We start from the raw sequence: 72,089 nt of genomic DNA on the forward strand, positions 1-72,089 counted from the left end.
TGGATGGAGTTTGGTGCAGTAATAATGTAATGCTTGATGTGGGCAGAATGAACGTCAGTCATAAGATCTTTGTGTGTGTGTGTGTGTGTGTGTGTGTTCAAAATTAAATTCCCTCCTTCAGATGAAAGAAATGGCTCATTGGAAATTCAGATGGCTTGTGTAGGCTGTGTAATTACCATTGAAGCACAACTGTACTCATTACACCAAACCTTCAGTCACAGGAAAAGCCCAACGCTTCAGGACTTTTTTTCAGTTTTCCTTTTTGATATTATAGTCACAAATAGTGTCATATTTGTAAACCTGCCATACAATCGTTTTTTGTCATCTGATTCACATGACTGGTGTCTTTTTTTGAACACAAGAGATGATATCGATTTAAAGGCAGACGTGGCTTTTGTGGATAACTCATCATTTTAAGAAAGACTGAAACTATAGCTCGGTTAAACATTTGAGAAAGCAGCTAAATGCTTTCGGTTCTCCGTTTTCTGTTCGGTGGAAGACAAACAGTTTTCATTTAGTCCTTATAGATCTCAATTCCTTAAGGATTCGTGTTTATGGCTTTTTAATCAATGCAACAATAGCTTGAATGAATCATTGTGGCATGAAGTCATCATCATTAAGATCAATGTTGTGAAAATTAAAGTCAATGCACATTTGTGTAGCTTATTGTTTTGGGATGAAAAGCCTTTGATGTAAACATTCACATTTAGTCTTGTTGCTCATCTTAATATGCATTAATTGTTTTATAAGGCATTTATTCTGGAAAATTAAGTCAATTTGTATTTTGTTGCTCTTTGTGGCATGAAATCCATCTTTATACATTTTTTTATAGGTTTAATTAATTCACATTAGCTGCTGCTCATTGGCTTACATCTTTTCAGGTGTGTGTGTGTGTAACTTTGTTTTTAAATGTGCTATAAACTAAACTCCAATCTCAAACTCTGACAAGCTCCATTAATGCTCTCAAGAAAAGTGGGAAATGTGCATTAGCAAATTGACTGTGGATGACACTCGAGGGACTTTGGCTCACAACAGTGCAATGAAACAGCCGATGCAACGCGTCCGGTAGACGTTGTAGAAAGTCTGCTTTATTGAGTCATTGTAACAGTCGTCATTCTCTAAGGAATACAATCACATTTAGATTCAGCGTATACAACAAGTTTAAATGATCAACGAGCCCCATTTTTAATGGATGATGCTTCATTTTTTCCAAAAAATGGATTTTGTACATGCACATCTGTTTATTGTTGAGGGTGCATCAAACACTACAGCTGGTGCCTCGGTTGGTCTGGAGTTGGTTTGCAGTCCCTTAAAAAATGGTTTTCACTCTTTCACAGACCAAACGTTTCGAACACATCAGAGAACAACCTAAATTTCAAATGCATAGTCATGTGAACGTCATGCAGAAATCATGCACAGACATAACATAGATATTACAAACTCCCACTCGAGGTCACTCGGTCATAAAACCTCCGACCTCTCCCTGACCCCTCATCCTAAAACCTAAGTACTCTGCTACTCACTGAAAATGGAAATAATAGGAATGATTCATTAAGAGACTGAATACAACTGATACGATAAAAACACTGCAGTTATAAGCTAGTTAATAAATGGCAGTGCTGGTAAGTGTTAAGATTGAACGAATCCTAAAAAAAATCTAATCTGAATGGTTCTTATAATGCTCTTGGTCTTAGTGATGAAATGACTTGGGAATGTATTTGTAAGATTCACACATTTGGTGATTTTGGCAACTATGATTTAACAGCGAGCACATGGCAGATTACTGGCTTTAAAACTGCACTTGTGAATCGACTCTTTTGCACTTTATATGCAATTAATCAAAAGTGAGCAAACACAACCTGAGCTCAGCAGGTTAAATCGCTGATAATGAAAATAAATTGAGTTTAATGGCGCATCTTGCGCAAGTTCATGAGAGTGCAAGTTAATGAATTGTAGGTAATGTATTAAACAAGCAAATAAAACGCATTTCAACAGCCTCATCTGAAATTAGCCATTACTACGCATGATAATTCGACTCTCATCCAGGTTTTAGGAACACAATCTCGAATCCCAACCTACCGCAACCGGATCCATCATCCATCAGGTTAGATGCATACATGACAAATTATTCAAGCCACACAACCACCTGCTATGCAAGAGAACCAAAAATATTTAATAATAAGGGTATTTGGTTATTACTTTAATGATTACATAAGAGTGGCTTTACATCAACAGGTATTTGATTGAATGCAGTGTCCACTTGGAATGAAATTCAATGCCAGAAATGCATTTATGAGAGGTATCGGTATTAAACTACTCAATGCTTGGTTTTACGATCTTCATCTCAGTTGTCAGACAGTTAAAGTATCCTGTATTAGTAAAATATGATTGATCTTATAAACTGTTGGCTCTTTAACGTCTAAAACTGTGATGGATGAGTTTTCCGCTTTGATTTCGGCAGGATGGGTGGAGGAAAGTGAAACTTTGCAGATATGAGACCTGGATGGGATCTTGCAACCAAACAGATCATATACTTTTTAGTAACCGAGGCTGTTGAAATGGGAAGAAAATTAAGTCCATGCTAGTACCTTTCATCCACTTTTTAATATATCATGTCTGTCATTCCCCTTACAAAACATTAACAGTGAAATTGAAGTTATTGTCATTATTGGTTTTTTTAAATGACAAAAGCTTCTTGCAGTATTTTAGGTAGAGTTCATTATTAGATTTTACAGTAACGGTATTGTAGTTGAAATACGGTACATTTTGTACCAAAGGGTTACCAAAAAGGTAAAGTAATGGGAAATCCAGACAAACAGCATTCCTGTCATGCACTCGAGCTTCAAGCACTTGCCAAATTAAAAAAATATAGATAAACAACAGACAAAACGTAAAAATAAATCAAATGAAATGAAAGACACAAAGGGTGGGACCTGACTGCAAGTTTATTTTATATTACACTTTTAAAAACACGTATAAAATTGGTCCGGCTTCAGAAACAAGGCACGCAATGTCTTGGTTCACGATCTCAGTGTTTGTATCAAGCATTCCCTATATAAAAACACATCCAGATTACTGAGGTTAAAATTCCGAGCAGCAAGTCAACCATGCAAATAAACTTGTGTGATGCAGACTGAACACTTTAATAGTAGGTCTCCCTCTCCACCCAACCTAAAACAAAAGATAAAAATCACATTAGCTCTGTATGGTCTTGTTTTTAAAATTCATTAAATGTAATTCCAAGTCAGCTAAAGTGAACACACACATGGACTCTGTTCCATACCTTAGTGAGCTACCTATCTAGATAATATTTAAGGGACCATAAGAATATAACATTAAGGCATCTTATGATTTAAACAGTTTATACGAAAATTAAAAAAACACTTCATGGAAAAGGAAATGCCAAAATGCAATGTAACTTGTGAAAAACTGCAGGGTGACAAATCGCTACATCTATGTCGGCAGTACAGATAGCTATGTAGGTTTTGGAACAGAGTCATGTTACATAACTACTAAGGATGCACCGATGTATCAGCCTATAATCAGTATTGGCAAATAAAAGCATTTTTTCCCACTATCAGACATCGATAGTTGTCTGGGCAGATTAGATCCTGACAATCAAAAGGGGCAAAAGAACTCAGACCGTGAGATTATTTCAAATTGGGTCACAATGACAACAGGAATGCTCTGCACTTCAAGGATTTTTCAACCTGATAATTTGAACTGTAAGTAGCAAAACCCAAAATATCGGTATGTATCGGTATCATTCACGACATGATGATTTAAAACGCAAGTAGCAAAACCCAAGACATCGGTATGTATCGGTATCATTCACGACATGATGATTTAAAACGCAAGTAGCAAAACCCAAGACATCGGTATGTATCGGTATCATTCACGACATGAAGATTTAAAACGCAAGTAGCAAAACCCAAAATATCGGTATCATTCACGACATGAAGATTTAAAACGCAAGTAGCAAAACCCAAAATATCGGTATGTATCGGTATCATTCACGACATGAAGATTTAAAACGCAAGTAGCAAAACCCAAAATATCGGTATGTATCGGTATCATTCACGACAAGATAATTTGAAACGCAAGTAACAAAACCCAAAACATCGGTATGTATCGGTATCATTCACGACATGCTGATTTGAAACGCAAGTAGCAAAACCCAAAATATCGGTATGTATTGGTATCATTCACGACATGATGATTTGAAACGCAAGTAGCAAAACCCAAAATATCGGTATGTATTGGTATCATTCACGACAAGATAATTTGAAACGCAAGTAGCAAAACCCAAAACATCGGTATGTATCGGTATCATTCACGACATGATGATTTGAAACGCAAGTAGCAAAACCCAAAATATCGGTCTGTATCTGTATCATTCACGACAAGATAATTTGAAACGCAAGTAACAAAACCCAAAACATCGGTATGTATCGGTATCATTCACGACATGATGATTTGAAACGCAAGTAGCAAAACCCAAAATATCGGTATGTATCGCTATCATTCACGACCTGATGATTTAAAACGCAAGTAGCAAAACCCAAAATATCGGTATGTATCGGTATCATTCACGACATGAAGATTTAAACCGCAAGTAGCAAAACCCAAAATATCGGTATGTATCGGTATCATTCACGACAAGATGATTTGAAACGCAAGTAACAAAACCCAAAATATCGGTATCATTCACGACATGATGATTTGAAACGCAAGTAGCAAAACCCAAAATATCGGTATGTATCAGTATCATTCACGACAAGATGATTTGAAACGCAAGTAACAAAACCCAAAATATCGGTATCATTCACGACATGATGATTTGAAACGCAAGTAGCAAAACCCAAAACATCGGTATGTATCGGTATCATTCACGACATGATGATTTAAAACGCAAGTAACAAAACCCAAAATATCGGTAAGTATTGGTATAAAAAAAACCCAACCCCTTATTCGAAGTAATTGAATAGCCGTATCAGTACAGAAATTTAAATCGGTGCATCCCAAATTATTACACGTATAAAATCATTCTCTTACCTCCTGGGCTGCGTCGGATGATGAGTTTACGGATTTCATCATAAATAAAGATGAGGAGTGAGTAGGGGAAAGCACAGAACCACCAGTTTGGTCTAGAAGATGACAAAACAATCATTATGACAACAGAAAAGGGCTATTTCATACTGCACCAACACAAACGTTCTTGAGAAGACTTTCCCAAAACCAATTCAACACACTGGACCTTTATGAAATAAGACACTCACTTAAGTGGGTACATTCTAAGAGCGACGTCCATGCCTGGGCAGTAGGACAAGAAAGCGGCTAGAGCAGTTTCTTCAAACAGTCCAAAGATGAGGATCTTATTCCTGTAAAGAGTAACGGTGATATTTGTTAGATCAAGCATTCATCTTCATAACGGGAAATTTAGTCAAAGCCAGTTACTCACTTCATTCCTTGCTGGAAAACTGAGTTCCTTCTGGTCTTGCAGATGATCAAATCTGCCCACTGTACGATGACAATACTGGTGAAGAAGGCTGTGTGGCATGTAAACTCGACAATCTTCCTTTGCTCGTATGTCTGAGGTAGCCAAAAACACAAGAATTAGATTGGATACTTATAAAAGATATAACCAAAAAGCTGTCTATCGGCACACTTACCCATTGCTGACCATAGCTGTCCTCCAGGTCATTGACTTGCTTGTCATCCCAAAACACTCGAATACCCAGTAACGTTGAGGGGAGAAAACCGTTTTCGGCCAGGATGACAAAATACGTAAAGAACCCAGCCAGAGCTTGAATCATTCCTGTTGAGGAAAGCACAATGACAATCCATTAAATTTCCACAGACCTTCAAGTCAGTGAGTCAATTCAGTTGAGTGCCGCAAATCCAAAACCCTTACCGATTTGACCATAGGCTATGCTAATAAGTCTCTCATTTACAAGTTTATCCGTCTTGGGGTTTCTGGGTTGACGTTTCATGATGTCGCTTTCAGCAGCTTCATAGGCCAATGAGATAGCTGGAACCTTGAATACAGGACAGAGGACAATAACGTTTTAACTCAAAACCAAAACTTTTAATGAAACGTCTAGGTAGAACTAAAGCAGCACTACGCTTACCATGTCAGTGCCCAGATCGATACAGAGAATGGTGACGGTTCCCAAAGGAAGAGGGATGTTGACAATGATGAAGAAGAGGAAGGGAGTGATCTCAGGAATGTTACTAGTGAGGGTGTAAGCGATGGATTTCTTCAAGTTATCAAAGATCAGACGACCTGTTTGATGAAAACAAGGCGTACAGGTTAGGTCAGGATTTGGCACAGCAGCAAATGTTGGGTATTTTTTCAACGACGTCTACCTTCTTCTACTCCAGTGACGATTGAGGCGAAGTTGTCGTCCAGTAGAATCATGTCAGCGGCCTGTTTGGATACATCAGATCCAGCAATACCCATAGCCACACCAATATCAGCCTTTTTCAGAGCAGGAGAGTCATTCACACCATCACCTGTTACAGCTACGATGGCACCCTGTGGAAAAACAACAATTCATCTAATATAGTCTCTTTATATTTTGTCAAAACTACCTGCAACCAATAATGAGCAACAATGCATTTGGTTAATCACACCTGATAGCATCTCTGCCCACAATGAAAGCAGCGGTAAGGTACTTATGGCTTTTCAACATGAGCTGGTGACATTTTGATTGATCTGAAAGCATACAGGACACAAACCTGTCTCTGGCAACCTTCAACAATAATCAGCTTCTGTTGAGGAGATGTTCTGGCAAACACGATTTCTGTGTGGTGTTTTAATACATCATCTAACTGCTCAGAGGACAAATCCTTCAAGTCACCACCGTGAATCACACAAGCTTTGGCATCCCTTCAAAGAAATGAAATGAGTTGAAAAACTGGATGTCATAAATATCCACACAGTCACAATGACTGATTGGGAGACCCAGACAAAGGAGGATCCGGTTACCTTGGGTTGACCTCATTAACAGGAATGTTAAGGCGAGCAGCGATGTCTTCGACGGTTTCGTTGCCCTCAGAGATGATACCAACTCCCTTGGCAATGGCCTTGGCTGTGATTGGATGATCACCGGTAACCATGATAACCTAAAAGAGTTATCAGAATCAAAACTCTTAGTTTACTTCCATATATATTTTGGCCATTTGATTGGTTATTTCTAATGATGTACCTTGATTCCAGCGCTCCTACATTTGCCCACAGCATCTGGTACAGCGGCACGAGGAGGGTCGATCATGGACATAAGGCCAATGAAACAAAGGTTCTCAGTTGGGAAGTTAACTTCATCGCAATCAAACTGGAAGTCCTCTGGGAACTGCTCATCGGGAAGGTGGAAGTGGCAAAATCCTGTCAAGGCGTGACCAAGAAAGAGTTAAGAAATGATTCAGAGTGAAGGTAAGGTTGAAGGTTTAAGTAACCGTAAGTGCAAGATTACCAAGTACTCTTTCTCCCAGACCACCAAGTTCCAAGTAGGCATTCTGGAAGGCATCCTTCATCTCATCATCGAGTGGCTGCTCTTTTCCTTGGATCAAAATGGAAGCGCACCTGTCCAGGATTCTCTCTGGAGCTCCCTTCATTACCAGCAGGTGTTTGGTTTCAGACGGTGTGAGGTTCTTGTGGATGGAAAGCTTAAAGGGTACACAGGCAGAAGAAGTTAGAAATCACAGAAATCTAATTCATCTGCAGGTTTTTTTGGTTCGATGGTGGTACCTGATATTTGTTGGTGGAGTTGAAAGGGATCTCGGCGATTTTGTTGTATTGCTCTCTCATCCCTTTCACAGACCCACAGCAGAGCTCTATGCACTTCAGAAGGGCAGATTCAGATGCATCACCTGCCACATCTCTCTGCACACAAAAAAATATGATGTTATAACAAGGTTATACCGAAATCCAAAATGATACCAAGGAGCACTCGATTTGTTGCACGCACAATAAACAAACTGCATCAGTGTTTAAGCAGGCCAAGGAAAAATGGGCCCTTGAATTCAAGGCAACTCTCCAACAAATTAGTCCCATTAAAAACAAGGCAGAAATGACATGGTGTTTACAGAGAAACAGTGTGTTCCAGTGAGAGACTCTGGAGAGCAAGGGGCTCAAAAATCCCCAGAGGCAAAGAGTAAAACTAAGAACAAACACAGCCTGGCAGTGAGGCAACACCTCTCCAACGGCAGCATTGTAAACAGAGTTTTTCATTTGTGAAGTAAATGCAAATCTGTGCCAAAGCCATCCAGTGGTTTGAACACATTGCTAGGACGTTCTGGGTGGTTGCATATTTTTAGTTTTGTCCATAGCACAAACTCTGCAGAACTAAATTAGTTTAACACTCCATAATAAGGTTAGAGGAGTAGTTCAACCTAAAATGAAAATTAGCTCATGCTTTACTCACCCTCAAGCCATCCTAAGCGCAAGACTTTCCTCTTTCAGCCAAACACACTCAGAGTTTAATCAACCCCATAACTGGTAAAGTGAGTTTACTTTAATATTTTGCATGTACATTTTAATCTATCATGACAAACTAAATATCACTGGAAAAGTCCAAGAATGTAGTTTTCAAAACCTTTTATCAGTAATAATGATGCATTGACAGTAATGTATTAATTTGTGACAAGAGTATGTAGCAAACTGTTGACACCTAGTGGCCGTTGTTGGTAAAACCACTAAACGGGTGATTATTTTATGTATCGTATATTCATCACTTGTTTGCATTATTTATATTTATTACAATAATTGTAAACCGCCATATTTTTAATATCTAATTTTATCACCTTCAGACACTTCTGTGAAAACTTTAAAGTATCTTCTTTAAAACAAGATTCAAGATTAGGTTTCTAGACCAAAAAAGCCAGAATTATTTAAATTTGAAGGTGTACATCACCTTTCCACCCCCCACCACTCAAAAAGGGCTCACCAGTTAAGGGGTAAAATAATATCCTAAATCTTTTCAGCTTTATAATGGTGCATTCTTTTAAAAGCTCCATAAAAGTCCGCTGATTCACTTTGAAAGATATTTATTTAACTGAATGGATTAGTTTTTGATGGATTAATGCACTTTAAAAATAGGGCTGAAAAGAGCCAGGATATTGTCTAATATAACGCCGACTCTGTTTGGTTGGAAGAAGAAAGTCAAATTCACTTAGGGGATGAGTAAAACAAGAGCTAATTTTGATTTCTGACCCATTCCTTTAACTTACAAAGACACGTTGCATAAATAAACAAACTTCCATTGAGCATCATAACAGACCTTTAAAATCGGGACGCTTTCTTGTTCGGCAAGGAAGACGGCGCGGTTGCACAGGCCGGCAACGCGTGCGAGGGCGGCCCACGTAGCTGAGCTTCTGTCAAACGCGGTTCCACTTTGGTTCTCTGTGGTGTCTGCTTCGTGAATCTGGTTGTCAAACCACATGTGAGCCACAGTCATTCTGTTCTGGGTTAAAGTTCCAGTCTTGTCAGAGCAGATGGTGGAGGTTGAGCCGAGAGTCTCCACAGCTTCAAGATTCTTCACCAGACAATTCTTCTTTGCCATACGTTTGGCTGTCAGAGTCAGACACACCTGGAAACGAAGTAGAAGTTAATGCACTGAACAAAAAAAAAATACCCAAAGCCTTTTTCTCTGTCATAGATACGATTTACTGTAGCAGATGAATGTGGCACTTACAGTGACAGTAGCCAAGAGACCCTCGGGCACATTGGCGACAATGATACCGATCAAGAAGATGACGGCTTCCAGCCAACTGTAGCCGAGAATCAAGGACAAAATGAAGAAGCTCACACCAAGGAAGACGGCTACACCGGTGATGATGTGGATGAAATGTTCAATCTCAATAGAGATGGGGGTTCTACCCACTTCAAGACCAGAAGCAAGAGTAGCGATACGACCCATGACTGTGCGGTCACCAGTGTTAATGACGACACCTCTGGCAGTACCTGCAAGCAAATTAATTCCAGTGAGTTGTAATCTAGATTTACTTTCATGGTTTCCTTCATAACCAACATTTCGTACCTTCAACACAGTTGGTAGAAAAGAACGCAATGTTTCGTGTCTCCAGAGGGTTATCGTTGGAGAAGTCAGGGGCTCGAGTCTGAGGCTCAGATTCACCAGTGAGGGAAGAGTTGTCCACCTGGAAAATAACATGAACATTTGTAAATCCTTGTGGGCATCAAATGATTAAATTAAATAAATTAATTTACAATGACAGCTGTACCTTGCATCCGTGCGCGGAGATGATACGCAGATCTGCAGGAATCCTGTCTCCACCCTTGACCTCCACAAGATCTCCCACCACCACTTCTTCAGCATTGATATTCTTCTTCTCGCCATCACGGATGACCAAAGCTTGCTGTGTGACACATCAGAAGTTTGGTTAACATCAATAAAGAAACATCTTGAAAATACGTACACACAAAGCAACTTCACCAACCTGAGGGACGAGGTTCTTGAAGGAGTCCATGATCTTGGAGCTCTTGGCCTCTTGATAGTAAGAGAAACATCCAGTGATCATCACGACAGCAGAAAGCACGATTCCCAGATACAACTGTTCAGGACAACAGAAAAACAGAAAAAAGGTTAACACTGCTATGAGAAAACTGCTGAGATTCAAATAAACTTGATTCTTACGTTATCATTGGCAGGTTCATCCTCTGAGGCGGCCAGGATACCATAAGCCAGAAAACAAAGGATTGCTCCAATCCACAGGAGAGTTGAGAAGCCTCCGAAGAGCTGCTTGCAGAACTTCACCCATTCGGGTGTTGTTGGAGGTGGAGTCAGAGCGTTGGGTCCATCACGAGCCAAGATTTCAGTAGCACGGGAAGCAGACAATCCCTGGAAAAAAAGAGATGCGTTACTCATATGTCCTTACATCCAGAATTATATAAGAGTCAGAACTACCCAGCAGTCAGCAGCTATGGTTCCAGGGAACATACATTATTGTGCAAGTCTTAGGCCAGGGTTCCCCAAATCTTACCCTGGAGGCCAGAGCACTGCAGAGTTTAGCTCCAACCCTGATCAAACAAACCTGAGCAAGCTAATCAAGGTCTTCATGATCACTAGAAAATCACAGGTTGGAAAGTTTTCTTTAGGGTTGGACGTAAACTCTGTAGTGCACCGGCCCTCCAGGGTAAGATTTGGGGAACCCTGTCTTAGGCCATCACCAAGTCAGTATTTAGTCTGATCTCTCAGTTAAACAGCCTGACATCTACACCTACATCTTAAAGAAACAGAGCATGTATATAGAAACTAAAGTAGTATAAACCATTAGATATCTATAACTGTGCGCTAAATGATGTGAAGTGTTTTTTTGATGATCGTTTCTATCCAGTCTGCTCGTTTTATTGGATTTAACCACAGCTGTCTGCATTTATTTTTGCCTGGGAGTGTATGTACTAACACAACGAGATGATATTTGCATTCCTTGTGTACATGACTCTATGCTGATTTGTATTGGCATCAAGATAGCATTGTGACGTAATCGTGACATCTAAAGGATCTGAGGGGTCAATATGACAAAATGCATGTATGTTAATGCAATGTACCCTTTAACAACAACTCACCTTGGTTAAATCAGTGCCGTATTTCTTACCGAGTTCATCCAGGGATAATCTGTGATCATCCTACAGAAATGTAGAAAGCACAAAGGTCATGAAAACAGTTCAATACAAATTTGTTCACCAATAGGTGTTTCAAATAATAAAAGAGGCACATTTAAAACAAACTGACTCACCAAATCCACTTCTTTCTTCAGTTCATCCATGTCTTTATCTTTCTCTTTTTTGCCCTTGGGCTTTGGCTTCTTGCCCCCCTGCTCTGACGTGGCCGCCAGCTCATATTGTTCTCGACCTTCCTGGAGAGGAAAGTGTAAAAACAATTGCATTTTGAGTGTATTGTCCAACACAATGGTCTCCAACATGGTGCCCGCAGGCACCAGGTTTGCCCGCATGAAGATTGCGAGTTGCCAGCCAAAGCACATTCTATTAATAGCCTCAATTTTAATATGCATTCATTACATAATTTTTATACAAGCTCGGCTTCTTTTATGCATGTTAACATTTAAAAACATATCAACAAGTAAAATAAAAATGTGTCAAAAAAGGAGATTGTTTTATCCATTGTGGTAACTCTTGCTTAAAAAAGGTAGAAGACTCCAACAAACGTTTTTTAATGACTTAAGTTTATAGATGTGCATCGGTTACACATTTGCTTTAGAGGCTTAATAGTGCCGAATCCTCACAACTTAACTGATCTTACACAATGTCTATGTGCATGAAATGCATATAAAAGTGTAAAATATTAGCAAGAGATAACTTAGTTCGGATACCCAAACCAGTAAGGTGATGCTACTGGATAACACGTCACTATTAACATTTAACTTTAAAAGCAATCAACCCTGGACCTGTACTATTGTTATGCAACAGGTCTTATCATTGTAAATACGATAGGTGACTTATTATCTCGTGAATGAAGATTTTCTTTGGTGATAAAGACAAGTAACTATTTTAAAATGGTCAAAATCGACCAATAACCAGTTTATATGATACCAGTTACAGGATATTTTATCTCTGGATTGACTTTGTATCACAATGCTTCAGTATTTGCATGCAAATTTCTTTTTTTTATTCTTAAGGGAATGTGTATTAATATGTAAATTGGCTGCATTAATGTAGATATCAGTGAACCCATGTCAGTTAGTTGACCACTAACTTTGTGTGTCTATATATTAAGTCAAAAGACTTTTAAAGTATCCCATCTTCAAACAGGTAATACACAAAAACATATTTTTTATAGTATGACATCTTTATTTTATCTTCATCTCTACAGCTGGGTCTTGATATAAATCTGCAAACGCGACAAAATAAAAAGTGGAAAAGTTGTTTATATTGTACATAAAAAGGAAGATAAGATAAAAGGAACACAAAACAAAAAGTGCCCAACTGATCACGACATCAGCAATATCTTTTCCATTTGCTTCAGCAAGTTTTTTTATTTAAATGCTTACTCATCAGGTTTAATACATGTGTGGTCATCTTGCATGTTGTGTATGCGTGTGGAAAAAGTCAAAAGTTTGAAAGTGTTTGTAAAAGATTCATTTTGTGGTAGTTCTTGAATCTCTTCCTATTCTTCAAATATCCAAAAATATATATTCAATCTGAACTATATGGGTTTAAAAGGATTATTTTGTGTGGATCTGTCTGCAGAAACCCATCACACCGCTTATTCTGGGACTTTGCACTGTTGCCATGGGAAACAGAGCTACACCTTTAGACCGTGAGTGAATGGATGGAGTATCAAATCCGGCTCTCTTTGTTTCACAAGTGGCAAATAAACAGAGAAGGTAATAAAGGAAACACAGCGTATTAACTCATGCACTAATAGCCCTGTGACTGGTGTTAACTACAGATTAACATAAACCCCACAAAATAGCGTGGGGACCAAAATATTATGCTTTCTTTTCTGATACGAATTCTAGCTCTGCAAGTTGATGCTATCCCAAGATAATATGAGAACGTTCATAAAGCATCTTGTGTGTTGTAACAGAAGAAAGAAAATCTGATCTTCTCTAAAAATGAAATGAAGACACATTTTTATTGATCACACAAAATCTGAGATTTAGAAACTAAAATGTACAATCTGTTAGTGCACTGCACCGAAAAAGGTATAGAGGGTTCCCGAGACGTCCCCTCGGGGCCGATCCGCCTCTACGGTCAGATGGGACTGTCAATGACAAAAGGTCTCACTAACACATAGTGACTGATGAATGGAAAGAATGCTGAACCCTTTAGAGGAGGGGTGACAATCTTACCCTATATACACACACTGGAGGGGAGTCGACTACACAGCTGTGATCAACACCTGATGTCGACTTTAAAACGCATGCAATTCTAAAATTCCAATATTAACCAATGCTTTGTGTTTAACAGCAACTGCAGTTTGATGACTGCTGGGTTAGAGATTACAAACTGACCAATGCTGGTCAAATATGAATCATAACATTGCAGAAGACATATTACTCCAAATACTGGAGAAGTTGCTTCAATAGCTGCCTTTCCATTCAAGTGTTGCGCAAAACTTTTGAGTAGTTACCTCCCGAATCGCTCACGCGGTATTTTGATGTCATGCGCTTGGTGATCCTTGTGACGCCACACAAAGTCGAACACACCTCGTCTGTTAGTCCTCCAACCAAAGATATCATGCCATATTTTACAAACGTTAGGTGACTTTTAAATCCAAAAAGGTGTTTTGCTATACATTTTTTTTTCGAATTTCCTGAAAAACCACCTCAACCGAGCATAAAAACGTTTTATGCAGTTTATGCAAAATTTCCAGTGGGCACTTTTTACAATTCACCATTTCAATTTGTGCAATTTAAAGGATAATGACAATGCAACTAGTGTCTATAGTGGTACCACCAACCAAACAAGCAATACCACAAAACTTATTGAAATATTGCGATATTACTACATTATATCATTGCCAAACCGCAGTAACTTTTCTAAAAGGTAAGAATCAAGTACACGATGGTAAAAAATATGCAAATTCACATAAAACCCATATCATTCCTGCACGGTTCAAAATAACAGCAAGATCCATAAGAAAAACAATACAACATGTACACTACATGCTTGCTTTTAAACTCTAAATGCATCCACAAACAACAACGTCTGCAGTGGCAAGACATCTTCCCCATTGCGGTGGGATTTAATGGGGTTGGGGGCGTAGCTCATTGCACCAAACCCAGATGAAACATGCCTTTGCTCTCCATCACACGAGATACTGTGAGATTGAATGGATCGTTTCAATCTACACTGATGATAAAAGTGTCATTATATTACTGCTATTATAATGCCAATGAAAGTAAATGAGAAGAAAGGGAACAATTCACAATGCACAAATTACTATACTGATTATATTAATTCTGAATTAAAGCTACAAATAGGTGTTTAACAGCAATCTTTGATATTATTCTCGTATATCTTCATTTCAGCCTGTTGAAGTCACCCAATCTTCTGCCCTTAGAGATAAAATAACAAACAAGAGCCGATGATAAGAGCTTATCTACCCCAAGAAACAACTTTGTCTACACTACACACCAAATTATATTTACCAACGCCATGACATTAAATAGAAACATGATCAACAGTTTATTAAAACAGAGCAGTACACTATTTTATCCATTAGGGGTTTGAATGGGTTTTAAACGGAAGTGTTTCAATGTATCTAATAGCTTTTTATGGGGGGTAACAATTTGGGGAGTTTAACATGGGTATTTTGTGTAGCATACAGTTGATGTTATAAACAGAGCTATGCATTTTGAGATATCAAATCGATGAGTAAAACAATGCATTAAAATAATAAATTACAACATGCTAAACGTAAAACGCGCTTCTCGTAAGTCTCTGTTATTTTAATTACATCATAAAACGATATATATATCAGATTATACATTGCGTGTAGGCTACCTAAAAGTTTAAATGAAGGGGTTAACCCATGTTGCGTACCTTGTTGGTTTTACGCAATATTGTGTCGCTGTTTCAAATGAAACCGTTCATGTGTCGCGCTCGGAAACATGTGGCCGACAGAAAAACCTTCATGGTTTCTTAAAGATTTCTCTTTCTGTGAACTAAACAACAGTGACGGGCATATTTTCACTTTTGTGACACGCAATTACTTTAACTTAGCAAATGTAAAAGTCACAAGACTGACTATATTTGCTTAGTCAAATAGGCCGTGCAACATCGTGGGTGTATAGGAAGTTTGCGCGCGCCTGCTACATTCCTGTAATCTTGAACGAGGCGACTCTTAAAAGAGAGTTTGCCGATCATTTAAAGCGATATACCTCAACTTGTTGCTGCTTTCCGGAAAATAAACGGGGTTGTTTAAATCATATGGGTGGACGCACAAATCTCTCATTCATTTCAAGTCAGCTAAACGTTCAAACTGCGGAAGTCTTTCCCACTTTGGGAAGCCATTAAAAAAGGAACCATGTGAACGCCACAATGTATTGCGTTCAGACAAACGCAAATTTAAAAACAACAAGCAAACATCACTAGACATTCCTAAACAGTGTACAAAATAAAACACCAAATGCATAAGTCCACACTTACTCCTCGTCCCATGTTGCTTCTTTTGATTTAAGACGACCACCTGAGGGTTCCAAAAATCCGAGTTTTCTTAAAAACAACAAATTAAAAGTCCCGTTTCCTTTTTTTTGGTCTTTTTCTTTGGTCACCGCTGGACGCGTCTTTCCACCCGGATACGCATCCAAGCCGCGTTACGGTCTGAACCTTCAAACGCTTATATACAGCGGGGTTTTTTGCGGTGACGTCTGCTCGGTTTGCCATGGTAACGCGGAGGAAAGGGGCGGGGCGTGCAGGGGAAAGATCAGCGATCAGCGTTTTAAACAACGAGTGATCGGTAAGATTGTGTCAGACTTTCAACTCTGAACTTTGATCACGTTAAATAAATGCCCTTGACTTCTTTCTTCATACCAGATAGTGTTTCTTTGATCTAATCTTGGTTTGTGAATAAAAACGAATCTCTTTCAAGTTAACATTTATTTTTATACGAGTGTCTCTTTAAGAGCTCATTATACTGTTTATTCTTGCGTAACCTGGTTAAAAAGTGGCTATCAAAATGTTCTTGTGAATCTTACTCGTGGAAAATGCAACAGTAAGCACGTTTATGATGTCGAAAAAATCCTGACTGGCTCGGTTTATCATTGCCTCATTTGTTAGCTCATTCATTTACTCGACTGCATTCGCTCCGTCAGTAAATTGTAAACTGATTAAATGAATTTATATTGGTGGTGAAACTCATTCATTGTAGCCTGCTTCTTGTCACATTTATCTCAACATAATTCTCTTGGGATCTCATTTCATGGTTATTATCTTTTTTTTGTTTCTAAGGATTATCCCCATTAGATGGATTATGGCCATTAAGAAGAAATGTGGCACATGCTCGTGTTGAATTGACCGATACTGTTGAATCTGCGCCTGTATGGAGACTGCATCTTCAAAGTAGGCGAGCTAAAAATATCCTGAATTTTATTTACAAGCTGTGGGCTCCAGCCTATAAATGTGTTGTCATGGAAACTATCATGTCACCCCCTAATTTTAGACAAGAAGAATGCCCCCTAGTGGGAAAAGTGAATTGTAATGTATCTGATCTCTCAGTCTATTAGCTGTTTCTTTAGTTTCTGCCTCTTTCTGCTGTATTGACATTTTTTTCTGAAACGACAGTCAAACATATTTCAGATTCCTGCTAATGCTTTTTTAGAGCGACTGGTAATCATTTTAGCTTAACATTCTTGAAGTACCGTAATTTATTCTTTCTACTTTAATGGAGATATGTACGCTTTAGCATAGACATAAGATTTTATTCATTAAATAAGACGATGCTATTTTGCTTCCCTGTGAGAGATGCATTTTAAAGGTGTTAAATAAAGTATGTCTATCAGTATGTTAAGTGCGGAAATACTTTGATACAAAAATAAATAAAACAAAGCTGAGCTATTAATAAGCCCTGTGGATTTCACACATATTCATTTTTGTCATGATTCCACCGACTTCTCTCGATAAATTGAGCTCATTATAATTACAATAGAGGAAAGCTACATTCTTCTTTTTGAAAGTTAAAAAACAAATGCAAATTTTATCTGACTTGACTGGATATTTATTGGTTGAAATGTGAATGTTCTGTGTCATTTGAAAGATATAACAATGAATGAATGAATGCATATAAGTTTGCAATAGAAGCTCTTCCTCTTCTCAGTAGTACGTTTCTTGTTCCATCCAGCCTGAAACAATAAAGCAGAAATATTGCAATTATTTCAACCATATAATCTCTCTCGAAGGAATGGTGGACAACAAAGTACCGTTGTGAAAGATCTGAGATCCCAACTCAAATGAAAACAAAGTGTGTTAAGGTGAACTCTTTGGTTACCTCCTGGGCTCCGCCTAAGGATGTATCTTCTGACTTCATCATAAACAAAGATGAGCAGTGAATATGGGAAGGCACAGAACCACCAGCTTGGTCTACAAACCAAACAAAAACGTTAAACAAGTCACGTCTTCAGAAAAACCTAAAAATGAGTATAAACAAGTAGGGTTGCCATGGGAACTTAATCTGGGAAATTTTGGAAATATTCCAAATTGGAAACTTAATGGAAATTTATCAAAAATTTACAGAAATTATTTTGGAAATTAAGGGAAATGTATATAAATGATATCATATACAAACATAAATAAACATTTTGTTTGGTCATAAGCAGACATGCAGGCAATGTACTACACATTTTGAAAAATCTTGATACTTGCTCATTAAGCCTTGATTTATTTGATCAAAACCCTTTAGAAATCATTCTAATAGAAACACACAACACAAGGACGTTTTAAACTAATTTATGTTATTTATGTAAATTGTGAATACATGCAAAGATGGATATTTTGACATTATTTTGTGTGCAGATTTTAAGAAATGATCTGTGCATGTTAAGGGCCTTAATGGCCCTTCAGTAAGCAGTGTGCTGTGTGCATGTGACTGAGCAATGTGCAGGGTAGAAATTCAACTGAACGTTTAAAAAAATATTATGCTGCAAAGTTTTTATTACATTTAGGTTCCCTGTTATAGGCAACTTTTTTGTAAATTCCCAGTTTATTCCCATTAATTCCCATATATCCCTGTTATTTCCCATATATTCCCATGGAAAGTTTTCAGCCTTGCAACCCTATAAACAAGACATGTTCACTTACTTGAGTGGATACATTCTCAAAGCCACATCCATGCCTGGGCAGTAGGACAGAAAAGCGGCCAAAGCTGTTTCCTCAAATAGTCCGAAGATGAGGATTTTGTTTCTGTAATACAAAGATTTTTTTTAAGTTTTGGCTCTGGATAACAAATCTGTGGCTCCTCTGCAATAATGATCATGAAGATTATGCTCTTTTAAAATAATAATCATCAGTTTTCTTGCGGTGGGCTTATAGACGTAAAATGAGTTGGACGTTGAGCAAACAGTCCAGATATTTTATGGTTTGTTTGTGTACCTCATTCCCTGCTGTACGATGGAATTTCTTCTGGTTTTACAGATGATCAGATCTGCCCATTGAACAATCACGATACTGGCGAAGAATGCCGTGTGACACGTGTACTCTATTACCTTTCTGCGCTCGTACGTCTACAAACACAAGAGCAATATTTTAACGTAGATATTTAAAATATTTCACAGGTTCAGATTGTAGAAGAGCTGTGAGACTCACCCACTGTTGGCCGTAGCTATCCTCCAGATCATTGAGATATTTATCATCCCAATTTACTCGAATTCCTATTAGATCAGATGGCAGGAATCCATTCTCAGCGAGAATGACAAAGTAGGCAAAGAACCCTGCAACCGCTTGCATCATACCTAAAATTCAGTTTGATTAAATTAAAAAGTAGCAATGTCATAATTAATCATGAAATACATAGGTAAATATGGGAATTGCACAATAAATAAGTTCACTTAAGTGATTTGTAATTTTATAATGAAGTGCTATATGTTAGATGACAAAGCTGAGTACAGGTTCCAGCTCACAAAATGAATGGTTGGCATCAACAGCAATAAACATTGTTATAAATAAACCTGCTCATACCGATTTGACCGTACGCCATACTGATTAGCCTCTCATTCACCAGTTTATCTGTTTTAGCATTTCTGGGTTGTCTCTTCATAATGTCACTTTCAGCAGTTTCATAGGCCAATGAGATTGCAGGAACCTGTGGTGACAATACAAAACATTTAAATAAAAAAGCAATTACAGAGTTATAACATAATGCATAGAATTAGAAAACACTAACATTTTAGACCAAATGTTATTTAAGGTTAAGGTCGATGTACCTTTTTTACATTTGGCAGATGATTTATCCAAAGCAACTAACATTGTAAATTAAATTGTATAAATTTTTATCGTTATGTGTGTTCCCTGGGTTTGTGCAAAGAAAGAGAGTGAGAGACAGAGAGAGAGAGAGAGAGAGAGAGAGCGAGAGAGAGAAAATAATTGAGTTTCATTTTTAACAAACCACCATTATGGTGATCAGTGTTTGCATGAGGTAAAACGTCACTAAGGCACTCTTGGGACACCAAAGACATCTTAAAAAAGTCTTGTGAAATGTCCCCTTTAAAATTATGATTTTCAGACCAATAGGGGGCACTGTTCATGGATCAAGTCAAGCGTCAAAGTGCTGGATTGGAGTTTTCACTAGTAACCAAATCTTAAATGGAGTGTTCTTTTTACCTACCATGTCAGTGCCCAAGTCAATACAGAGAATGGTGACTGTGCCCAAAGGTAGAGGAATATTAGCAATGATGAACAGAAGGAAGGGGGAAATCTCAGGGATGTTGCTGGTCAGGGTGTAGGCAATGGATTTCTTCAAGTTGTCAAAGATCAAACGGCCTAAGATAAAAAAAATATATGTCAAAGTAACCTTGAAAATTCATCTGCGAGTCAGGCCTTTAGGAACATTTCATACCTTCTTCTACTCCAGTGACGATTGAGGCAAAGTTGTCATCCAGCAGAATCATGTCAGCGGCCTGTTTGGATACATCAGATCCAGCAATACCCATAGCCACACCAATATCAGCCTTCTTCAGAGCAGGAGAGTCATTTACACCATCACCTGTTACAGCTACGATGGCACCCTGATAAAGACACAAAAACGCTGAACATGTTATACTGAACTGGGAAAAGTCGTCTAGTATGAGCAATAATAACCATCTGATGGTACCTGTCGCTGACAACCTTCCACTATGATCAGTTTTTGTTGTGGAGAAGTTCTGGCAAACACAATTTCTGTGTGGTGTTTGAGGATATCATCTAGTTCTTCTTCACTCATACTCTTCAGTTCTCCTCCATGGACCACACAGGCCTTAGCATCTCTGGAGATACACTTTGTATTAGCGGAGATCTTTTGCAAATTCAGTATTTGTTTCAAAAATTAAACAATAACAGCTTTGTTGTTACTGGTTGATAATACCAGTTTACCTTGGGTTAACGTCTCCAACTGGGATGTTTAAACGAGCTGCGATATCTTCCACAGTCTCATTGCCTTCAGAGATGATGCCGACACCCTTCGCAATAGCTTTAGCTGTAATCGGATGGTCACCAGTAACCATGATAACCTGCAAAAGGAGATTCTGAATTATTATTTGATCAACTGAATTTGAAAGCAACAAATGTGAAGGAAATTGAATATGTTGCAACAAAGCTGCAACATATTCAACCAGCGGATCTTGAATCAAGAATAAAGTCTTGATTCAATACCCTCGGCAATAGCCTTGGTTGTAATTGGATGGTCACAAGAAACCATGCTATCCTGTGATAGAAGACATAGAGGCTTAATCATCTGATTAATTTAAATACAGTTGCTAAAATGTAATATATTTTAGCAATGGATTTTGAATCAAGGTGAAACAACACCTTGATTCCAGCACTCCTGCACTTGCCCACAGCATCTGGTACAGCGGCACGAGGGGGGTCGATCATGGATATAAGACCAACAAAACACAGATTCTCAGTTGGGAAGTTCACTTCATCAGCATCAAATGCAAACCCTTCAGGAAACTGGTCATCAGAGAGGCTAAAGTGGCAGAAACCTTTGAGAGAAAGAACACAGAATTACTAAAGTGTGTTACAACAAACTACAAGCAGGTTCTTCTGCAGTTTTAAATGGATAGTGATGAGATTAATTTCATGAGGTGGCTTTACCCAACACTCTTTCTCCAAGTCCTCCAAGTTCAACATAAGCATTTTGGAATGAATCTTTCAGATCATGGTCTAAAGGTTGCTCTTTTCCTTGAATCAGAATAGTGGAGCATCTATCCAAGATTCTCTCAGGAGCTCCTTTCATTACCAGCAGATGCTTAGACTCTGAGGAATTGGGATTCTTGTGGATTGAGAGCTGAGGAAAAGCAGATAAGAAATCATTAGCAAGACCAATCAAATCTCTACAATCTGATCTCTAGAGATTACCTCAGCATATAGAAAATACCTGATATTTGTTGGTGGAGTTGAAAGGGATCTCAGCCACCTTTGCGTACTTGTCTCTCATTTCAGTGATTGAACCACAGCAAAGCTCAATACACTTCAACAAAGCAGACTCTGATGCATCACCAGCTGTTTCTCGCTGAAAAAAGATTGATTGAGTTTCACTTGCAACAACATTTTTACTAATGAAGACACAAATTGTGATGAACCCAAAAAAGTGTGCATAAATAACTTTTCTAAGATACTTTTCTAAGTTTCTTAAGATCAAGTATTAAACACTGATTTGGGCTCACCTTAAGAATTGGCAGATGGCTCTGATCACCAAGGAAGACAGCGCGGTTGCACAGGCCAGCAATGCGTGCGAGAGCCGCCCATGTAGGAGAGCTTCTGTCAAACGAGGCTCCACTTTGGTTCTCTGTTGTGTCCGCTTCGTGAATCTGGTTGTCAAACCACATGTGAGCTACAGTCATTCTGTTCTGGGTTAAAGTTCCAGTCTTGTCAGAGCAGATGGTGGAGGTTGAGCCGAGAGTCTCCACAGCTTCAAGATTCTTCACCAGACAATTCTTCTTTGCCATACGTTTGGCGGTCAGTGTCAGACACACCTACATGAGTAAAGGCAAGTTAAGTAATCTCAGGCATAATAGCCATACAGGTTTGAAAACAGATATATGCCGTTGAACAATGTGGTTGCCTTCTGACTTACAGTTACAGTGGCAAGGAGACCCTCGGGTACATTAGCAACAATGATGCCAATAAGGAAAATGACAGCTTCCAACCACCCATATCCAAGAATAAGGGAGAGGATGAAGAAGGTCACACCCAGGAACACAGCTACACCAGTGATGATGTGAATGAAATGTTCAATCTCTTTAGCAATTGGTGTCTGTCCACCTTCCAGGCTGGAGGCAAGTGTGGCAATACGGCCCATAACAGTGCGGTCACCAGTGTTGATGACGATACCTCTGGCAGTACCTAGTAAATAAGGTCAAACTTGAAACTATATTTTTTTTGTTAGTCACTTTGATATTTTATCCAACAAACTTGAGATGATTTGTACCTTCAACACAGTTGGTAGAGAAGAACGCAATGTTTCTCGTCTCCAGAGGGTTTTCATTTGAGAAGTCAGGGGATCGAGTCTGAGGCTCAGATTCACCAGTGAGGGAGGAGTTGTCCACCTGGATAAAAGGTTGGAAAGCCATTTACAGGAGGGTCCAACAAGAAGGTTTTTGTTATTGTGAGAGATGCCATTTTTCTTACCTTGCACCCATGAGCAGAGATTATACGAAGATCAGCTGGGATTCTGTCTCCACCTTTGACCTCCACAAGATCGCCAGCGACTACTTCCTCTGCATTGATGCTCTTCTTTTCTCCATCACGCACAACCAGGGCTTGCTGCATGATCAAAATGAATTACAGTGAACGTCCTTGGTTCTGTGTGCTACATTTTCCAAGGAAGTATTGTATATTTCTGTACCTGAGGGACAAGATTCTTGAAAGATTCCATGATCTTAGAGCTCTTGGCCTCTTGATAGTACGAGAAGCATCCTGTGATTATGACAACACCAGCCAGTACAATTCCCAGATAAAGCTACAAAAATTAAACAAGTAGTTGATGGAGGGGGGTTACATAGGTGTTTGTCTAATTATGACACTAAGAACATATCAATATATGTCAGTTACATAATTGTACCAAAATAAATCAATGTTTGTTCTTTCATACATTGTCATTTGCTGGTTCGTCTTCTGAGGCAGCCTGAATTCCATATGCCAGGAAACAAAGAATTGCACCAATCCACAGCAGGGTTGAGAACCCACCAAAGAGCTGTTTGCAGAACTTCACCCATTCTGGAGTTGTTGGAGGTGGGGTAAGAGCATTGGGACCATCACGAGCCAAGACCTCCTTTACCCGGGTAGAGGATAAGCCCTGCCAGGAATAAGCAACAAACAGTAAACTACAGTGCATACAGACAGACGGTGGATGTGGTTGTCTTGGCCTTGTATTTAAATAAAAAAAAAAAAAATCTAGAAATGAATAGGAGACATGGTGTCCTTGTGATGTTGGGACAAGGTTAAGTGCAGAGAGGTTGGTCCAGGAAGGGGAGGGTTTAGTGGCAGTGACACGCACTCCTGCATCCAGGAGCACTGTACAAGCCAAGTGGCTCTACTAGGTGTTGGCACACTTTCCTTGCCTGCTTTCCTTCCTGGACCTACAAGTTCACCAGTGTGCAAGAGATGGGTGTGCTAAAGAAAGCACTGTTGTGCATATAAGGGCAATAGTATCTAGATTAGCTTCAATTGAGCATAATTATATGTGGCAATCGAGCCCTTCCTCTATAAATCTGATTTGGGCCTGGTTCAAGGTTGGGAATAGAAGGGGCAGGCCATTGGTTGCATGGAGGAGGCGTCTCTGTATAACAAGGCTGTATTCATATTCACAGATAGATAAGTTTCAGATATACACTGTTTTACCCTAAACATACCTGCTAGGAACCGGTAAGCTTTTAAATGTAGCCTTTGTTTATATAATTGTTGAAGGTGCCAATTAGACATGAAAGACGTCTTGTGAGCATAATGTTACTTTACAATGTTTTGTAATCAGGTTACAAGTCTTTCTACAGTGATAAAGGTATACAATCCTCCAAGAAGCGTATGACTTGCAATAAACTTCACAAGTTAAAATTTGTAAAGATGCACATAAACCATTTGAAAACCCTGAAACTCTACTCACCCTGTTTATGTCTGTACCGTATTTCCGATGAAGTTCTTCTAAAGTTAATTTGTGATCGTCCTGCAGAAAAATGTGAAACCAAACTCATTATTACTGAAGGATCACGCATCACTTTGTAGTCATTTTATTGCGATTTGTAATTTATTTTTATCCAAGTTTCGCACCAAATCCACTTCTTTTTTTAAATCATCCATGTCCTTCTGCTTTCTTTTCGCCTTTTTTGGCATTTTGGCTCCATCTTCTGAAGTTGCCGCCAATTTGTACTTATCGTTCCCCGTCTATTGAAAATTAAATGTAAAATAACAATACAAAACGTATACAACAGACACATATCACCTTTAAAAAACAGAGCAAAATGCAAAACAAATTTATAAGCAAAATGTATTAAAGATAAACTTACGCCAAGCCCCATTTTTGTTAGTGACTCCAACCCAAAATGTGGAGTTTTTGGATGTGCTTGAATCTGTTACTCTCTCTGTGAGCTTCTTTGAAAGACAAAAGTCCTTGTGTGTTTTTTCCAGGTTCACAAAATTTATACCCTTCCAACTCACCTGTTTTTCGAGGAGGGGTTTTAAGAAAAAAATGGGTGGAGTTTGGCTGATGTCAACTTGCAAAGTATTCAACCTTCATTCAAGCATGTAGGTCATTCAACTCTCCGCTAAAGAACTGGCCTCTTAAAACTATCTTGCCTCATTATTAGACCTATACACCTATATTTCCAGTTTTGGTCTATGCAGTGTATATATCATATAAAATATAATGCTATTTGATGCTAACCTGATCAGACATCATTTGTGAAGTACTAAAGCGTATCATTTATCAAATTGCTGATATACAGACCACTGTGTAACCATCAGCAAATATTATTTGGTCAAGTTGCGGCATTGTTATTCTGCTTCTCATTGTGCGTAACAAACTGACTTCATCTATATTTATAGTCTATAGTCTATATTTACAGTTATTACTAATCTCTATTATCCCATAACTGTATGTTTCCATCACTGTCTTGTGTCAATAATATAACACTGTCCTGCCCACTAAAAACCAGGCAAATACAGCGTTTCTACCCGGCATGTCTTAGTATTTTTGTCTAATTTTCCAGTGAGTCTTGTTTTCTTTTCTTTAATGATTCTTTGCATGTAATGAGGCACCACCTTATTTTTATGACTTTTGGCCACTTGATGAATTCAAAGGTAAGTAATGGATGACTGTGTAAATTGTATTCTTCCTCATTCATCAGTCACCAAGTAATAAATCTGACAGATAATACCAGGACTGTGTTTTGTAAACGTTATGCGGTCAACAGTGGATTAAGTCTTCTTCACACAGGTTTCTCAGCAGCATAACATCACTATGCAAATATACGTTCATAAATCTATGAATATAACCCAATGCTTTTTGTTCAGCGTTTGCATTCATTTGTTTGGTAAATGAAGTGCAGCTGCTGTGTCTGTACTTGACGGCATGCTTCTTAAAGACGTAGATTCAAGGTGATTCCAGGGTTAGGTGTGAATGTCAACTTAGAACATCAGTCTTTGCTACAGATTCAACCAGCAATCGATTAGTTAGTTTTCAAGGTTACATTTTAATATTAGTTTTCCTCATAAAGCCTGACACTCATTAACTGGATCATAAAATAAGGCTTGGAGCAGTAACCTAACCTCTTTCCTATATTCAGTCACTTGAATCTGCCCTTGTGTTACCCAGAATTTAGCTGAATAAGAAGTTTGGTCTATTTAGTGACCTTTCCTTTAAATGTTACAGAAACGTCTTGAATGAAGATCAAAACTCAGTAACAGGTAACAGTGAACCCATTGAAATCCATCATTTAGCTAACCGTTTCTTCAACCTGTAATCTGTCTGTCTGATACAGGGATCATTGTGAAGACAAATGGATGTTGTGTTGATGTCTATGTTTGCTATGAGACTATCATTCAGTGGAGGATGGGTGAAGTGCTCGTACTGTATCTCTCTGTAAAGACGTGACCAGAAATAGCAACCCAAGAGGAAAATCCAATGGCATTTTCCCACTAAATGTCTGGCTTGTATAGAAAAACATAAGGAGAAAATACATTTACTGTAAACAGCATGGTAAAACATCCAAACTAAAAATATATTTTGTTTAAATATTGACAAATTTATTTAAAATACGTTATGAAACATATACTATGTTTGAGAGCGATAGTTAATACTGCTTCTTTCTTTCTTTTTGTCTGTCTTCTCTCGAGTAATGTCAGTGTAAAGTTTACTCATCGATGTACAATAAGAAGTCTGGTGTGTCTGCAGTCGTGAGGGAAATGTCAACCACAGACACTGAGACAGAGAGAGACGGCAGAATAAACATTACAGCTGTGAAGAAAGGCAGCGTCTGTGAGCGAAGCAATGAGAAACTGAATGTACAAGAGACAACGACCGTGGCTTTCATTGAGTTCTCACAGTTCACAAAATAACTTAAAGCAACAGTTCACCCAGATAAACCCAGATAAACTCACTCTTATGTCATTTTAAAGGATGGTATTTCATGCATTCTGACTTATTTATAAATGTTTAAGAGTTGAATTTCTCATGCTAAACATTGGCAAATGTTTAAAAAAGCAGTTGGACGTGCAGAGTAGCCAAACACACTCCTCTTCCCTAAAAGTTTCGGAATTTTTTCCGACTTCTAAATCTGTTGCGTAACAGAGCCGTGTGTCAATGGCCCTGTCCCAAAAGTCATACTTCGGACTTGTGGACTTCCTTAGAGTCCACACTTTGATGACATCATGTAGTGCAGACCTTAGGGACCCTTGACGCGAGTCCAAGAGGACACACCGGAGTCGTATTTTGGGACAGACTCGAGCGTCACACTGGAAATAGGAAGAGAAGTTGCCCATCAATGTGAATTGATCTGATTGGTCTGATTGCTCTTTCACAAGGACTTCTGGGTTAGTACACTTTGGAGCTTAAAAATGACAGATGGGACACCCTATGGACTCGTAGACTAAGCGAGCATGCGCAATTTAAGGCCACAAGACCGAAAGTCCACATAAAGTGTGGCATTTGGGACAAGGCCTTTGTTTAGCGCTGGATTTCGTTGAAATGGGGTGGTCCCAACCGTGTCATGACTCGCAGGCGGTACGTAAAACTGCATCAATGTCTGTGTTTTCTTTGCAATCGGCATGTAAGTGCATATGATGTAAACGTTATGAAGTGAATCACACGTTATCCAGAGATAGTGAGATAATGTTTTGTGTGTGTTGCTTGCTCGTGACTCGCTCCTTGCACAGTACACCTCGAGGGGGTCATGTTTTCCGGAAACGATCGGTGGAGCTGATCTGTCTTTTATAAATCTGATAAAACTAAACACTCTTTGGAGATATGAAGGATGTAATACTACCCTATGGGTACTCAAGATCAAACATGATATGAGCAGAAACAGCGTGTGTTATAGGAGCTTTAAAGCCGTATGACTTACTATCTTCTGTCGTTATTCTTACATCTGTTTGATGAACAGACCAAAAATGATCCTTTACTGAAAGTCTTGTACAATATAATGCTATTTAATGTAACAAACTCAAGCTGAGGACACACCTATGGACTTTTTTGCTTAAACGTTTAAAGACTGGACAAAACACACTTAAGGATTGTTTCTTGTAACTGGAGCAGATTTTATTCTTTGACAGTCAGAAATAAGCGCAAACTTAAAGGATTACTCCACTTTCATAAAAAATTCTTTATAATTTACTCACCCATGTCATCCAAGATGTCTTTCTTTGTTTGGTCGAAAATAAAAAAATGTTTAAGAAAAAACATTACAGGTTTTTCTCCATATAGTGGACCTCAACAGTTTACAGCTTCAATGCAGCTTCAAGGGCGATTCCAACCGAGGTATATGGGTCTTAACTAGCAAAACCATAGTAATTTTTGCCAAAAACTTTCTTTTAAACCACAACTTCTCATCTTGCACTAGCCGTGTGACATGCCAGTGCGACCCTACATGTTACGTAATCACGCCGAAAGGTCACGTGTTAAATATGTGAAACCTGCAGACCATCTCAAACAATAAACTGACACAAAGACATTAATTAGTATCATTGCACATACAACAACGCCTGAATGCTCCTCTTTCTCCAACACTGGAGCGGTAGTTTTGCGTGACCTTTTTACGTGATTACGTAATATGCAATGTCACACTCGCACGTCACAAGGCTAATGCAAGATGAGAAGTTGTGGTTTAAAAGTAACATTTTGGGGGGGGGGGGGCAAAATGATGATGGTTTCTCTAGATAAGACCCTTATGCCTCGGTTGGGATTGTTTAGAGCCCTGTGAAGCTCCGTTAACACTGTAAACTGTTTCTGTCTGTGTGCCCTTTCCTGTGACATCATTAATCGCCAATGCCAGTCGCAAATATTAAACATAAAAATCCTTAGGTGTGTCCCCAGCTTCACTTAATCTATATTTATAGCCTGTGATATTTATAGTTTTTACTAATCTCTATTTTCACATAACTCCATGTTTCCATCACTGTCATATGTCAATAATGCAACACTGTCCTGCCAACTAAAACAGGCAAAAAGTGATGATACAGCATTTCTACACTGCATAAAAATATATTACTATTTTTGTACAAATCAAGTGTGTTCATGCTTGTATGTGCATACTTAATTTATCTTACCCAACTAGCAGATCTTTTTAGCATAAATTCACCGGATTTTCATGCTTTTTTACAGAGAACAAAAGCCAATTCATTTGACTTATCTGCATTGAAGTTTTTTTAAAAATATTTATTAAAGACAAAATCAATTTCTGCTTTAGTATGTTAAAAAACCTTTATGCTGGCCAGCATTACATAAGTCTGAGTAAATGATGACATGGTTGTACTATCCTTTTTAAGAAGCTGATTTTTAAGGCACCTGTAATCATTTTCCCCTCACACTGTGTGTCTCTGCTGGGAATTGTTAGGGAACCGAGACCTCAAGGGATCTTAAAGCCCTCGCGCTGTTGTGGAGCCTCCAGAGAACTAAATCAGTCCAGCGTCTCCCTCACATAAGGGCTATTGTGTGTGTGAGACTCACTGCATGTGAGAGATCATTGTTCTCTATCAGAGAGAGAGAGAGAGAGAGTAGCTTTACCTAACAGAGCCACTGTTCAGAGATTTTTGTCTCTAGGGTTCAGGTTACGAGACGTCAACCCCCCGCCCATTTTGTCCCTGAACAGAATTTTCCACTCGTGTTTTCCAGGGAAGACACCTACATTCATCCGTTGTGTTCCTCAGCCCTACTCGACTCATACAGACATCTTTTGAGACGTTGTCTTCCACACAGACTAACATAATCACCAAAGACTTTAATCTACAATGATTAAACGTCTATTAAAAAACAAAATAAGAAAAAAATCTAAATTTACCTTAAAACATACAAAGTTTTGTCATTACAATAAAATACGCAAGGAATAATTGACGAAGGGCCGTTGAATTATTCGAAAACAATGCATACTCAAGTGTGCATTATCTTCAAACAATTTAAAGGACCACGGTTACCACAGACATTGCTCTGGTGCTTATTTTTTCAGACATTTGACAGGTTACGCCAGGCATACACTGCGATTTCAGCAAAGTTATGGTTAAACGCCAACTCACATTGTACGAGTAAATCGAAGGCGAAGTAAAGCCCAAGCTCACGAACTGTGTGCTCACACTATACGGTTAGATGCATGCGACTTGACTGCTCACCCAGCACGTCTGAAATAAACACGCGAGACACTCGAACCCAGGTGTGTGGCTGTGCTTGTTTAAAAAAAACATGCCTGAGTGGGGCCGAGTGTATGTTATATATGTGTGTAGTATTTACACATTGTAGGCAGTTTGTATGTGTTTACCAAAATAAATTATCCTGAAATAATCCCTGACTGCATAAAAGCAAAGTATGTGTCGATATACACAGTGGATGTACAGCATCAAACATACAAAAGAAGAAAAGCGAGCAAGCGCGCAGGTGCAGTGAGACCAAAAACAGTTTAGGTCAATCGGTTCATATTCTGCTTCAACTATGCAAAGCCTTCACAAAGAGCGACCAAAATTTCAGACAGGTCAGAAATTCATACCACCGTCTAAGTAAAGGTCAGGAAAGGTTAAGCACGGTGCACACCAAGGCATTTGCCATGGCGGCCGGCGTATATTTTCAATTGTTTCCTATAGACGGTTTCATTGTTGCGGTTGCCGTTACGCGTCTGGTCCGAACTTTACTTCCGTTTCTGTTTGTTTAATGCTCTGACTAGTTGCTTTACTGAACTCTTGAACAAATACCTCGTTGAAAATGTGGTTTATTTTGCTTGTTAGATAAATAAACTACTTTTAAAGGACTTTGTTGTTATTTATTCTTAGCGTAGTTTACCGGAATTTACGTGTGGACCACGAAAGCCACTTGTTTATGTTGTTGCTGCTGAAACCGTCTATAGAAGCGTGCCGCTGTTCGTAAGGTTTCTATGCCCTTAGCGCCAATAGTTGAAAAATATATAGCTTAGCTTGTCAATGTCACTTCTCACTCGGCCATCCAATCACAGAGGGGCGGGATAAACATCACAACAACCAACAGGTACATCATTTAACGACTGATAAACAAAGCAGAAGTATCCTAGCAACCAAAGTGCGAAACAAAAAAAAGCTGGCCCTTAATTGCCTCTGGTTTCCCCCTGTACACGACATGCAATGAAGTTGAAATTTGGCTTGACTCAAAAAAGTCGCAGGTCTCAGAAATCAAATTCGGACGGTAAATCACAGTTTATGCAATACATACCCGTAAAACATTTCTCAGAAGCACCGAAGTCATGGATTTGATTCCCCAAGTACACATACTGATCTAATATACAGTACCTTGAGTATACTTTAAGTTGCGTTGGATAAAAGTGTCTGCTGTATACTAGAGAAATGTAAATGTAAGATGATGTTAATGATTTCCATTTAATATTTTTATTCTTCATTCTTTCAGTTATTAAGCTTAAATGTTTGAAGTTGACCTGGCCAATTCATGCTTTGATCCTAAACTGTGATCAGTTGTGCCCTCATGTCGTCTTTGCTTTCCTATAAACAGCCAGAAAGCTGGACAGTGAAAGTAAAGACACAAAAGGAATGGCGTTGACACAACAAACACAGTATTTCACATTGCCGTGACCAAAGCCACGGTATTTCTGCCAATTTATTTGTTCAGAATCGGATATTCCTGTTAGTATTTGGTTTTTATATGTTTAAGCACTAAAACGGGTCGCACAGTGGGATAATGTGGGTCGCGCAAAGTCCATACGCAAGTATAACCATCAGTTATTTTGTTACTGCAATTAAATATGCATTTTATTTATAAAATAACAAGAGGGATAAAAACTGCTCAAATATAAACGAGAAAAATGTTTTAATCATATTTACATTAAAAAATATGTTTTGTTGGGTCCCTGTATAGTTATATCTATCTTAGTGGGTTGCAGAATGAAAAGTTTGGTAAGCTCTGGACTAAAACATCACATCTCTTCTCCAGATAATGAAAGATGCACAGTGGTGCCAACCACATCTGCTCATTACTGTAAAATAGTTGGCCAAGACTACAAAACATATAATCGTATTAATACTTTTCTTTATAAGAGTTGTGTGTGAAGATCCAAACCCATGAAATGTTCATGAAACACATTAAACGGAAACAGGTACATCGGTAACAAACAAGTCCATAAAATCTTTCCAGGTTTCTGTACATCAGCGTCTCCTGCATGGAAACTCACACAAGAATCCAATATCTGCTGTACAAATTAGAAATCACCAAAACTACATCCCTGATCCAGTCTTAAGGCCAAGATGAATTCAGACATGAATGGAAAATATTTTAGCCAAAGGATTATGATGTGTTGGTGGAAAAACAATGGCATGTCGAGCAGGAGAACAGAGCTTCTGGCCAGCTGTCAGCTTAAATAATGTGAGGTCATCCAAGAATAAAACAAGATCATGCCTACAACAATCCCAGTGTATGGACTTCGTTTTTCCAAGATTCGCTTTATTTAGAGCAGAACTTTATCTTCATAAATTCTTGATATCCATAACAGCCCAGCAAATTCTTGATGGCTTTTCAGATGAATCAAACTAAATTGAAGCTCAAATAAGAAAAAAACCCCATGGTGCTTCAGTTCTGATAAGACAACAAATGATACAGACTTATAAGAGAAAATCTGTTATAACAAAAGACAGTTAACAGTTATATGTTATTATGTTTTTTTGATGTCTGTCTTTATACTTTAGCTAACGTTTGTGCGGCACTTAATCTGCTGTTTTTCTCAAACCTTCAACAGTTTTGCCCTCAGGACATTTTTGCTTTCCCAAAAACAGCACGGGAGGGCTGGGAAACACAAATGTATAAACACAAAACAGAGTGAAAGTAAAGATTAGTGCAGGTCACACCATCACAACAGACACAACAAACAGTTTACATGAAAATCACTCGACTGAATCCTGTGTGAAACAAAACCTCAGTTCTTCATGTGGGCTTCATCAGGGTTCACTGTTAATATGATATACATTCATATCAGCCCTAATATTTATCACTGCTGTAAGTTATAGTATCATAATATGACTTAATATTACCAACGTGATCTTATGAGAATATGTGTCTGTATTTTTACGTGAAGTGTGGTTGTACCACACATACATTTACTTACGTTTAAAACACACTGAAACGTATAATATCAACATGTTGACAGGACTAATACATTAACTATTTACGTATTAACAGCTTTACAGATTTGTACCTTTTCATACATATTAATATCGCGGGCATTGGCGTTTCTTACTCATATTAATGACATGTTTTCAGTCATATTTACTAGCTTATTTATTTAAAACAGTTTGCTCATTTAATGAAATGTTCATGACTTTCAGAGACGTACACAATATTAAACAAGACTACTCTTTAAAACAGTAAAAAAATAACATTTCTGTCATCATTTAACCGTTTTGTAATATTAAGTTTGTTTCCCACGACACACAAAATACGTTTTCTCTTATGCAACATTAATTACACCAAAACACAACATAAATTCACAAAAGATGTTCATTTTATTCATTCGCTGTAATCCACATCTTTAAAATGTATACGATTGTGAGGAACAGATCCAAATTCAGCTCTTTATTCAGCGATCTTGAGCCCAGATCTCATCAGAGACCATAAACATTCGTTATGAATTTGAATTCAGATATTGCACTTCAAGAAGCTTTACGGCACTGATATCAAATGCTCATTGGCTCTTGCTTGTTATGTCACAGATTCGCAATATTTCCGTCTTTCAGTCGATGTACCTTTGAAATTTGAAATGCATGCCTTGACAAAGAGAAGCTGGATTAACGTTCTGGTGGATTAATAACTTTAATATTTCTCTGTACTTCATAAACTCCAGAGAGGACCACGACTGCAGCACATCATCATTTTAAATACTTTTGGTACTGAGCTTAATATTTTGCAATAAATAAGTTATTGTGATCACACTTTTCTGTCTGTTATGCTTTTAATTTCTAACAGTATATGATTTTAATAAACTCTTTTGTTAGGTTTAGTGGTAGAACAGATGAGAGCTCTTTAATACCTCAATTGTTTCTCCTATGTTGGAAATGAGATTATGGTGAGCAAATATTCACGTCTCATAAATCATACGTCTCCACAAGAGATCTCAACAATGATGGATAAGTCATTTTACTAGTCAAACATTCCTCATCTCATTAAACTAGACTATTGTATTTCTACTAAATGAATGCTTTATACTCTTACTGTATGTATCTCTTTTTAAGGAAATTTAAGGAAACCATGGAGACAAAGAAACTCCCTTTCCTGTAAATATGCCATATTGTTCATGGTTCAACCTAAATGCTTGGTATAACCAAATATAACAAGATTGAGCACTGCTATAAGAGGAAAATGCAATGCTCAATTTGGCTGCACTGGCGACAGAAGACCCGCCTTCCAGTTAAAAAGAACCAATCATCAACTGATAAAGACTGGGGGAGGAGCTCTGTACAAAGACACATGAGGTGCACATGCTCAGTACCTGAAACAATCTCGAAAGAAGGTGTTGGTCAGAAATATGTTGTTAAATCTTTTCCCTATTCAAGGAAATTGGACTTTAGTCTTTCAAGACTGAAATAATTCCAGGAGGCATCACAAATATGGCCGCCAAAGGGACTTTGGTTTAAATGAACCTAAGCTGGATGCTTGGGTCAAATATGGACATTTGGGTTTGTTAATATTTTACCCAACCATTGGTTAAAACAATTCAGCATCTCTTACAGCGAGACCAGAGGCATGTCTCTTAAAATGACAGCAATAAAGTCTGACCACTTTGTTTATTTTACTGGACAAGGCATTCCTGCCTTACAAACTATTCATTTTTGAACAAAAATAGACCTGGCACCCGTGAGACATTGCATAAAGATTATCCACCATTCCAAGTGTTTCAAGGAAATATATATGTGTGTGGTTGTGGTCTCACTACAGAAACAAACCAAGTTAAATCAGTTGATTATACAAAAGCACTGGACACAGGACTTTGTGTAATAGTTACTGGAATCTGCATGAGGTGGGTTGGGATTTTCACCCTCAGGCATGAAGTTACTGAATGACCTGCTGGGAAAAACACTGAATGTGTGTGCGCGCGTATCACTGACTGTGAGTGCCCACAAGTTTATGACATCACACGAGCTTCAAACATGCTGAGACAAAGCAAAGTCAATTTACTTGTAGTGAACAAATAAACCGGCAAAAACTAAGACGTCTGAACTTAAACAAAAGATCAAACGTGTGAAGACTTGACATCTGAAAGTAGTATTATAATCGATGTTTCTTCTGAGAGAAAACGCCCAAACATGAAGTTTGTTTAAGTAAAACTTAGAGATCTCAAAATGAACTTGAACAAACATCACATTAATCCTATTCACATTATTTTATAATCCCATACATCACCATGTATTGCCTCATTTGTATCTTATGAGCAGTTTTAGGAGAAACATCTGAGAGTGAATCGATGCTACATTGAAACCTAAATGAGATAAGCAACCTAAAACCGTTCCCTGGGAGTTAGTGAACATAAACAGTAACATTAGGAACATAACATCCCCAGGTGTCTCTCCCAAGTACATCAAGCACGTGACATTGATTCGCTACTTTGCCTCTGTGAGCTGAAAGAATCCAACAGTACGGAGCGAGGAACGCTGAGGCCGAGGACACGATGAGAAGTGGAAAAGTTTAGCCAGACAACAAGGAGGAGGTCGCAAAATTCACAGCGGCACACCCACTGTCCTTGGCTCTCGGCTCTTGATCCGGCCGTCCCCGTAGAGGTCATTTTCTAAACAAGAGGTTTGTTTGTACACCTCAACGCTCATCACGTTCACATTGCTTTCATTTGAGGGTTAATATAATCATGTGGTGATTTGACAGAAGGGTGAGCTGTCATTGTACAATGTCATTTCCAAATGGCAAGTCACGTATTAACACGAGCTTTCAGAAGATAATCCCTGACACATACCGGGACATTTACTCACCCCTGAACAGATGGCAGCCTTATTAACATGCATTTATAACATGGAAAAGTGTCATTATAATACAACATTGACTCTTATACCTGAGAGAGACACTTAAAAAAGAAGACAGGTACTGTGGCACCATAACGGCAGCTGAATACTAACGAACCGGAAGATTCAAACCAATTGATTACTAGACTAAACCTCTACCTTCACAGATCTTAATAGTAAAACAATATTTGCAGCCCTTATATTGAACCTCCATAATGTGCATTACATGGTTTTTATTAACATGCATGTTGCTATTCCATAGGATTTCATAAGTCACAAATAAAAAATCTAGATGAATGCTTTACAAGCAAACATACATGCCAATCACCAAGGGGGGCATTAGGGGGCACTTCCCCCCCCAGATCCCCAGATGACACAACGTGCCCCCAATCGTATAATAATAATAATTCATTTTATTTATGGGCACCTTTCATGACACTCAAGGACACCTTACAATAAATAATAATGGTCAAAGTTATTATTTAAGATTATTATGTGACGTGCTTTAAAGCTATACAGCATTATGTGAGGCAGGACTTTATTTTATGTATCGACAATTGATTGGTTAATAAAAAGTAGGCGGTTTTGTTAACCCCTTAACTCATTGGTGTCAATTTTTAAATTTCATCACTGTTTTGCGAAAACTTTAATGTAGTGCAGGTAATTTCTAAAATGTCACGGCCCACATGTGGGCCCAATTTATTTCGACATTTATAACACTTAAACGCCATTATTATAAACAGTTTGTTACTGAAACTGCCCATATTGACTGATAATCCCTATTCTTATATGATGGATTATGGTATATTTTAACACAATTCAGCAAGCATTGTGCTGTTGTGTTAATATTACTAATACTGTATGATTCAATGGCATCCTCTGGTTTTACTCTTCAGTGCTTCATTCATGACAGAAGTGATGTGCAGTAAAACCGATGCAAACAGATTAATCTCTGCCTAAAATCCTCCAGGCTGACTGAATCCTGCAGAGAGACTCAAGATATGATGTCTTAAAATAGACATAAATGAATGAAAAGAGGGGGGTGGTGATTGCAAAATGAAGAGATAGATAGAAAGAAGGGTGTGAAGGAATCTGATGACATATATACACATACAAGTATTATATTTGAGCTATACAGAAGCACAATTATTATTATTATTATACACAGCAGCATATACAGCATTAGTGTCATGTACATTAACATGCGAACATTCAAAAATGATCAGGAGTTATTATTAAAGTCTCAAATGTTTCGCCTGCAGTGTCTCGAAGTCACCAGGAGTTTGATTGACGGGTGACCTGGCCAATCAGAACATTAATATGATGTGCAAATCACACCAAAGATTGCCCGTCGGCTATAGCTTCGAACTTTATTTAGTTTACTTCATTCTGAGTAACCTAAAATTATACTTCAGATGCATATTCCTTTTGTCTGAAATTAACTCAATAATAAATGTTTATTTTACGATAATGCAGTCAGAGTGCTTTGACTGACGTCAGACATAGCAAGAAGGGGGCGGGGTCTTTGCGAAAGGTCAAAAGTTAAGGTACAGCACAGTAAGACTGTAGAGGACTGTAGAGTAATGGACCAATCAGATCATTGGGTTCAAATCAATTTAAGTTCTTGTTGAGATCTTGGCAAATCTAGTTTGAGATATTGTGGTGGTATATATGAGGTGCAGTGTGTAAATTTTAGCGGCATCTAGTGGTGAGGTTGCAAATTGCAACCAACAGCTGAGTTCACAACTCACCCCTTGCTTTTGAAACGCATAGAGAAGCCGACACAGTAGAAACATGTCATCGTTGGAGACAACGTGATGAAAAGTTTGTCCGTTAAGAGCTTCTATAGAAACATGGCGGCACAAAATTGCGACTTCTCGGTGTAGATAAAAATGTCTCATTCTAAGGTTATAAAAACATAACGATTCGTTATGAAAGGTCTTTATACACCCCTGATAATAGAGCTTTGTATATTATTTTGCATTTCTGTCAAGAGATCCTTCTAAAGTTACACACTGCACCTTTAAGCTCTTGCAGTGACATGCGTTCTCACGATAAACGTCTGATAAAGTTTCCAGTCTCCATTCATATTAAATTTATGCATTTTGTTGAAGCTTTTATCCAAGCGACTTAAAGTGTGTTTAATTTAAAATTTTCTTGTAATGAGTACATACGTGTTCCCTGGGATTGAACCCATGACCTTTGTGTTGCTTACGCAATGCTAGTCTACCATGTCAGAGAAAATGATCAAAAATGGTCCCAAGCTGAATCTGGGGCAGTTCCACTTTAAAGGTCCTAATATACCATTGAGGTACAGATATACATTTACATACAAACATGAACTCTTCAGATGCAAAGATGAGAGCAAGATGAGACCATTTTTTCTGAATGTATACCTACTGAGCTACATTAACACCGATTGCCACATTTAAATCCCTTTCTGCATTTTACAGCTGTCACAGATGCAGATAATGTATGACGCACATGTGGATCAAATATTTTTGCACTGTGATTTTCATCCACGTGATTGCTCTTCATGCAAGAGGTGGAGTGGACAGCCGTGCGGATCACCCAACACTAAGCCGAAGTTTCGAGCGCAAGCATCCAGACACGACTGCCCTCTGTTCACCAAACCCTCTTGACAACCTGCTGTTGCTAGGCAACCAGCATGCATGCCAGAGAGCACGCTTTAAAGATTATAGCCCGCAATCCATGAGGCTCAAACATCTTTTCAATTACACTGCGACACAAGGTCTGCAATCAGAACATTGTTTTCCTTGAGAGCACCGTGACAGTAAAGAGCAGCGTGCAAACAGAAAGTTTACATTCAACTTCACCACGTCACATTCCCAACACATTAACGTTCGTAGATTAGATCCGCATGGAAGGTTTTTCCATTCATGCAGAAAACATGGGTTAGTGGACACAGGGTAAATCCAACCTCTAATAACGTCTGTGGATCATTTAACACGCTCCAAATCATTATTGCATTATGGGGTTTTCATTAACATGCATGCTTACCTGAGGCTATACTATTCAAGGGACTTCATTAGTCTCAAATAAAAATATAGGCTATTTAAAAAAAAAATGTTTTCAAGCAAACACATTTGATACTGAATAAAACAAGAAGTCTTAATAATAAAAATTTTATTTTTTAATAACATGCCAGTGATGCATGCCAAAGGCTATCAAGAAAGTTGCGTCACTGCGCGCCATATTTGCAACTCCTCCAGTCTTGCTTAAGCTAAAACAAGACTTGTCAGATAGTGTGCATGCTCAAAGTCCCTACACCAGACCAGAGGATGACGCTTCTTGTTAATATTAAATATCTTGATTCATGCACATGCATGCAAAAGTAATGCTTGATAAGGCACCTTTACCAAACTTAAACATGGTTTTACTACAAAAAAATATATATAATAATAAATAGCGGTATAAAACTTTGGTGGGTAGAAAAGCCCACTTTAAAAAATCTCTATGATATTTCTCTAATTTGGCTCAGTGTGAGATGATTTTATAAGTTTAATAACGTTGGTTGTGTTTACACACCGTAAGGAAGAGCAACAGTAATATTTGCCCTGAAAGTCGGCAGTAAATTGTGGAAGTTTTTCTTCTCTTCTTGCTTTAAATAGACGCATGTTAGTCTCGCTCTCATAGACGTCTGTTCCTTAATGTTTGTTTCTTCTCTTGGGATTAAACTCTCTGTTCAGTGCAGCTGTCCTACAGCTGTCATTACTGTATATTTATATCTGTAAAGATAACATGAAAAACACTAGAGACAACTTCAATCAAACACGTTTGTTTAACTTTGACTTTGTGTACGTCAGTGGTTGAATCATTTGTGTTACTGGATCGAGAACCTCGTTTTAAATTTCTTCCTTGTATCTGACAAATACATTTCAGTCTTATAACAAGCTGGCGTGTTGAATCAGATGTTTACTGAAGAGCACAAAGTCAATATGTTGATGTACTTTTAAAAGTAAAGTCACCTCCAGAAATACAAGTCCAAGAAAATAAAGATTTGAATGACTGATACTGATGAATGTCCTTTTATTTGTTTAATTGCCAAGTAGCTTATTCTCATGATCTCATTATCGAAAAACCTCTCTGCTTTATGTGAAGGTTTATTTTGCGATAGTAACCGTCTAAAGGTCCATTATCTCAAACCTCACAGCTGTATATGAGATAACTGCTGAATATTTGGAGAACGGATTGATTTTGGTCTATTATAAAAGTTTTTGAAACACAACTGTCAGTCTGATTTTTAAGGTCAAATACGTGATGTCTGAGAAACAGCCACCAGTTTAATGAGGTCAGATAGTACAGACGATCTGTCAATCAAGATGATGGCAGTTCTTGGTATCATTAATATGTCCTGCAAGCCTAAAACTGCCTCCTTTCCGTTATGAAACCACTTATTTTTTTATAAAAAAACGAATGATACTGACGTCAGACAGAAAAGGATTGTTTATTTTTTAATGAATGTAGTGTCATATCAGCACTGAACTACTGTTGTTTAACAAAGTTTTAATGTCCATCCATATTTCTTTTTAAAGATACAAACAGAAAATACAGGAAATATGTACACAAAATTATAAACAAAACAATTTTCAGAACTAAATGTCTTCTTCAAGCATCAGTCAGTATTTAGTGTGACCTCTCTTGGCACGAAAAACATCTCCTGAGGAGACTGAAGTCTTGAAGTCATTCGATTAGAAATTATGATTTAATTTTATTTATGTTTAAGAGATCCTGCAGTTTCCTGCTATTGCTCAAGTGGAAGAGGAGTTTACCTTAAATACTTGACACTTCAGCTTATACTTTTATACTGTTTTTAATACTACATACACATTTCTTGTATTTTCTGATTGTATTCTAATAAAGAGACTGAAAAAATATTTATATATGATCACTATACAATTGCATAAACAACAAATCTAATGGTAGCATGGTGGCCGACTTTTGCACAATACTGTATGTGCCTATACGGTTCAGCAAACTGTAAGTAACATATTTAATTAAAATACTATTTAATAACCGGTAATGACTGGTTTTTTGAATTACTTTTAAAAGTAATGCATTACAATATTAATTTACTTCCCAAAAAAAGTAACTAATTGCGTTACTTAGTTACTTTTCATGGAAAGTAATGCTTATGTTACTTTTTAGTTACTTTTGCGTTACTTTTTGCTTGATCTCTTTCAGGCCTTGCAGGTGTTTTTTATGGCTGTATAGTTCTGCATTTAGAAATTGAATATTTCACACAAAAGTGTCGAGCTTCGGCCTGCCATCTCAGTTTCTGACTCAAACTGTTTCCACACAGGCGTGTACGCATAATGTCACTACGTTTAGTTAAATTCAGTACATATTTTTTTTATCGAATTAATTAAACTAAAAAAGTAACTTGCATAATTTTTTTTGAAAGTAACTCAAATATTAATGTGTACATTTAAAAAGTAATGCGTTACTTAACTTGTTACTTCATAAAAGTAATATTATTACGCAACGCACGTTACTTGTAATGCATTACCCCCAACACTGGCGGTTGTTGTGCTTGTTTGGGTGCCTGCGACATGAATTAAAAACACAATGCCCTTAAAAAGACTGTTTGAGAAGCTGTATCTGTATGAAACTGTGTAGTAGCCGCAGCATGTAGGCTGTCAGTCATAGAAGTGGGCGGGACATCGAGCCAGGCGGAACGCTCTTAAAGGGAAAGCACACAGAGGATAAATAACAGGGTCATAAATTATTTTATTTTAATGTTTTGTTTGGCAGAAAACATGAGTAATGTTATAAGTAGGCCTACACCCCAGGGAACATAATAATATATATATATATATATAAAAAACACGTCACGGCCCATTTAACACACAATGTGAAAAGATTACACACTGTTCTCTTCTTACAACCTCAAGCTTTTCTCTATGAGTTTCTGTGTCACGTAAATAAAGAGACATAATCACAGTTTTTGCAGTTTTAACTGCGTCTTCATTTTGAACTACTCTCACTGTTTTGACATCAGTAAACCGATGAACCCTAAGAAACATGACAACTACTTTTCACCCTAAAACAAAATAATAATAATGCTAGACTAAAAAAAGATTATCATTGGGTACATTTCCAGATTAAAGCTACAGATGGATTACAGTATTCAGACTTTGATGGAACGCTGCTCTAATTTGGTTTAATTGCTAAATTGAACTTAAAGGTGAAATATGACATGAATGTTTTTAAAAGGGTTCACCATCATGCAGTGATTTTACCCTCGAGTTACACCAGAAAAGAGTAATCTCTGCGTTACGTCTCTAAGGGATTACATAACACAAACATGTTTTAAATCTGAGCATCTGTATGTCAAATACACTACTGATGCATTCTCATGAAACTTTAATGATCAGCAAGTGATTCATGTGAAGCTTGTTCCTAGAAATATCTTTTCATCAAAAAGATCAAACGAAAATAAATGTTTGACAAAATTTTTTAGACCATTCAAAAAAGTGAGATGTGCATTATAACATTTTCCCAGGTGCACTGTAAAAAAATTCTGTAGAAATTGCAGCTGGGTTGGTAACTTACCGTAGATTTAAATTTATGTTTTTACTGGCAACATTTTGTTCAAAGTTAAATGAACATTAAACATTTACAAGTCTTTGTCTTTACAGTGTAAAACTAAAAAAACAGCATCAAGCAAAACATTCTGGGAAACAAAATCTGAAGCAAAAAAACAGAAAAGGTTGATGATGATTTCTGGTTCCCAGAATGCTTTGCATGAGGCTGTTATTGTATATTTTTATTCTGTAAAGATAAAGACTTGTTAATATTTAAAATTTATTTAACTTTGAACAAACTCTTGCCAGTAAATAACATAAATGTAAATCTACGGTAAATTACCGGCAACCCAGCTGCAATAACTTTGTAATTTCTACGGATTTTTTTTACAGTGTAGATAATTATTGTCAACAATTTTGGAGGCATTATTTAAAAGGAAAATAAAGGTTTCTCTCAACTATATTTGAAATTATTTGTTTTTCTGGTTTAGAAATGTTTTGCATATGGAAGCAAAATCCCAGCAAGCACCTGCCGTCATTTCACTTTAACGTAGTTAGCATATGTATTTTACAAGATGGCTAATTTGTACGACCACATTTGTATGTTTTTGTACGATTTGCTGTCCCTGTGACGTTAGGGTTAGGGGTGGGGTTTCAATATATATATTTTTATAATAATACGTTTTTGTTCAATTCACTTCGTACAAATGTACAGGAATTAGCTAACTTATAAAATACATATGAATTCCTGTGAGATCAGGCTGGTTTCACTCTTCTATTAACTCTTTCCCCGCCATTGATGATTTGTCTCGTCAATTAAGAGAAAACATTTCCCTGCCAATGATGCTTTCCTGATGAGTCTTTATGGTAATCTGTAATTCGGCTATTATTCAGTAGATGGTGCTCTTACCAAATTTATAAAAAACTGAAGCAAAAACTAATTTAATTAGTTACCATGTATGTATTGATATTCATTCTGAATCAAAATTTCCCTTCCAAAAATGCAATTATTTCAGCTTTTTGCTAAAAATTTTGTATTTTTGAAGAAGCCTACCCATATTTTAAGAGGTTATAAAAAGAGAACATATGAAAAAAAAAAATTCCCGTTTCGTTTGTTTGAAAGCAGAGGGTCTGTTTTTCATTTGATATATTTGTATGTTTATATATTTAAAGAAGAACATTTTCCTGGAAGGCATTTTGTCAAACTTTTGTGAAAATCACAAAGGATGCTGCCGGGCAACTTTTAAAAAAAGGCTGGCGGGGAATGAGTTAAGAAGTGTTGATCATAAGGAGTGATATTTTGAAGGAACAGTCTGAATACATCATCTTTTTCTTTTTATCTTCATTAGAATGATCACCAGCAGACTTTCTTTTAATGAGAATTATTATATAACACATAATCTGACAAACAAAAGTACAGTTCTTCACCTCTCTGCACGACTCTCTTTCACACAAACACACGCAGATAAACATGTGAAATCTTTATAATTATGATTTAATATTCCACGGAGACTCGATGTAAAATATATTAATCAAGTAGTACTGTATCATGTCATGCCCCTGTCATGAATGTGCACAGAGATCATCTGACCCAACGTTAGAGGATCTATTAAAAGAAGCGCTGTGGTTTATCATTCATCCGATCTGATATTATTTTAACATAGCTTTATCAAAATGATCATCTCAAGCAAATCTCTTTGTGAACAGTTGTCTTGTGCTGTTTTAAAATGCTATCCAGAATAATCCCTTTACCATTCACTATTTTATAAAGTAATCTGAGAAGCTGGTTTTAAATCACAGCATCTTTGAGCATCACATGCTGCTCTTCACAAGAAAGTGTTTCTTACACATGACGACAGTCCTTGGTGTTCTTCAAATGGGGTCAAGATGATGTAGAGACTCTGTATGGGCTTTCTATAGCTGTTAGATTGAAGAATAGAAATACTCTTAGATTCCTATTCATTTATTTATCACACAACTCCAGAATGAAATACAGCTGACATCTGTGTTATAAATTCATGCATGAGATACCAATTATGCAAAATAACACCATTTTTATAGTTACTGTGTAGGGCTGTAAAAAGATTAATCGCATACAAAATAAAGGTTTGTTTTTGCATAATATATGTGTGTGCTTTGTGTAATTATTTTGTATATATATATATATATATTTAGATGCTTCTTAATCCATCAAGACATCCAATAATCATTTAAAAAAATGTTCATCTTTTAAAAGCATTTCAAATGCTTCATTTTATTGAATATTTCATTTTATGTCTCTGTCATTCACTCAAGACATTTTTATTTATCGTGCTGGAAACAGAAGGTCAAGTTGAACATATTTCATGCCTGTTTGCAAATGAAGTAGGTCATGTTGGGTTATTCAATGCATACAGAAGATTCACATTGAGTGCACAATGTTTTCTAGCCTTTTCTGCAGATATAACACTGGCAGTACGTTTGCACGCTACTCTGAACACATACATGAACTGACAGCACTGATAATGAACATTATATATGACGTAAGGTTATATAACACCCGTACTAGCACAGACGGTTTCTCTGCATATTGCATCATAAATCACGTGCAGGGCTTCTCACAGTCCAACCTGTGGAGAAATCATTTATCAAATAAATTATATGCATACCCCAAGTCGAATTAACATTCACACTTAAGCTGTAATTAGCCGCTTGTGGCCTAAAGACAAATTGTCTGAATTGAATTAATTGAGTTTTTAATCATTCGGACACTCCTCGTGCCAAACAGTCAGACACACAGAGATTCAGGATGAGTACAATGAGAAAATGTTTCATAAATCTTTGCTTGTTTATTGGTCGCTGAAGTGAGCATCATGATTTTATCCACCTTAGCAGGTGCATGGCAACACCCTAGCAACCACCTAGAGCATCATAGCAACGAAATTTAAAAATCTTATTCCTGATACAGAGGTAACATTGCTGGAGCAATTTGGTGCTCATTCTGATCATACAGGACGTATGAAACAGCTGCGTGCCATACATCATCAGATTTTGTCTAGATATCTGTTTTGCATGTGACCTCGTGTTTGCTCTTTCTGAGTCTCTGGACGAGATATGGATCAGCTCTGGATGTGTTTGAGAGCTCACACCGCTAGTTAAACCCAAGCAAGTGAACTACACTTGAGTCTAAAGATGTCTGGAGTGGATGAGGGTATTGGTGGGACCGATCTGTCTACACTGACATCAGTTTAAACCTTTTATATTATGACTGTAGTTAATGAAGACAGTTTAATAACATGATTTCTATGTAGCTCATGCAAATTTGATATTAAATATGATAACTTAGCAAATGTAATGAGAAAGGATGAGACTGATTTTATCTATTAAGAATGAATTAGACTATAAAAAAATGATCTCTATATGACAGATATATACATGGATGGGTTGAAAAGTAAGAATGCTTGAATAAAAAAAACCATTAAAATAATTTAAACTTTAACATAATCTTAAATATATAACCCTACCGGTTACAGTAAGCTCAAAAATGTGTGTTATTGCCTGGGCAATGTGTGGAGGTAAGATAAGCAAAGTAGGTCAGAAAAGATGTTGAATTTTTAATGAAGTATCCCTTATTCATTTTTCCCATGAATACCTTTGTTGTTTAAATATTGTAACATCTGGATCAGGCATTGCATGAGTCTCTGTGGTAAGTTTAGCTATAACTAACATTCACACAAGTTAATATTAGTCTTACGGTGCCAGACTGGTTGATGGTGGCGTTATGACCCATTTTGTTTTTGTGAAAATCTAAGACTTAATTTGTCTTTTCCGGCAAGGCCCAGGTGCAGATCAGACATGACCCACAAAGACTGAAACATCAGGAGGGCATCACACCCCCAGAGATCTGTGTGTTAAAACCACACGTGCAAAATCAGTAAAACAACTCAATGACCCACTGGAATTCATCTGATTCCCTTATGACACAAACAAACACACGCACACACATACATGCACACACGCAGGCCTATATAATAATATAATATAACATAATATAATATAATATAATATAATATAATATAATATAGCTTTTTTAGTGTATCATTAAATGTATAGCATAAATAAATGCCTTTAATACATTTTCATAATATAATCCAGGACTTAGAGACACTTTTAAAAGTTTTCTTTGATGCATAATGATAATCTTTCAGATGACTGTCAAAGAAATGTAGATACAATTTGTCACCTCTCTGATGTAAACACAAATGATGTAACAGTGTAACATTACAATCCATATGGCAAAAAATATATTTTTTGAATATATATTTTTAAAAAGGCCAAAAAATACATTTGCTGAAATATATTTTGGAATATGTTTACAAAAATATATTTTTCACCAATATATTTTTTGGCCATTTTTTGTACATTTTGAAATATATTTTAAAAAGAAATATATTTTTAATAATTTAAAATAAATATATTTAGAACTCCAAATTCCAAACCATTTGTTTTTTTTGTGTGTTTATGTTACAAACCTGTAAACATAACAGGTTTGAAAAAGTAAATAAAGAAATACTTCAAAGATACACTTCATAAAAACTTGTATTTAGCAAATTTTTAAAATATTCTCTGAATACATTTCTTGGCATTTTGGCTGTAATTGCTTGCCCTTGAAATACATTTTGACATTTAAACATTTAATTAAATTAAATTATGTATTTAGTGTATATGTAAAACATATTTTTGTCCAGAGAAATGTATTTTCTTGCCGTATAGGAACAGAACAGGAAATCTTGAATTATTAATATAGAGTAATATAGTATAGTAATATAGTAAAACCATGCCAGCGTGGTTTTCACTGGAGGTTTGGAGTATATTATCCAGCATTACATTCACTTCAAAGGCATCATATGAAATACTGGAGCACCTCACCTGCTAAAAGCTCTACAATGTGACACAATCATGACACATTATGTAAACTACCAAAGAGCCTTATTCCTATTACAACGGCCCACATATAGCACATACATCATGAGATCTGTGCTTTGATCATGTGCTCTTAAAGGTGGGGGTGATCGATTACAATCCCACAACACGCACACGTGTGGTATTTTCACATTATGACTTACAACAAACTAAACAGCACGATATGTCCGATATGAGGCATCTTAAAATTGCTGCCCACATTTTGTGACATAATAGGCTACTTTGCTTTAAAAAATAAAAGATGCTTCACAAAGTTTCTATGGCAACACTGTGAAGAACCTTCTAAGCATCTTAATTTTTTGTATTTGAGGCCCCTGCCAGGTAGGAAGTTTACCGAATGTTGAAATAGAGCTTAGAAGTGAGTAGCAAGTTTGCAAATTTGACACGAAAACGCATGTTCCTGTATAGCTCAGTGGTTAGCAGCACAAAAGATCATGGGTTCGAACCCAGAGAACACACATACTGATAAAAATGTATATCTTGGTGCTTTGGATAAAAACATGTGCCAAATGCATAAATATAATGAAAGACAATCTATGAAATGTAGCTCTCCAATCTCCCTTTGCTCACCCTGCTAAACAAAAACATCTCAGCTGAACAAACTGGCAGATGTTGTTTTGCAAAGATTAAAAAAGGCCCCAGTTTCCCAGAATCCAGTGTTATTTTACCCAGCATGCCGAGCGCTTGTATCCCTGTTGAGCGAGGCGGCCTGTGGAGTGAAGGGGACGAGCAAGGTCAGCAAATCGAGATCGCAAGACACCCTGCACTTGTCTTACCTTTCTCACTGTTTCTCTCTCTCTCTTTTAGTGTTTGTTCAGATGGACCTCTTCTCTTCCTCCTACATTCACACCCACCATCAGTCATTAACGCTCCACTTTACGACCGGCGATGCTCAACGCTTCAGGCCATTGATAATCATCTGAACGCATCTGAAATGTCCTCAACTATTTGAAAAATCTGAAATGCAAATTGATAGATCTTCATGTGGGTTGATAATAATCCATCTCAGCCCTGATGAAAACACCAGTAGATCTGGTTAATACGCTCTGTCAATCAGAAAGATTATCTGGCATAACTATTAAGACCATACTGGTTGACTATCTTCACTAGTTAAGTTTTGTTTTGGTGCCAGTCCACTAGTTGAGCAGCATACTGTACATTCAGTAATTATTCATGTGAATGACAACTTGTAGCATCATTGTTTCAATCTCTGTGTTACATTCGCTATCCAAAAATTGCCCTTTGAAATAATTTTCCCTTTCAACGACACAAAATTTGAAAGCTAATATTTGACATTTTCTGAAGCCCATGCAAACCTCTTTAGCACATTGATGGGCTGGTTGTGGGCTGTTGTTTTATAGTTATTTTTATCCTGTTGCTATGCAGTTGCTAGGGTATTTTTAGTAATATTTACCTCCTGGGTAAATACACTGTACATTGACTTGCATCTGCAAATACAATTCTGTGTTATTTTGAGAACAAGTTTATCTCTTTAGATTTATTTTTGTGCATCTGTTTAGATTTTACATGTAGATTACATCCTTCAATGCCAATTAGCGTCAAAACTAGATGACAATGTGTGTGCACGCGCGAGTGTGTGTGCTCTGTTAAACATCATCAAGACATTGTCCATTGCACACCAGAGTGAATCTGTAAAGTGTTCATGTCTGGACAGTTTCATCTTATTTAGCCAAATATGTGTCTTGTAGATTTGCAGCTGATGTCTCTTTTGCTCTTTAAACTCTTTCCTGTGTGATCTCAATTATTCAGTACCTTCAGCCTTTTATACTGGATTACATAATGCACAAACAAAGGTTAAAGATTTTAAAGATACAAAGCACCTCATCTTCTTTCCATCTAGCTATTTAATCTGGCACATTATTTAAAATGTCTTAGGACTTATATGGCATCTTCCATGTATAATGATAGCATTGAAGAACACTGGAATCGACTTAAAAGTCAAGTGCCCAATGTGTATGTGTATAATCACAGTCACTCACAGCCATGTGTATCTCTATATCTGAAATCACAAGAGGATTATGGGTAAATGGCATGAAACATTATGAGGAAGTTATGCCCTGCGGTCTGAAATACTAAACTCATGCTAAATCTATTTAAAATATTTCTTATGTCACAGAAAATGAGAAACAGTGACCAGTTACAGGACCCAAGTTACACATTTTCTTTTATAAATATATCAATTCAGAATGATGAATGATTTAAAAAATCCTTGAGCTTGACTCAACTACCCATATGAGAGAAAATGAGAGAGAGAGGGGGTAGAGAAAGAGATTTTAGACTAATACAGTATTAAAACACCCCCACCAACCCAGTACCTTTGAACACATAATGTTATAGCGCCCTCTGCAGTGCTAAACAAGCATTTATTTTAATAAATCACCAGAAATATGAACTACACACGTTTTCCTCCCATTTAAGCATTCTTCCTCCAAAAGAGGTCAACTTTTAAATTTTAAATCAAAATTATCCAACAAACGAATTTCTAAGATTAGGATTTCATTTTGGTGTGAAAAACTGTGTCTTTTATGAGATAAATCTTGAAAATTTAGATCACGTTTTTGAAATTATGAAGCCATTTTGGAGAGATGTTCAGAGTCGGTTACAGTTTAAAGAGATTATACTCCCTCTCACAGTCAACTAATCAAATTTTGTCCTTTTTTTTGGAAAACAAGGATATACAGTTGGTTATCAATTTCTTGATCTGTCTTGCTAAATTTTAAATTTATAAATGAATTTTTAAATTTATAAAAGTCCAACTTTAAACAGTGGTTAAATAAGGTTAAACTTATACACAAATCCGTAAAATTGGTTAATAATAAGAAAGCCCTTTCATTTATACAAGTAAATTTGAGTAAGCCTCTTTTATGGTGTTTTTTTGATATTATTATTTATTTTTATATTTATTATTATAATTTTTACTATAATTTGTTCAATGTTGAGTTTGTGCTCTTATTTTGTATTTTTGTAATTTCCAATTACTGGTATGATCGATACTTATATATGAATCATTGTTGTAATCATATGCCTTGATTGTTTGTAAAGTTAAATAAATAATTAAAAACATACAAAAGAAATATATTATATTAAACAAATGCATAAAAATTATAAAAAAAAATATATTATATTAAACAAATATATAAAATCACATGAAAATGAAAAAAGACAGAAAATTATACAAAAAAAAAAAATGTTGATCATATTTCTAGGACTGTACCTTTAAATGAAGACATTTTGATTGGTTGTTTTATTCTTACGTGACTTAGTAGTCGATGACGCAACACGGGTCTTCCTCTAGGAGGCGCTGGGCGGATCAGAAAGATTATTATCCATAGATATGCATTTAAACCCAGACACGATTTTTGTCGTGAACGATGTAATTGTTTGCTTTTGTTGCTATAACACATGACACTATACACTATAAACACATACAAAAACAATAAATACACATAAACATTTTTTATTTCAAGAGACTACCGGTAAATCGCAAACGTCTGTGATTGGTTCTTTCTGACCAACGCATTAAAAGGTTAGAGGGATCACAAGACAACTTCATTTGTTTCCGTGTCAGCATCTTACTAAAACAAATAATAATAATTTAATTAATAATACAGAATTTTAACAGACGTAAAATTAAGCATTAAAACACAACAAATATTTACTATAAAATAAATGTTATTTGTTCTGATCTATATTACAATTTCCGGGCCACTTAAAATGGACATCTCAGCGCTGATTTCCATTCTACCGATTTTATTTTCTACGTCTGCGCCCCGCCTCCAGGTGTCATTTTACTGACCCATGTGAAGATGTTTAAATAGATAAACCAGTTCAGTGTGTCGAAAAAAGAGTTTGTCTTCATAATACAGAAGAAAGCATCATGATCAACTGGCGGGTAAGTCACGTGTACATATACTCAATATTTTTGAATATGTTGCAATATGTTAGCCGCTCGCTAGTTAAAATACGTCGTTGGTTATTACCATAGTAAAGTACCATGGTAATACTTTTTGGTCATGTACATTGTCAATAAGATGTGTGCACATACCGTATGATTACGATTTATATGTATAACGGTATTTATATGGTCCAAGGTACAATACTACAGTACATTTACAAAACACATGGTATTACCATGGTACATGCCCACAGACATAAATTAGGCTTTACCTTTACATGCATAAATAAGCATGTCTATCAGGGTATTGCTACATTATTTTGTTACATAACAATTGTATTCATTGTTAAGGTATTCTGCAGTGCATTATTTCCTCATTAAATATAGTGTAAACTGTATCAGTACCGTGGTAATGTGTGTAAACAGCTGCTCTTGTCATACCTCCCCCCTCCATAGAGACCCTATGAGTTTTCCTGAAGCTTCTAGACTAATTAGGCAGTGGAGGAAGGTCGTACAAGACATCAATTACATTTGTAAACTGACCATATTTCTATACACATCACACAGTTGTAAATGTTGTGCCCTTTGTTATTTTATCATGGTAACTATACTTGGTTTACCTTTAAACTCTCTAATTATCAAAAACGAACACGTTTCAGCTAAACATAGTTAAATAATCTCAAAGAAAATGAAAAGGAAGGTAAAGTTTTCAAAAGGATTTGGCCTTCAACCTGAGGTTTGTTTCTGTTTTTGTAACAATGCAGAGTTTTAAAAACAGAATTGTAAAACTTTATAAAACAAGATTGAATGTTTCAAAGTGAGACAAACCAACAAATACAAGCAAACATCCAAGACATTAAATTACACATTAAATTAAGTACAATGTTGTTACAATTCTATAAAAAAAAAAAAAAAAACTAAGTGACTGCTCAGTTAGCGTTATATGCTAGTTAATGCTATATGCTAGCATTTAGGCTAAAGTTCTACTATTGACGTTACAGTTACGTTTTGCAGGTCCAAACTGAAAAAAACCCTACAAACTTACCACTCAGAAACATCCATTAACAATCTCCAAACAATTGATTATTCCTCAAAATCTGATACAGACTCAAACATAAGATCTGTTTACACACACCCAGAGCTACTGAAGGAGAAACAGCCAATCAGAGCAGAGCTCAATATTATTATTATTCATGACCCATTAAAATAAGGTAATAATAGGGTTGTAAATGGACATGTAAAACTGTTTCTGGATCATTTTTGCATTTAATAAAGCCACAAATCTTTTATGTAGATATCAGAAAACAATTTAACAGATTATTACAATGCATTCTTTGGCACCTTTAAGTTCTTACAACTTTATTTATATAATTCATTGCAACTTCTTACTAGTCACAAAAGTTTAAATGACTTGTTAAAGTTGTTCAAACTTTAGTGTAACAATACATGTGTACAGTATCCAGATATTTGGGATATTTGTCTGTAAATCTGAGTGAATATTGTGTGTTGACCTCATTGACTTGTGTGTTTCAGGCTCTTGATAACGTCCCTTTACTGTTGTACATACTGGCAGCAAAAACACTGCTGCTGTGTTTGGCTTTTGCTGGAGCGAAGATTTATCAGAGTAGGAAAGCAGATGCCGCCCTTAAACAACAGATGGAAATGAAGAAAAAACTCGCACAGCAAACGCAAGAAATCATTGATAATAAGAAGGATGATTGACATGCTGGTCAAGTTATGAGCAGGTACATCTGGGTGACAACATTAACATTAGTGATGAATATAATGGCGATTTTAACATGACTTTGTCTCATTGTGTTTCAGGAGAGTATCAGTGTGGCGTGTGAAGACATCTGTTGTGGCTTCAGCTGTCCAACTCTCAGCTGCTTATCTGGACAACATGCTTTACTGATTTTCAATACTCAGATTTTATTTATTGCCTCTGAAGTTTGTAATAAAAATGTTTTATATGTATTTTGTGTCTACTGTGTGTTCTGGAAGCTAACATACTAAAGATGACTTTACTTTAGTTCAGGGGTTCTCAACCTTTTGGGGGCCAGGGACACCTACAGGGCAGAAACATTTCCAAGGAATGCTTTACAATTTAATTAATTAATTTACTGAACTACACTCTTAAAATAAAGATACTTAACAATGCCATAGATTTAAAAAAAGTACTTCAGATTAAAAGGTAAGAAAGAAAGGAAGAGTTTGGTTCTAAAACTTAAAATTTTTTAACCTGTTTATTATTATGTTATTATTTTTTTTTATTGTGCTACTTAGCTGTATTTTTTTTGTTATGAAGGCTTAACTCAAATCAAACCAACCATCAAAAAACAAGATTTTCTTTCAAATATAATGGGAGTTATCTCATTTTGGAACCAAACTCTTTAAATGGTTCTTTTAAAAGCCCTTTACTACGGGTTTCTATAAGGAACCAAAAATAGTTCTTCTATGGCAGGGGTATTTCACACATTACCTGGTGCTATCCCGTATGCGAGACACCTGAGTTTACGTCAATATTCATCATGTACATTTTTATCTAATCATGACAAACTATATACCCCTGGAAAGCTCTTAAGAGTTTAGTTTTCATATTTCATCACCATTTGGAGAAACTAATGATGTAGTGTGAGTCATTTTCTAAAATGCCACAGGCCCACAGGTGGGCCCAATTTGATTTGACATATTTATAACCCTAAAACCTTATTCTAAACCATAAAAACCTTGACAAACTATATATTGTTTGAAAGCTATAAGAGTTTAGTTTTCATATTTTAAGGTCATCTGATGACAGAAATGATGTAGTGACAGTCATTTTGTTACACTGACCCCATAGGAATGCATATTAATTCTTATATATTCGTAACACTATATCCTATACTAAATCTGCAAAAATGTTGGCAAATTATATATCATTGGAAAGGTCTAAGAACGTAGTTGTCATATTTTAAAACCTTTTTAAAAAAAATTAATTATTACGTTATTAAATACTAATAATGTGGTGAAAGTAATTATTCATTTGTGACAAGAGTATGCAGCAAACTGTTGACACCTAGTGGCCTTTGTTAGTAAAACCACAAAGTGTGACAAAATCACCTAAACAAACACACATCTACCCCAATAGAATCTGGACCTTCTTTTGATAGACCCACCCCACACATATGCAACCCAGGCAACAATGGCCCTGTCCCAAATGGCGCACTTCATGTGGACTTTCGGTCTCGTGGCCTTAAGTTGCGCGTTCTCGCTTAGTCTACGAGTCCGTAGGGTGTCCCATCTGTCATTTTTACGCTTTGAAGTGTGCTCATCAGCGCCTCCTTTGCACCCTTGATGCGGTCTTCAGCGAAGCCCGCACTGCACCAGGCTTCGCGCACTTTGCCAACCCAGAAGTCCTTGCGAAAGGGCAATCGGACCAATCAGACGACGGAAGGGAGGAGTTCACACTGACGGGGAACTTCTCTACCTATTTCCGGTGTGATGCTCGAGTCTGTCCCAAAATACGACTCCGGTGCACCCACGTGGACTCGCATCAAGGGTCCCTAAAGTCTGGACTACGTGATGTCATCAAAGTGTGGACTCTGAGGAGGACCACAAGTCCGGAGTGTGCCATTTGGGACAGGGCCAATGTTGTTTAGTAGACACGCCCCTTACTGCTGATTGGCTACAAGTGTGTTTTGGTACTCAGCCCGACTCTCTTTTCCAAAGTGCTTTTTAAAAATCATGCACCCCTCCTTTAAAGAGTGGATATTAGTACCTCACAGCTACATATTGGTACCAAATGTATACAGTAAAAACAATACACAATAAAACTTCATATGAAAGTAATATTTTAACACCTTTCCTACAGCTTAAAACATTTTACTGTATGCTGTCACATTATATAAAAGTAGCTTGTATATCTCAGCAGTTTCTAAATAATCACCAGCAGGTGGCGCTGTTGGGATCTTTTGTAGAACTGAAATATAATCAGGGCAAGGAGACATCAACCTATTGACCAGTTTTCTCAGGCCCTAAAAGCAGAGGATTTATACAACATGTTCATTTATATTCACGGTTTGCTGAATTACAGCATCTTTACATTCTCAATAATACATTTTTGCACCTTTAATACATTTATCCATAGCTTACAGTGCATTCGATCTGTACTTATCCCTGGCATCAAACCCATAACTTTTGTCTTATTCTACTAACGGAGCTATATAAACACCAGGATCTGTAAGTAGTGCTGTAGGGTTACGTCCACTTGCCAAAACAAATCATAAGACATAAATAAACATTACTATCACTTCTTTGGTCAAGATGGCTTTATTAAAGGTAGTATCAGCTTTCTTCCTCCTCCCGCTGACTATTGAAGATGATTCTAAGATAAAAATCCTGAAGCATTCATGATATGGGCTACATTGAAATACATCAAATATACACAGTACATTATAGTCGCTTAAAATCACAGGATGGCATGAAAACATCGCTACAGTAATGAAAACAGAGACTGTAAAGCAGAACAGAGCGATTCTGGTAACGCACAATCATTAACACAACGACAGAAGAGTTTTCATTTCTTTTATCTTCCACAAAAGTGATTGACTTATTTCTGTAACGTATAAATCATCCAAGACAAACCTGCCTTGAGATTCAGCAAAGCTATCTGCTTCTGTACAAGCCATATGATAATGTCAAAAAAATCGTTTAATTGCCAAATACAATACAGAGAGAGATCCACCAATCAGAAGTTGCGCGCTGATAAAACATTGCAAATGACAATTATATGTATATAGTATTTTTTACTATAATTGGATTATTACTAAACTACTACTACTATACTAAAATACTATTAAAATTTTAATTTTTAATTATAGTTTTGTCATCCGAAATGCTTCGCAAAATAGCAGTTCATAATTTTGTACCTTTAATTGTTTGCTTTAAATCAAAGCTTGCAATGTTGCATTAAATCTCCTCGACCGGTTGCTTGTGTCAGGTTACGAAATTTCCCGCAGAAGAAAATGAATGAGTAATATATTTCCACAACGCGAGCGGTCACTGTCGGACTCTATATATACAAATACACGTACCTCATGATGTTTACCACGTTATAAGGCTCTATTATTAAAGTGCATAATACTTGAAGGAGCTTGTGAAGTACTTCAGTGACAACGACTTTTTTTAAAGCCTGTACGAACACTTAACTGACTTAAAGAGACGGTACGTGATATTAACAAAGAATACGTGTGGCCCCGACACAATACACACTCAACACGTCGGACACTTTACTCGGCTTTGTGCTACACGACAACTTAAATTTTTTATGGCTATTACACAGTTGCGATGTGAAGCAGACAATGACATTCTTAAGACGAGAGAAACTTCCCAGGTCCTCAAAGTCCCTGATTCCATCAGCGATGGACGATAAGAAATGAAACTCGAGATTATGAGAATGGTCACCTCTCTCGCTAACCAGGAAGAGAATCTGGTGCTCAACACCCCCTGGTGGTCAGGATGATAAACTGCAGGTTCCTAGTTATTCCCGCATTGGTCAAGCAGATTAAACCACCCAGAACGGCTCTCACTGCTTTACTGAAGGGACAAAGTCCGGACGGCGGGTCTGGATGATTTTTGGGCGAGCGCGTCTGCCGCCCTCCATCTCTTCCTCGTCATCGGAGACTTCGTCCTCGCACACGTGCACGATCACACTTGGCGTGTTGGTGGTTCCAGTGTGGAGCTCGTATTGCTCACCTGAAATACATTTTGTCAAATAAGTCAGGTTTGATGCCAAATTTGAATATGTAAAACAAAAATTTAGCAGAGATATGTAAAAATAAAATACAACTGAATAAAAAAACGGCAAAAAATTGAATTAAAAAAGTGCATAATCAAATTTCTAGTGCATAAAAAATTCACATTTTGCAAAGCACTAAACACTAGTATGTAACACTTTTGGGTGAGCAAATACAGTAAGGGTTAGTATCTTATACCTGGTCCTAGTTTAGACACAGCACGCAACAGGTCGTAGTTGATGACCGGTTTGGCATCCGGTGACGGCTCCCAGCCAACAGGGGGTGACGACGGAGGAGAGATCAGGAACTGCTTGTCTGGTTTTGGAGGCTCAAGGCGAGGACTGCCAATATGTACAGACTGTACAGAGAGGAAAAACGTCAGAAGGACAAAGAGAAATAAATTAAAGCGAGTTATTTTGTTATTTAGTACACATTGAATGGGCTCAAAGTCATTATACACACATTGAATAACTCCTAGTCATGAGTCAGGATCTCAAGATAAAAGACGCAGTTTAATTTTAGGTTCCTCATTGTGAAGGGAACAGAAAACCTGAGTCATGTGTGTCTCTATGTGAAACGTGTGACCTCATTCTGACCGTTCATTAAGATGTGTGATCTCATGCTGGAAACTCAATGAAATGATCACAGATTAGTCAAACATCACTGTAACTGTTGTTCATATGTAGCTTATAGTGACTGAAACAAACTCACAACTTGAAATATTCAATGATAAGAAGATGAAAAAGTCAAACAGACACAGAACAAAAGGGGATTAGCGTAGGGCTGTCAAAGGATTAATCGCTATAGAGGGTTTTCACCTACACCAGGTTTGGTCAGTAACCCGGACGTGGCCATGTTGGAGATACTCGGATGTAAACAACAGCATGGATTGCATGGTTAAGACGTTGTCCTACTAATTTATGACGTAGAAACCACAGAAAAGGCTTGTGAAAGTTGTTAAATCATAAAGAGAAGGACTTGCTAAGCAGGAAAAGGCACAATATTTAAAAACACTAAAGTTATTAGTCTTTGGTCGTGGACTGAGAATGTTGACAACATTTGTGTTTGTTCTTCCCATTTCTTAATCTCTTAACTAACTTTGTAGTAAAATAGTATGCACTCATACTGATATTACATTGCTGTTTGTAAAATACTTGGCTAAAAATCCGCTTCTTATCTAAATTCATAATCTACTTTTAAGGGACACTTCACCCATTTGCATTAAGCTTTGTATGGTTAGAAACTAGGGCTGCACGATTCAAGCTAAAATGTGAATCCCGATTTTTTCCATGGGAATTGAGATCCCGATTCTCTCACCCGATTCTCTTTATTTTAACAAAAACATTTATTATGCACTTAACTAAAAAATGTGCTACAGGACTTTCAGTTATAATAACGTTTCTTAAAAGTCTCTTTTTCTTATTTTAGACCCCTTAAAATTTAGAATAATTTAAAATTTGTTAGCTGTTAAATTGCACCTGTGCTTTTTGTACTATCAAACTGGCCAACCTTAAAACTTTAAAAACACTAACGTTAAACCTTTAAAAGACTAAAAGATCAACATTTTGAGGCATCAGAGAGAAACGCAGACATGTAACAATGTTCCCCTCGTGCGAAAAACCCTTTCTAATGGGGAACGCAAAGAGGCCGTTTCTCAATGTGAAGGCTGCAGCCTCTCTGGAGGTCGCATTTCTAAACTGCGCATCATAAAGACTGTCTAATTTCAGAATATTAACAATTAACGTTATAAAGATGACTAATATTTTTAGTTAATAATAAATTGTTGAAGTATGTTAATGACTTGCGAATGTAATGCTCCGTTAACTCAAATGAACCAGGCTTGATGACGTATACAGCCTGCATGCGACCTCCTGAGGTTGCAGCCTTCCGATTTAGAAACGTCAGGACTCCGGAGCCTGAGGTAAATAATTTCCTTGCCTTTTTTCGAAACCAATGTTGTTGCATCTTCACTTTCTCCGTCGCCACCAGGATTTTCCACAGTGACACTCGTTTATCCTCTCTTTTTTGTGAAAATTGCCGCTCCAGATCCACCAAGTAAACGACTGTGTTTAGGTCTGCCGCCTTCTTATACGTCACGCGAGTGACAGCGGAACGCCGCAAATGAGATGAGAGAGAGGAAAGAAACGATCGGGTCTGATTGGTGAATGAATAGGGTTTGGTTTTACCCTGTATGAGTGTGTGTTAGCAAGTTTGACTGATGTTCTTGGGTTGTTGTAATGTAAATACGTGAACACTTGAACGCAGAAACTAAACAGGGAAATACTGTAAATGCAAGTGAATCGCCGTCATTTAAAATGAAGATCGCCTATATGTATGAATCGAGATCGTGATTCTTTTTCGATTAATCGTGCAGCCCTATTAGAAACCCAGACATGTTTTTGAATGGTCGTGCATCATTTCCTCAGTTGCCGCTGAGACAGGAGAAATACAGATTTCAGTGTTGCACTTCCTTCTTTCAATGATGTAAAAATCATCATTTTGCATTATTGAAAAAAGGAAGTGCAATATCTTTGTTTGGGGGGTGAGACTACAAACACCCCTTTTCTCGGTCGAATAGGCAACAAATTCTAAATGTATGTTACATTTCACCTACAAATATAAAACACTTTCAATAAAGATTTATGTTTCTATGGGTGAAATGCTCCTTTAATAGTACCAGATTTACACTTTTTGTTAAATATTACTTCAATTAGTTATTTCGACCAATTAGTACAGCCCAAAACATGACAGTACTTGATAATTTTTAGCAGCAAAAATGTGCGAGATCCATTCGGTTCAATGGCATTGTTTACCCTCAGTATCGCCAATATGGCCGACATCCGGATTGATGACGTGCTGTGAAAACCCTCTATTAGTCACATACAAAAGAAAGGTTAGTTTTTGCATAATAAATGCATGTATTTATTATTTATATATAAATAAATACACACATACATGTATGAATTTAAGATGTCATTTCATTTATGTATAATAAAAATATGTAAATGTTTCTTAAATACATACATGCATGTGTATTTATATGTACAACATAATTAAACACACACATGCAAAAACAACTTTTATTTTGTATCGCAATTAATCTTTTGACAGCCCTAGATTAGAGTCATATTTACAGAATAGATTAATTTGATGTGACGCTATTCAATTGGTCCAATAGGAAACCAAAATTTCCTAACAAGCACTATTTCCAATAAACTCAAAAATGATATCTTTATCCCCCCCCCAAAAAAAACACACAAGACTGTTAAAAAAAAGGATGGTGTGTTTGCAAAAAAAAAAAAAAAACATTGGCCAAAATATCTAAAAAAATGGCTGACATGTTGGCTGATAAATTCATTTGGAGCCAGAGTCTGGTAAGGTGGAGCTGTGGGATCAAGGCCCCGCCCATTTTCCCATTTGACTCAATCACAAACGCACAAATCAAGTTATTACACCATTTTTAATGACATGTAATAACTAACTTAAACCAAACTTATTAGAACAACGGACATTTAGTCACAATAAAATTTAAATAAAAAACGTAAAAAAATTATTTTAATATACTTTGTTTTTTTTTTACAAATGACTTATGTGTGAGTTTTATTTTTATTTTTTTAAAATGCATTTGCTCTCATATCTTCAATCAAAAATGCTAATCTCCTCCCCCTGAAACGATCTCTCTTTACTTCCGGTAATATATATGGTATGGCAGGTGGGCGGGGCCTGGGAAAAGATCGCAGCAATTCACAAATAGCAACATGACGCCACTTTAAACAATCCTCGATGGACGAAATCAAGTCCCGTCCTACTTTTTGTTCTCATTTCAGAAGCAATTTCACTTGTATATATATATATATATATATATATATATATATATATATATATATATATATATATATATATATATATATATATATATATATATATATATGTCACGATATTTAAAATAAGAGTTTCATTGTGACTTAAAAAGTACATCAACATAATTTTTGATAAAAAAAAAACACAAATACAGAAACCATATGATTTGAAGTGTAATTAGATTTTTAAGTTTGGTTCACGTCCCATTCGTTTCCATTAAGAGGGCGGGGTTTATAATGGAGCCAGCCACCAGTGGGTGATCAAAATGTTTTGGTTTCACATTTATCAGCACGTGTGTGGCACCGCCACTGTGTTTATCTGTAGGTTCTTACCTGAGCAAAATACAGGCGCATCTCTTTTCCATTGAAGTCACTCTTGTGGAGTTTAACTCGGGCCTCGGCTGCAGCGAGAACGTCGGTGAAGTTAATCCGAACCCGTCTGAAGCTTTTGAAGAACTGAAAGGATGTGCTCGGATCAAATTGACGAAACAAAGCCTCAAACTGCTCCTAAAGATGCAAAACAAGCACACGTAAAAACCATGAGTTCACATTTTAACTTTGGTTTTATGTATCTCATCATCTTACCATTCTCATGCAAGGGTCGAATTTACCACAACTATTTACACAAGAATGGCTTGATGAGTGATTTGTGTGTTTTACAGATGAGGGCCAGTGTTCATACAGTAAATACTAAATATCTTTATTCAATTATTAATTGATGCAAGTTACATCTTCCAATCAATCTCCATAACTGTGGCAAATGGCTCGTATATAACGGTTGTCCACCTGAGGTCAACAAAACATTTTAAGTTACATCTTCTAATCAATCTCCATAACTGTGGCAAATGGCTCGTATATAACGGTTGTCCACCAAAAGTCCGGGCTGTTAATGCATCACCAAGTACTCAACCACTAGTTAAAGTACAGTCTCAATAACCATTGACCTCACCTGAATTTCCGGTCGACTGTAAACGTCATGGTCCACTAATGTGGCCACCAGACAGACAGCATTGCATTTTGCTGTATTAAGATGCATACTTCAGTATAAAGCGTAAGACTCCTCCACAGCGACTTTAGTGTGTTGAATGGCAAAGACATATGCAACACAATCTCACAAAGATATTCTAGTCGACAGTTTCAAATGTAAAAGTTCAGAGAGTCATGCACAAAGCCAGATGCAGAAGATACAACGTCTCCTGTGCACTTCTCTCCAGCAAACAGACTCCATACACTCCTCCATGCATCGAGGTCAGTGTTGATCTCCTGCTGTTTATAGCACAGCTGATACGTCCGAGCACCACCTCCCTCTCCATCAGACCGCTAGAAATGACGACAGGAGCGTCTTTACCTCTCGGCGCTCCTGCTGGACTCCTCCCCTGCTCTCCCATCTCTTTGTTATTGACTAATCCTAATGAGGTACTGGAAAATAATGACATCACCCGGTCATGGGTAGTAGTCCAACATTCTCCAGCGTAACCTTTCGTTCTGTCCCTTCAGCATGTTTCCAACAGGGCTCCGACTGACCCTCACTTTTCCATCTCAACATTATACTTCTAACTGAGCATAACTACTTTATTTCCACATCAACTTGACATTCATAACACGCCAGTCTGTGGCGAAATCTGCACCGCTATCATTTCTTGTTGACCAACATAAAGTACACCTGGTATCAATTCAACATCAAATATAGAAAGAAGACATCATTTATTCACACAACAGTCTGTGGATGTTAGGACATGCTATGAGTGTTTTTATTAAATGTCAACATTGCTCGAAGGTTTTATTCGTGTTCACAGTAAAAACAGTGCAGGATGAAGTATGCATTGTAAGATTTAAGCTCACCCATTTTTTTAGCATGCTTGACCCGTGCAGAGAAGTATTCACACGTTGCAGCAAACATACACAGTGTGTTTGTGTTGGTTTAACCTATATTAAGAGCAAAGGTCATGAGGACACCCGACTATCCTTCACATTTAATCTGCTTAATAATTTGTCTTCTGCAGAAATGTTTCTGAGGTTTTCGGGGAGTGAAGCTCAGTATTAATACCATTTAACAAGTCAATAGACAATGACGAGTCCCAACATGTGTTGGTGGTTTAAATGAGTTCATGGTTTAGATTCAAGTTCTGCTAGTTTACAAAACACACATTAGAGGAGTTGTGTGTGAGAATGGGAAGAGAAGAGGTCATCTCTGCCGCTGTGACATAATGGAAACATGGAAATATGAAACCGAAAGAAGGTGATGGAAAAAATGCAAAGGGAGGCAGAACTGGATGCTGTTATGCAAAGACGTGTGGAGGTGAGACAGCAGCTGTCGCTTGTGAGCTGCTCTGTCAGTATGTAAGCAGTACATATAAGCCATCAGTAGATATTTATATCTGATTGCACAAAAGATCAGGCCATACTACGCACGAGATGCACCATTATTAAACTCGAGTGCAAAAAATGGCTCATCTAACTTTATACTTTTGTTATTAAAAGGCCAATTCCATGCAAATGAAAAGTAAAGTTTTTAACTAGTGATGCACCGATGTATCGGCCACCGATATTTATCGGCCGATTTTTTATGAATTTGAAACCATCGGCATATCGGCAACAGCACGAGAAAGGCCGATACCGATTGTTTATTAATTAACCGCATAAAGGCAATGAGTTGCATGTCTGTTGCATAATCCAGCATTCATCAGGCGAGATTACTCATTCACGTGATCCATGCGGTCTAGAATATTTCAGGAAAATGTCTGTGGTCTGGGCTTTCTTCAAAATCTCAGATAAAGACCAAAAAAAAAAAAAAAAAAATTCGCCATTTGCAACTAGTGTTCTGCAGAAATATCAAGAGGAGGTAGTATTGTATACAAGTGTTTAATATCGGCATCGGCCAGAAGTTGTCTCTTTAAATCGGTATCGGCCCAAAAAAATCCTATCGGTGCATCCCTATTTTTAACCATACTGATATCTCAGATGTCAATATTTGGTGGTTTAAATACCTATGCAAAGTTTCTGATAAAAATGGTAAAGCATTTTTTTTTCATAGTAAAGTAAGTGCAAATGTTATAATTGATAAGAGAGAAATGTCACACCCATAACGTTGCACCTCAGTGCTTGGGCCATAATTAAATGTTCTTTGAAAAGTCTGTTCTCCATTTATTGGGTATTAGCCTATTGGTTCTGGTTTGTGCATTTTAAATGACAGTCCCATAAACTTTTTTTATTTTTATTTGTCACACCCATAATGCATCCATGTTTCCCTAATCTACAGTATAAATGTATCATGTAGTTAAAACAACTTGGTTACCCTATTTTCCGGACTATAAGTCGCTCCAGAGTATAAGTCACATCAGTCAAAAATGCTTTTTGGAGAGGAAAAACATATATAAGTCGCACTGGACTAGGGATGCATAACGATTAATTGCGATTAATCTATAGCAGAATAAAAGTTTTTGTTTACATCATATATGTGTGTGAGGTGTATAATAACTTTGTATAGATTAATGCATACACATGCATGTATATATATTTAAAGAATATTTACATGTGTATATACATACGTATATTTATGTATAATTTATATTATATATAAATCGTAATATTTAATATATAAATATTTTTCTTCTAAATATGCACACATGCATGTTCAATTTTATATACATAATTATAATACACAGTTCACACACATATATGATATAAACAAAAACTTTTATTCTGCTATAGATTTTTGGCGATTAATCGTTATGCATCTCTACAATACACGTCGCATTTATTTAGAAAAAGATTTCACAAAATCCAAGCCGAAGAACATGCATTTAATCTGGAAAGGCAAGTAAATAAACTAAACCGTAGTACAGAACAGCAGGCTGAATAGGTGTCCGTACATGTTAAAGTAACATTGAGTGCGTTTACATGCACAGAATAAGCGGATAACTATTAAAAATCTGCTTATTATAGAAAACTGTTTTCATGCGTTTACATGCAAATCAATAAACCGGCTATGCAGACAACTGCGTTTACATGGGACTTGAAGAATTATCAGTTTTCTCGCAGGCAGTGACGTCACCACCACCTATAGTACACAATAGTCGATCAAAAAGTCAACGACATATCTGTCTTAAGCTATATTGTTGTATCTCTCCTCGTGTCTGCAGAACCTGTAAATGTAACATGAGCTTTTATTTTCACAGTTTCTCTGCCAACTGCTTTAGTCGAGCGGAGACTTTTATGCGTTACCTTGCGCTTACTTCCGCGTGTGACGTTTATCTTTCATACGCGGAGACATGCGCACATGGACAAAACCGTGAGAAAGCCGGTTAAGGTGTTTACATGCCACGCGAAATCGGCGTAATGAGCAAAAAACTACCTGTGCTGATCGTTTTTTGCTTACGCTGTTTATGGGCTTTCCCCGATTAAAGAAATCCGCTTTACGCGTTTACATGACCCCACGTGTTATCAGTTTATTAAGCATAATTGGCGTAAGACTGTGCATGTAAACGCACTCATTAACAGTTATTTTACACAATAAACAATAGCAGAACATACCAGAGAGGCTGAATAGGCTAAATTAACACCAGGGGCCCTATCTTGCACCCAGCGCAATTGACTTTGTCAGTGACGCATGTATCATTCGTATTTTGCGCCGGCGCACAGCGGGGTTTTTCCCTCCACAGATGCACGTCAGCAAACTAGGGAATGAACTTGCGCTCCCTGGGCGGTTCAGCGCAAAAAGGAGGCGTGTTGCGGCGCAAACCATCTCTTATGCTATTTTGCAGTTTCAAAAAACAATTGCGCTACTAACCAAAAAAAACTAGTCTAAAGTCAGTGGCGCGTTGCGCGTGGTTCATTATGCTATTTTAAGGGCGCATGCTTGACCATAATGTATAGCGTGCACAACGCGCATACACTTTGCTTATCTAATCTACACAGATGCAACAGTTATTTTTGCAAATCATAAATTGTTACACTTAAAAATATTAATACACGAGATAAGGGGAATCATAGTGGTGAGCATTGTGGTGAGGATTTTTATTTATTCTCATGCAAATAACGATTAAAATATTTTCATAACTTTGTTGTGTGGCTGTATTACGTTTATTTTATGTAAATAATAGTTAAAATGGTTTCATAAGAAACCTTAATGTATATGAACTTGATTTGTAAAAGTACTTTGGGGTTGGACCTTGCTTGCGTTTCTTGGGTCCGATTTCAAAGCCCCCAAACCCTTTCAGCGGTGAGGGTGGACGCAGCGATGTCCTCTGCTGGCGTCAAGTCCTGAGGCAGATCCACCTCCCGTTACACGGCGTGCCCGATTTATGCTGGCAAGCGTGGGATTCCCCCGTACAAGGACGTCGGTCTCCTCGGCTGTGAACCGCTCCTGGCGTGCGCCTGGTAAATCCGTCATAATAATAGCAACCCGCCATGGAACTTGCGCCCTTGCGTTTAAAGGGAATGTTGGCTAGCGTTCTGATTGGTTTATTTGACGTTACTCCCAAACCACACCTATGAATAATGAACCTACTTCAGACCAACCCCTTATTGATTTGCGCCCGGCGCAAGAGTTATTTCTCACGCCGGGAAAATAGCAACAGCGCCCAAGATCCGCCCACAAACTCACTTGCGCGTTGCGCTTCGCACTTGCGTTTCAGATCGTTAAAATAGAGCCCTATAAGTCAAATCAAGTTCGAAAGTCATTTGCATCACTGAATCCATTGAATTACATAAATACAGAAGCAGCATAGAGCGGACTCTCGCGACTATATACGGTAATGGTTCCTCTTGGTTCATATAAAATTACTTTGACGTATAAGTCACACCTGAATATAAATCGCAGGACCAGCCAAACTATGAAAAAAGTGCGACTTATAGTCCGGGAAATACGGTATATTCAACCCACTATTTTAAGTTTTGACGTGTGATAAGTTGACATAACTTAAAAAAGTTGATTTTTTTACTTAATGTGTTACGTTTAAGTAACATAAAAATATATGTTAATTTTATGTATTTTTTGGGTATAGATGGCAGGGCTGCTTGATTATGGGCAAAATCATAATCATTATTATTTTGGTAAAAATTATAATCATGATTATATAACACAATTACCTTTTACTTTGAAAACATGCATTTGACCTTTTATTAAGTGTTGCAATAGGCTACACACTGGTCCAGCAGCACACAATTTATATTTTAATTGCACAATTTGCTTTTGCAATTGATTGATTCTAAAATATATTAATTGCACAGCCCTCACATATATTGGTAATAAATGCATTCTCTGAGAAATTAGATTTCAAGTTTTGATTGGAAATGTCCGCTGAAATTGCTTTTTAAGTTCAAAGTTAAGTTGAAAAACCTCATTTGGTTTCGTGCTGTCTGCGGTCTACACATGCAGTTACCTCATACACGAGTCATTTAAAACATGGAAATGGAACGACTAGGTGTCAACAAAGTCTGAGAATTGGAAGAGTGCGAATACCAGAATAACCATAACATGGTTTCCATTCACTTGTGTTGTGGAAGAAGCTCCAAGGATTCAAAACAAATATTTTAACTCTGCTGTCAACAGCTGTATAAATAAAGATAAATGTGAAGTGGATGCAAAAACTATAGCTTATTAAGATCATTGTTTAGATGGATAATCATGACTGGCTTATGGTTAAATATAAAACAGATGATGGGTTCATCTGTAAGTTTTAAAGCTCAGCTTATCAAAGAAGTTGAATTTGTGATAAAGATTTCACAAAAACTGATTAAAATATGAGAAACAACAAATCCTCTGCTGTTTTAAAAAAAACCTAAATTGCTTGTTTTATATTTAGTTTATGTGTAATCATGCAATTAAATTGTGCACTTTGTTAGCATTGACCAAGATACATATGACCATCATTTTTAAGGTGAACACAATTTGAGTTATCTTAGTGAATGTCCTTGCTCTTCCCAGCATGCATTCATCCTTCACAGAGGTAATCCACACTAGAGGTATTCACGGGTCCACTTACATCCGAAAACCTGAAAGTTAAAGTTTCACGTGTGCCTCAGACACTGGTCGAGTATAATAATAGCGGCATCTGGTCTCGGGTAATTTAAAATGTATGCGTTTTTCCCGAACGGACCCAAGCTATCTTGCGTGTGTGCACCCACCTACCCATCATCTGTTTTCCAAAAGTGCTCGTGACATCATGTGGCTGGCGGTAGGTTAATTTTCATTGAGCCAGACCTGTCAATCAACTTTTTTTGCAAACGATTATCACGATTAATTGTTATGCATCCCTGTTTGTGACTGCAATTGTTTTGGCCTCTCCTTTGTGTCTCTGCGTTACTCACTATGTATCGTACGCTACGTCCTACACCAAAACTCTCTGGTGAATACATATTAGCAACTTTTAACGAAAGTTACTTATTCTAGTTTAAAATGTTTTAAATATGGACATTTTTGTTACAAAATCACATCGATTACCCTCAAAAGGCCCACATTAACCCCCTGAAGCCGTGTGAATTACTTGTGTGAAGGATGGATGCACTTTTTTGGCCTTGAAAGTCATGGGCCCTATTTTCAAACGTATCTCGGATGGCTTGAGCGTGAGTACATCATGGGGTAATTTTCCCCAGGGGTAATTTACTGAACTATCCCCTTTAACACAAACTTTAAAGATTAAAATGCCATTCAATGATGCTAAAAATCACAGTTTTATGGAAAAAATCCTGCCTGGGTTTATAACAGAACTTAGCCTGACTGACTTCTGATCTGGTTAGCTAAGGCATTTCCAATTATTCTTAATACTACACTTATTATTTTTTCCACTCAAGTGACAATGACAGAGAAAAACCAACTTCTCTGTGGCTATCATTTGGGTCAGCGATCGATCTCACCGTCAGTGGAAAAACACAAAGCATAGAGGCTTTATTTTTTCCATCAATGTAGTTGCAGGTCAGGGTGTTTGTGGTGAGAGGCAGGTGCGCTGCTATAATAAACTTCTGCTCTCAGATGAATCAAACACTCTTGTGAGAACACAAATACAGGATTGTGCATTGATGTTTCATTCAAATAGAGGAAAGATGGAAAGTCGGCCATGCTGGTTAATAAATCTCAGCATGTAAAGAATTAACTGAACTTGCTTACAGATTAAAACAAACCACAAACCTATTAGTGTTTAACTTTAGCATATTAGCACGTAATGATGTCGTTTTCACCTGCAGACAAAGTTAAATCACCAAGAATATCTTACAAATTTAGAGATGTGGCATTTTTCGACCTTCGGCCTATAAGAAGCACCATATTAGCATACATCCGAACAGCCTAACAACTGCATAGCATCATGCTAAAAACCTTAGCAACCGTACAGAAAACACCCTGGCAACCACCCAATTGTGCATTGGTGCACTGTGTTAGTCCTTGGCCACAAATGACTCACATTGCACCATCACCTATTTTATTTTTATATTTTAATACACTCTTAAAACGAATGTGTTAAAACAACACTTTAGTGTTCATTCTGGGACACTAAACGTGTTTTCCCAGAATGCACCCATCTCTGCGTTGTTATTGAAACAACACATTTTGTCTTACTTTTAACACATCTTGTGTTATATTTTAAAGGTATTGCGGAGGATTTTCTTTTTCAGGATCATCAAGATCATCCTCCTAGTTGTCAATCGGGAGTGTTGCACAATTGCATTTTTTAAAAAGTGGAGAAGGCGGTTCTTTTCTAAAATTCGAGAAAACCCTCCGCTACACCTTTAACAAATATATGTGATGCACATTTGAGATTGAAGCATCACAAGGCACATCTTCTCCATGTACTGTATGTACAGTAAGATGCAATCTGCATGTGTTATCCAGGAGACAATCAGGTTTCCATGTAAACCTTCAAAACAGGTGGCTTTATTGAACTAATACTGTATGTGCATCCTACAGAGGCATGGCACTATTATGGTACAATGATAATGTCAGATGGCATTGGCATAAAATGCCATAGTGTTGGTAGAGCATTGCATAAGCAGTACAAAGGTTATGAGTTCAATTCTATGGCAACAGAAATACTGATGAAAAATATGCATCACTGAATGCACTGCGAGTTGCTTTGGATAAAAACAGCTGCCAAATGCATGAATTACAAATAAAACATTGACATTTGGTAAATGTGGCAAGACACTCACTGATGGCACTGCCATGATACATAATAAAGAAGACACTGAATTGCCATAAGGTACCAGGTTCAGAAAACAACATCATAGCATCCCCCCACCCCAAAAAACATGAGACCACGGCGCATATCAAAAACACAAAGGGCCATTGCGCATGTCCATAATATCATCAATAGACTGCCACTGTACTAGTCAATACAATCCTGACTCTATTAAATCAATAAATACCAGTTTAGCTCTCCATTAAACCAGGCCTGGCCTGAAAAATAATCTGATCACAACAGACTACACCGATTCGGTTGCGCGCACGATGCACGCCTACCTTTACGTGCTGCTCATTGAAAACCTCTTCAGGCACTTTACATGCGATGAGCGCGTTGGGCTGATCGCTCAGCTGGACTTCTGACGCTTCCGGCTGCTCCATGGCAACAAACGTGACCGCGACCCCGGCCGCGCTTTAATCTCGGACGAGACGGCGCTTTGATGTCACGCGTCACCGTGATGGGCTCGTACAGCACGCGAGATATGCCGCATAGTGCCACTATCTATCAAACCTGCGATGTGTTCTTGACATAAAGATGACGTCTACATTTGCGACAGACTACACTGGGGGCCGAAACAGCTGACGTGACGTCATGGCCTACGCACATGCGCTCTGCGAGGCGCATTGGTTTATGTGGGTGTTGGGGTTTATATCAATGTAAATGTTTAGATTATGAGCAGAATGCCTTACAGTCGTCGATAAATGGTTGTATTTGTGTAAAGTTTTTGCACTGTATGCGTTTTAAACTGCGTGGTTTATTGCTATGACTGTAAAGTGGTCGTTGTGTGCCCTCTTGCGTCAGATTTAGTGCAGTGCAGAGCCAAACAAAAATGTATTTTTTGGTTTTCATTTTTATTGCATTAGATGAAATAATAAAGCAAGTGGCATTCATTAAAAAAAGAATATAAAGTTTCAAGCAAGACATTTTACAAAAGTGTGTTGGTTAACTTTTATGACCATAGACGGTTTTTTCACTTTTTAATAGCCTGTAGAAACTTTTTTCACTACAAAGATACCATGATTGACATGCTTGTATTTTCATACTATGTGGTATTCTTATTATGTTACTCTAGCTTACTTAAGAAGTGAATAAATATGTATAGCTTGTAGGTCACTTTGGATTTAACCATCTGTGGATAAAACCATTGAAGATGTTTAGCTTGAAGTTATAGTCATAACATAACAAATGCTAAATAAGTTTCCAAATATTCATTTAAAATAAACATTGAAAGTTTTGTTCATTTCGTTGATTAAAATGAAAGAAAATGCACATAAAATAATTCAAAGGATGTATGAAATATGTGCACTGGTCTATAAACCGATCATCTTGAGCTGACCAAGTTTTCATTGAAGCGGATTTAAGAAGGCAGGCGAGTCATGTGGGGATCAGAATCTGAAATGTACCATAATCCTCCAGAGGAACGAAAGGGGGAAAGAGAAAAAGTCCTAGTTACCTCTGTGCACCAAAGGGACCGGACATACACCACAGAGCTTCAGTGAGCTAGTTA

The 72,089-nt window shown here is 37.2% G+C and overlaps 5 protein-coding genes and 1 long non-coding RNA gene across 7 annotated transcripts in view; 3 read left to right on the forward strand and 3 right to left on the reverse strand.

The window, feature by feature from the left end:
• Positions 1-1,061: 1,061 nt before the first annotated feature.
• LOC135735646 (sodium/potassium-transporting ATPase subunit alpha-1-like) lies at positions 1,062-16,293 on the reverse strand. Its single transcript, XM_065254115.2, has 22 exons — positions 16,136-16,293; positions 11,758-11,877; positions 11,588-11,647; positions 10,656-10,859; positions 10,459-10,572; positions 10,243-10,377; positions 10,041-10,158; positions 9,696-9,964; positions 9,282-9,590; positions 7,751-7,885; positions 7,476-7,668; positions 7,212-7,387; positions 6,992-7,128; positions 6,742-6,892; positions 6,370-6,538; positions 6,132-6,286; positions 5,915-6,038; positions 5,673-5,818; positions 5,462-5,592; positions 5,280-5,381; positions 5,056-5,147; positions 1,062-3,171 (listed from the first exon to the last, which is right to left on the reverse strand). Exons 1-22 carry the CDS (start codon positions 16,145-16,147, stop codon positions 3,143-3,145), a joined length of 3,081 nt encoding a protein of 1,026 aa, XP_065110187.1. The 5' UTR covers positions 16,148-16,293; the 3' UTR covers positions 1,062-3,142.
• An 18-nt stretch (positions 16,294-16,311) lies between these two features.
• On the forward strand, positions 16,312-48,857 carry LOC135735648 (uncharacterized). Its single transcript, XR_010527672.1, has 3 exons — positions 16,312-16,445; positions 16,937-17,047; positions 48,664-48,857. It is a non-coding gene; the product is annotated as an uncharacterized lncRNA (long non-coding RNA).
• LOC135735647 (sodium/potassium-transporting ATPase subunit alpha-1) lies at positions 17,679-25,307 on the reverse strand. Its single transcript, XM_065254117.2, has 22 exons — positions 25,177-25,307; positions 24,941-25,054; positions 24,777-24,836; positions 23,769-23,972; positions 23,523-23,636; positions 23,306-23,440; positions 23,106-23,223; positions 22,752-23,020; positions 22,342-22,650; positions 22,053-22,187; positions 21,770-21,962; positions 21,482-21,657; positions 21,047-21,183; positions 20,790-20,940; positions 20,535-20,703; positions 20,304-20,458; positions 19,658-19,781; positions 19,286-19,431; positions 19,073-19,203; positions 18,782-18,883; positions 17,973-18,064; positions 17,679-17,826 (listed from the first exon to the last, which is right to left on the reverse strand). The coding sequence occupies exons 1-22, from the start codon at positions 25,186-25,188 to the stop codon at positions 17,798-17,800; spliced, it is 3,075 nt and encodes a 1,024-aa protein (XP_065110189.1). The 5' UTR covers positions 25,189-25,307; the 3' UTR covers positions 17,679-17,797.
• Positions 48,858-51,630: 2,773 nt separating the features above from the next.
• Positions 51,631-53,746, forward strand: LOC135735450 (small integral membrane protein 11-like). The gene is made up of 3 exons (XM_065253877.1): positions 51,631-51,769; positions 53,306-53,517; positions 53,597-53,746. Exons 1-2 carry the CDS (start codon positions 51,755-51,757, stop codon positions 53,492-53,494), a joined length of 204 nt encoding a protein of 67 aa, XP_065109949.1. The 5' UTR covers positions 51,631-51,754; the 3' UTR covers positions 53,495-53,517; positions 53,597-53,746.
• Positions 53,747-56,061: 2,315 nt separating this feature from the next.
• On the reverse strand, positions 56,062-71,153 carry rcan1b (regulator of calcineurin 1b). 2 transcript variants are annotated; one of them, XM_065254113.2, is made up of 4 exons: positions 70,861-71,153; positions 61,740-61,913; positions 57,745-57,904; positions 56,062-57,505 (listed from the first exon to the last, which is right to left on the reverse strand). In XM_065254113.2, the coding sequence occupies exons 1-4, from the start codon at positions 70,960-70,962 to the stop codon at positions 57,336-57,338; spliced, it is 606 nt and encodes a 201-aa protein (XP_065110185.1). In that variant the 5' UTR covers positions 70,963-71,153; the 3' UTR covers positions 56,062-57,335. The 2 variants fall into 2 exon arrangements, with proteins under 2 accessions (XP_065110185.1, XP_065110186.1); XM_065254114.2 differs by lacking the exon at positions 70,861-71,153 and adding an exon at positions 62,356-62,781.
• An 884-nt stretch (positions 71,154-72,037) lies between these two features.
• Positions 72,038-72,089, forward strand: part of LOC135735643 (chloride intracellular channel protein 4) — a 13,654-nt gene continuing 13,602 nt past the window's right edge. Inside the window, exon 1 of the mRNA XM_065254110.2 lies at positions 72,038-72,089. This exon is cut by the window's right edge and continues 1,702 nt beyond it. The gene's annotated coding sequence lies outside the window, so the exon portion shown is untranslated.

This window comes from Paramisgurnus dabryanus, chromosome 4, assembly GCF_030506205.2.
Source record: "Paramisgurnus dabryanus chromosome 4, PD_genome_1.1, whole genome shotgun sequence".
Classification (NCBI taxonomy): Eukaryota; Metazoa; Chordata; class Actinopteri; order Cypriniformes; family Cobitidae; genus Paramisgurnus; species Paramisgurnus dabryanus.

Bases quoted from the DNA above. Each gene is read 5' to 3' on its own strand.
- rcan1b (XM_065254113.2), bottom strand. From the start codon at position 70,962: ATGGAGCAGCCGGAAGCGTCAGAAGTCCAGCTGAGCGATCAGCCCAAC. The intron at 57,905-61,739 runs GTAAGAACCTAC...CTCTCTGTACAG, and splicing joins TGCGCCTGTATTTTGCTCAG to TCTGTACATATTGGCAGTCC. The intron at 57,506-57,744 runs GTATAAGATACT...AATGTATTTCAG, and splicing joins TGTGTCTAAACTAGGACCAG to GTGAGCAATACGAGCTCCAC.
- LOC135735646 (XM_065254115.2), bottom strand. The intron at 10,860-11,587 runs GTGAGTTGTTGT...CTTTTTTTCCAG, and splicing joins ACGGCACTGATTTAACCAAG to GGATTGTCTGCTTCCCGTGC. The intron at 5,148-5,279 runs GTGAGTGTCTTA...GTCATCTTCTAG, and splicing joins CTTAGAATGTACCCACTTAA to ACCAAACTGGTGGTTCTGTG.
- LOC135735647 (XM_065254117.2), bottom strand. The intron at 22,188-22,341 runs GTGAGCCCAAAT...ATCTTTTTTCAG, and splicing joins GCCATCTGCCAATTCTTAAG to CGAGAAACAGCTGGTGATGC. The intron at 18,065-18,781 runs GTAAGTGAACAT...TTTGGTTTGTAG, and splicing joins TTGAGAATGTATCCACTCAA to ACCAAGCTGGTGGTTCTGTG.